The 63,658-nt window shown below is 37.4% G+C and overlaps 5 protein-coding genes and 1 long non-coding RNA gene across 10 annotated transcripts; all 6 read right to left on the reverse strand.

Moving 5' to 3' along the window:
- Positions 1-3,880: 3,880 nt before the first annotated feature.
- On the reverse strand, positions 3,881-10,844 carry LOC139142906 (uncharacterized). 3 transcript variants are annotated; one of them, XM_070713091.1, is made up of 9 exons: positions 10,560-10,844; positions 10,034-10,248; positions 9,026-9,183; positions 7,961-8,010; positions 7,221-7,316; positions 6,818-6,991; positions 6,248-6,387; positions 5,681-5,897; positions 5,067-5,461 (listed from the first exon to the last, which is right to left on the reverse strand). In XM_070713091.1, exons 1-9 carry the CDS (start codon positions 10,675-10,677, stop codon positions 5,433-5,435), a joined length of 1,197 nt encoding a protein of 398 aa, XP_070569192.1. In that variant the 5' UTR covers positions 10,678-10,844; the 3' UTR covers positions 5,067-5,432. The 3 variants fall into 3 exon arrangements, with proteins under 3 accessions (XP_070569194.1, XP_070569192.1, XP_070569193.1); XM_070713092.1 differs by having other exon boundaries at positions 9,026-9,180; positions 10,560-10,668; XM_070713093.1 differs by lacking the exon at positions 7,221-7,316 and having other exon boundaries at positions 3,881-5,461.
- Positions 10,845-12,513: 1,669 nt separating this feature from the next.
- On the reverse strand, positions 12,514-19,447 carry LOC139142907 (uncharacterized). 2 transcript variants are annotated; one of them, XM_070713096.1, is made up of 8 exons: positions 19,204-19,447; positions 16,054-16,259; positions 15,422-15,470; positions 14,971-15,066; positions 14,152-14,325; positions 13,791-13,933; positions 13,337-13,541; positions 12,514-12,909 (listed from the first exon to the last, which is right to left on the reverse strand). In XM_070713096.1, exons 4-8 carry the CDS (start codon positions 15,020-15,022, stop codon positions 12,881-12,883), a joined length of 603 nt encoding a protein of 200 aa, XP_070569197.1. In that variant the 5' UTR covers positions 15,023-15,066; positions 15,422-15,470; positions 16,054-16,259; positions 19,204-19,447; the 3' UTR covers positions 12,514-12,880. The 2 variants fall into 2 exon arrangements, with proteins under 2 accessions (XP_070569197.1, XP_070569195.1); XM_070713094.1 differs by lacking the exon at positions 19,204-19,447 and adding an exon at positions 18,308-18,462.
- Positions 19,448-22,191: 2,744 nt separating this feature from the next.
- Positions 22,192-30,401, reverse strand: LOC139142908 (uncharacterized). The gene is made up of 9 exons (XM_070713097.1): positions 29,998-30,401; positions 29,219-29,448; positions 28,502-28,704; positions 28,073-28,122; positions 26,732-26,824; positions 25,715-25,888; positions 25,088-25,227; positions 23,006-23,210; positions 22,192-22,609 (listed from the first exon to the last, which is right to left on the reverse strand). The coding sequence occupies exons 1-9, from the start codon at positions 30,179-30,181 to the stop codon at positions 22,581-22,583; spliced, it is 1,308 nt and encodes a 435-aa protein (XP_070569198.1). The 5' UTR covers positions 30,182-30,401; the 3' UTR covers positions 22,192-22,580.
- A 107-nt stretch (positions 30,402-30,508) lies between these two features.
- LOC139142909 (putative ABC transporter arginine-binding protein 2) lies at positions 30,509-35,957 on the reverse strand. 2 transcript variants are annotated; one of them, XM_070713098.1, is made up of 9 exons: positions 35,831-35,957; positions 34,591-34,727; positions 33,245-33,426; positions 32,927-32,976; positions 32,637-32,732; positions 31,867-32,040; positions 31,449-31,591; positions 31,030-31,243; positions 30,509-30,692 (listed from the first exon to the last, which is right to left on the reverse strand). In XM_070713098.1, the coding sequence occupies exons 1-9, from the start codon at positions 35,880-35,882 to the stop codon at positions 30,658-30,660; spliced, it is 1,083 nt and encodes a 360-aa protein (XP_070569199.1). In that variant the 5' UTR covers positions 35,883-35,957; the 3' UTR covers positions 30,509-30,657. The 2 variants fall into 2 exon arrangements, with proteins under 2 accessions (XP_070569199.1, XP_070569200.1); XM_070713099.1 differs by lacking the exon at positions 32,637-32,732.
- A 15,808-nt stretch (positions 35,958-51,765) lies between these two features.
- On the reverse strand, positions 51,766-54,600 carry LOC139141506 (uncharacterized). Its single transcript, XR_011554206.1, has 3 exons — positions 54,412-54,600; positions 52,890-53,026; positions 51,766-51,947 (listed from the first exon to the last, which is right to left on the reverse strand). It is a non-coding gene; the product is annotated as an uncharacterized lncRNA (long non-coding RNA).
- Positions 54,601-56,539: 1,939 nt separating this feature from the next.
- LOC139142910 (uncharacterized) lies at positions 56,540-62,299 on the reverse strand. The gene is made up of 8 exons (XM_070713100.1): positions 62,172-62,299; positions 59,591-59,778; positions 59,082-59,131; positions 58,756-58,851; positions 58,157-58,330; positions 57,600-57,742; positions 56,978-57,191; positions 56,540-56,714 (listed from the first exon to the last, which is right to left on the reverse strand). Exons 2-8 carry the CDS (start codon positions 59,701-59,703, stop codon positions 56,680-56,682), a joined length of 825 nt encoding a protein of 274 aa, XP_070569201.1. The 5' UTR covers positions 59,704-59,778; positions 62,172-62,299; the 3' UTR covers positions 56,540-56,679.
- Positions 62,300-63,658: the final 1,359 nt, after the last annotated feature.

The following is a 63,658-nucleotide window of genomic DNA, read 5'->3' on the forward strand; positions in this document are numbered from 1 at the left end:
TTTCCATAATCCTCTTTTATGAGACTGGTATGTATTTGAGGACCTCTGCCCACACAGACGCTTCGCCGTATAGCCAACATGACTTTTACATTCTAAAACTCGATTAAAAAATGACTTTCTTCGCAAATTTAAGTGCATGAGTCATACGGAAACTTTGTGTAGGTAACCTGCTATGAGTCTTGAAAAGCGAGAATAATAATATATTCAGCACCGGTGGAAACTGCATTTAAGAGGGGATTTATGAAAAATAATTACGAAATCAATAAAACGTAACTCGTTATGGAACTCTTTATGCTAGATACTTAATCAAACTGAAAACAATATTTTGTGTACTGAGCCGAGTGTGGAGTGGATGCAGTTTTAACCATCCTTTTTGTAGTGTATATTGAAGTTATGGAAATGAAGAAATCTATGACGTCATGAATCATAGTATACACGGTACACAATATATCAGTATCAGTATAGATTGTAATCAAAAGACAAAGTCTTACAGTTCACTTTACTTTGTGTTCACCCTGAAAGTCACCTGAGTGGCGTTTACGCGTGCGCACGTAATGGGTATAAATTATATATGTGGTTATCCACGCCTATTTAATCATACATAATCTATTATTTCACGCATATCAACAATTTTGTCCCATGAGTCTAATGTAATTGTATCAATGCTAATGGCAGTGTGGAGATTATTGAAAGCATATTGATAAGATTTACGTATGAGCTTTTTGTTTTTCTATTAGCTTTAAGTGAACCTTAATGTGACGTAGCCACTCGATAGTTAATATTATATGATATTTTATGAATTTAGTTTGTATGACTGACAATGAATGACCGACAGTGACCTATAGTAACCCCTCTGCACGTGGTGCATCGTGAGAACGACTCCCTTGTTTATTTTCGTGACCTTTGATGTAACCGTTCATCCGTCTTTAGTGAACGTATTGTTTTAACAACAGCTTAAGTCATTAACAGCGACCGGACACTTGAGCTGGACCTCCTGCGTTATGTTGACAGATGTACTGATGACAGCGACCTTCCTGTCCTTTGCACGTATGCCGACTGTCTTTAGTTAATTCTTTAGATAATGATAGACGCATACCAAAGTCATGACAAAGCCAGATATTCACCCAATATAAACTCTGCATTTTAGTGTGTTAAGGTAGAACCTGTAGAACCTGTAGAGAACCTGTTGCGACGCTCGAGACGACACTGACTGTGACTGATGCCTGTTATTAGACTAGTATGAGACATAGAAGTTTTACCGAGTAACTTTATGTTACTCAGCTGAATAAAGTGCTACGACTTAGAGTATATTACTGCATACTGTTGCCGTCTCTTATACGTCTACTGCCTGACGACTCTCTGCCACAGAGTGCATGTACCGATAATAGCTACATCACAACCACGCTACGTGACATTAATATTCTTAAAGCATTACTTGTCTTACAAGTATTGCCAGGGGCCTGTGCGTGTCAATGAAGTCGACAAAGGTATAAACTTCATCCTTCTTTTTTCCTCTTTATGGTTCCTTCCAAGACCGAGTTTCCCATTTCATTCATCATGTGACGAAACAGTATCAGATCACACATCAAAGACTTGTTGATACGTTGCAGCTATGATGTCTGACAACACGACAGCTTCTGCAACACCATGCTGCCATTACAGGGTACATATTCTAGACAGTATTAGTATCGATTTATCATCATCATCATCATCATCATCATCATCATCATCGTCATCAAATAAGTCGAGTCGAATGATTTGCACAGGGGCACCTCGTACTGTCTTTCTAGAACTGGAGTTCTCGAGCTCTAAGCAAAACGGTTCAAGAGTTCACATTTTACAAGACATAAGAATATTGATCTTGACCACGCGGTGTGATGACAGCGCACGCAAAAGCTAAAAAGAGACCCCCTTATAATCTACTGCTTGCGCAAAGGGGGCCTATACGATTAAGGGTCTGTTTTAGTTAAACAGATTATTCTCCAAACCCAAACTCTTCAAATGGTCAAAATGCATGGGCACCTATAAAATATGTCAAGTCTTGTCACTTTAACATCAGAATATTTTTAATAATATCAAGTCGGGGGTTTTTCACTTATTGTGACCAGGATGGACCGGAAAATCAAGGTAGGTCATCTAAAATTCGAAAAAAGCAAGGGGACTCACGTTTGGTTTTCATACACTAGGGGCAGTAGAGGGCCATTTGATTTTCAAACTAAGCCAAACAGTAAAACACATTGTTTTCCAGCATAGAAATATTCCGGGATACATTTATGGTTCGATGCACATTATCTTTCTCTAATGTCATTTGACGACAATCCGAATTCAAGTAAAACCTGTTGTGTCGTCTAACGTTGATAAGTTACCGTCTGGCTTATTAACATCTGGACTTGGTAGGTCTATAAAAGCTTGTCTTGTCGTAAATCGTGGAAGCAGAGTCACTGTGAAAATGACGGGTTCCAAGTACATTTTGGATAAGGTAACCAAAACCATAGGTGCAAGCTAAATATAAAACGAAGACCTGGCTTCTAAGTTCATTTTGTGCTGGTAAATATAGATTTATTGTGTCCTTGATCAAGTCATTTTCCGTTCTTTTTCCCTTAACCAAGGGGCAGTGGTTACCTGGGCTGGTGTAATCCATCATTTCATGGTATCTACGCCCGCGTACATTCTGGTATTTTTGATGGTGCATCGATATTCAAAATGTAGTTTTATACAAGTAAATGACTTCAAGAGAATTTGCAAAGTTTGCTCAGTACAAAATTCAGTGAATATGGTTAGAATTTACTTGCCACAGGCAACAAGGCAGAAAAACAACATTACATTAAGTTCATTGAGGAATAACAGCAAAGCAGTGCAACAGAGAGGAAGATTTTATATTTATAGCGTGTTATCGTTTTGCTGGTAAAAACAACAGAGGTAAAGAACAACTTACGGATGCGTTTTTATATCAATTGTTAATTTGCATAAATCTTAAGATGTTATATCATTTAGAAAATGAACAAAACAATAACAGGGACACATGAGATATAGACATATGCAATAATGGAGATGATAAAGCTGGTGATATCCTAATCGATGACATTGGCTTCAGTACAAAGAAGGATGAATTCTGTTCACCTTTCGAGACATAGGGAAATGTATACATGCTTGATTTACTAACAGCAGGGTCTTGGCAAAATCTCTTTTTCGCAGATGTTATAATCATAACAAAGTGTAGATATATATAATGATAATCCCTCCGCTATTGTTGTAAAACGAATTATTCCTGACTTCAAATTGGTTTTAAACAAGCATACAGTGTGTGATGCCGAGCCACATACTGCTCGAATGATACACAACAGTATAGTAGCATAAAAAGCAGTATAATGACGTAAGTACAAAACATTGCTCTAGCAATGCCACGCACGGAAGTGAAGTTTTTATTATCTTCTAAAGGGGTCATGAAATAGTTCTTGAGTGGATAGCCTTACTTATTATGAATGAGGAACCATAAGAATCTGCCAACAGCCCATGCCAAAATAACTGAACGCTTAGAGTCATTGCACTACAATGGACGGAATGTTTCCGTGGCAGGAATCTAGTACCCAACAGTAATCATAATGTGTAGACTTGAGTATCATCACGGCGGTGTATTCTCTGAGTGTCTACAATGCAGCTGGCAAATCTCGTCCAAAACAGGTCACGCGACCATATCTGACTCTTTGAACCATGTACCAACACACAAATTTGTACAACACTATAGACGTTAAAATTGAAATAACGATTAACGTGTTTTCTTGCCACAGTGGACAGTTCGTGATTTTGTGAAACCTCTTCAGTTCTTTTTTGAAATGTTTAGGTCAAACACCCGTTAAACGGAAAATAAACCAGAAAAATGTTTTATGATAAACATATCTTTACTTAACGAACAATGCTTACAGCTTGCGCAATAGTGTATCTGCTTGTTTTAGGCTAACCTCTAGAATTACAGATCTCGTACCTTGCAGATCTTTACTCAGCAAAGCAAATTTGGTAATTTCTTGTCTGGATCCGAACTCGCAACATACGTGACCTACTTATCTAGCAAAGAAGTAAGAGATCGATGCCACCCTGTCGCTTCCCAATCGTGTTAAAGTGTCACACATTCTCTGACAAGGCAGTCTACAGATTATCTCGTCTGTTCTACTTTTAGAATAATAGCGGTGCGATAACGGGCAATTTTTATTGGCGTCTAACCACCACAATACAGCGATCTTTGCTCTCTTAAGTGCTATACAAATATGGACTATCGCCTGTTTGGTGTGACATGACACTTAGAAGGACAAGGAGACACAGTCGTTATAGTCTTAACTTGCAATGGCCCTCCTCACTCATTTTCAAATGTGTGACTTCCCTACTTTCATGGTGAAGAAGAAGCCCTTACATCCTCGGTCACAACCAAATCTATTAAACGTAAAATCTCTAGTGTTGTGAAAGAAGCAATGGTGTTCTGTGTCGATTGAACACAATGTATTACAAATCAGCTGATTTTTAAAAAACAGTCTGACTAATTGACCCGAGTGCCCCTGGTTGACACTATTTATTCAAAATACAAAAAGGGAAAATAGTCGACTATTTCTTAAGGAAGTAGAGGATTTGATGCAAGAGATAATGTACACAAATCTGGGAATACCGCGAAAAATGCCTGATAGCCGCTAAAATTGAATACGGTTTAAGCTTTGTGTTTGTAGTTTAATTCTTGATTTCGATTTTTACACTCCTTGCAAAACGACATAGAGCCATATTCGTGCAGTCTAATACTTATTTCAGTTATCTCGATATCAGTTTGTTTTCAGTTTTCCTTTACACAGCCTAGTTTACTAGTAGAAGGACTTAGAGATTAGTAGGTACCTTCCGAAGGGACAATGATCTCATAAAAGCATGAATACTTAAAACCAAGTACTGCAACATCCTCAAAAGCTGATCATATTACCTCTCATTTGAACTGACTATGCATTGTTATTCCTATAATGTTATCGAGGCAGTCAATTTGCTTGGAGATACAGACGATGACTAAGATGCGCCTAAAGATAGAAGAAAGAGAGTTATCTGATACCCACAGCAGCGTTTATTATTGATAATTTGCGTACAATGAAATAAAACAGCACATTAGTATAAAGTTCATTGTGTGATGAAATTCAGTAAAAATGAGTGGCAAATGTTCAAGCTATATATATGATTTTTTATGACGAATGTCCATGCAATACACATCAAATTCAAGAGGAAAGGTTTCCTTTGATTGTCAAAGAGAGTCTAAACTGCAGTTATACCAAATTCAGAAGGACAAATGCAAATCAATCATGTACTTGTATCACTTAAAGAATCGCTTCATTGATTCCCAGCAACATAGAGGCCACATAAAGGAAGTGTTGTATACGATGCAAATCTCTCCCAGGAGCGAGTGAAACGAATTACATGCATTCGATACTTCCCTTGTGACCTACAGTATGACAGAATAGGAGCCATATTATTCGATTGATAATGTGATTTAAATGACAGATGGTATATCAGAGAAGTTGACAGAGTTGTAATTCAACTGAATTTCGTACATGCAAAAAAGTCACAAGTAAAAAAGTATGTTCTGTGAGGAACCATAGTTTCATTTTGTAATATTACACTCGCATCCGACAGTAGTAGTACAGTTTATGTCTTGGCTCACCGTGTTTTTTCTCTGCATCACGACACAAGCCATAGTACCGTCCATCTTCTTTCATCTTGCGCAATGCATCATTGAACCACGGTACGAGGTTGTCCTTCCGGGTTATTCCGTGAAGTTCACCACCCTTGCTGCACTTAAAAGATTTCCCAAGCCGGTCGAATTCATGAGAAAACACTACGTCGCCAAATGATACTGGCAGCACAAACGCGGCATCGAGCTGAAAATAAATAAAGGCATGACGAACACCTTATCAAGAAAAGCTATCAAGAAATTGCGATACGCTTTGACGAGAGAACAATCACACTGCTTAAATGGCTGGAATAGTCAATTACTCTCACATAATCAATTACAATATAATCACTTCCCATAACACACAGCGGTAGATGCACACTACATTTAATTAAAACAACTGAAAATTAAATCATGGATGTACTGAAGATATTGACATTTTTTTCAAATTATTATTATTATTATGCCAGCATTGACTATCAGTTTCTGTGTTTTATTGATACTTCAATTATTATTTCGTTATACCTATGACGTAGGCCTCTGTATTATTATCATTACCTGACCATTTTTCATGAGCGTATACAACTCCTCTACTCCGACATAATGACCTTTGATGCCTAGACGTTCAGCGTCAACAGCCGTGATATTAATTCCTCTTAATAAACATGGAAAATCACTTGCTATGCCATCAACGAAACCTGACATAATAGTTAAAATAGGAAAGAATCTGAGCGGAAGGGAAAAACTTGTTTCTTTACTAGTTTTTTTCTTTATCAAGTAAAGACTCATAACAACCTCCAACATTTTTACACTGCAATACCACAGAAAACACTTACATGGAGCATGATAAATGTTGGGAAACAAAAACGACAAAAAGCATAGATAAAAAGATAGCCAAATAGAAACAAAGATACATACATAGATACATACACAGATACATACATACATACATACATACATACATACATACATACATACATACATACATACATACATACATACATACATACATACATACATACATACATACATACATACATACATACATACATACATACAGACAGACAGACAGACAGACAGACAGACAGACAGACAGACAGACAGACAAACATAGGTGTGGAGCATTACCTATTGCCTTGCCCTCTATTTTTTCAGGATCGAAGTTGCCTGGATTACCTCTTCTTACGTAGAATTGCGCCGAATTATCAAGTATCCAGTAGGGGTCTGTATATGACACAGACAGTTGCCGTTCAGGAGTTTTGAACCAGGATAAACAAACGTCCAAATTCCTCCCGAGAAGTCCTGTCAACAAATTGAGCCATATTTTCTCATTAGTTTCCGTGTTAAAGCTGCAGGAAAACATCGTCGACACATTGGAGGCATTTTAAATGTAGTGTTAATGAGTACACATCAGTATTGAACATGATCGTCCATCATCATCAACATCATCATCATCATCATCATCATCACCGTCATTAGTTATGGGGACAACCCTGTGTCTTTCCCTTTTATTTCAACATGAAAGGCATACCGACTCCTGCCGCTGTACGCTCGCCTCGTTTGTGTGATAAACATTCGCTGTGAGTTGCATATTGGTATGTGCATTTCTTCCCAGCTTCTTCACAGACTGAAATAGAAGTCAATCCCGGGAAAATAAAAGCGGAACAAAAGTGACCTTGTTCTTGGATACAATTTTAACAATCTGTCTTTTCAAAGAAATAATACTACAATATCAACTTAAAGGGCCAACATTTAGCCTACACAGTGGCCAAGCGAGAGAATCCTTAACGGTAGGGATGCCAGAAACGATACAAATACCTTAAATTTTAAGCAAAACTAGGCACGGTCGAAATGCTACTTTGTCAATCACTATCTCAGTATATGTGAAGTATCACATCAAGAAGAAAAATTGCAAAGCATTTTCAAGACACGGTTTCTTTGTTTCTTTTATCTAAATTGACTGAAATTATACAGTTCAGTAGTGGTCATTATTCAGCCTGGTTCAGTCAAAACTCGCTTCACTGAAACGCCAACAGAGGTCCAAAGTATAAAAACACAATGCCTTTCGATGAAGGTTCCTAGGTCCCTAGAGTGAAGGGTCATTTGATAGAAAAGGTAGTTTGGTCACATGGTAACGTAAACTAATCTAGAGATTAACGCCAACTTAGTGAAGAAAGAAGCGACAAACATTTGCCCATTATTCTATGAAAAAAGATGGTGAAACTGTCAAATGAAACTACTGATATTAGTCAAATTAGCATTTTCAATTACCTGCGTGTAGTAAATCTGGCATAAAGCCCAGCATTGCAGCATTCTCCCCTCTGTGAGAAAAATCACATCTTGAACAATTTAACCTTCACAGTTCGACTACTTTCATCACGCTGATACTTAGATGAAAAGATTCTGGCAAATCTGTATTTATAAAATCTATGCGTAAGCTTTTACAGTATTTTCTTTGTCTTGGATACTTCCTGTCGCGCACAATCAAATTGGCATTCTTCCAAAGTCACGAGGATATAATGAATATAACTAGGCTCTCTGAGCTTCAGATTAATGCAGGTTAGGAAAGGCACTATCTTTCGTGTCCCGAGTGAAAATACGATAGCCACATATTATTACCACAGCTCACGGATACACGTTTAATTGTGGACGAAAGTGAGATAATAGCTTTAACGAATAATAGATTTCCACTCGATACTATAAACACCTTAAAATTTACTGTTTATGATTTTTCTTCTTTTTACGTTTCCTTTATTTTTCTACTTGCACAATATTCTATTGACACAGATGGTAAGATTGCCATCTTTGACAAAATTGACATAAATACTGAAATTATCATTTTAGGCGTACTTACCTTCTATGGTATTGAGGAATTTGATAACAAATGTGGCAACTTTGCATACAAACGAATCGCGTACATCGCTGCGGTTTCAGACTATTCAACGATAATTTAAGTGTGGCTCTTTCATGCCTTTGTTAAGGAAACTCGTGCAGTAAATGCTTCAAGGGTGGTTTTATCTGATTTCTGCCTGGTTTACAAATGTAATTAAGTCAAAGAGAAATCACGTTTTAAAATAGCCTCACAATTAACTTTTACCCATGAAAACCAACATGATGACGACAAACCCCCTACAAATGCATAACATTTCGATAATGTTATTTGTATTCTGTTGCCCCATCGTTGCCGAAGATCGTTCTGACATGCATAGGGTATGGCAGCCCATTCTTGTTACTTGGTTGAACCAAAGTGATTGAAATTCTCTGATTCTTGCACCGATGAACAGGGCATGACTCGATAATTTCGGGATGAAACTCTATCAATACTTGTAAACTTACAAGTACTCAAGAGCACAATCACAGTTGAAATATGTCCCGAAATTGTAAACTCTAGAGTCTTCCTTCATGGCGAGGGCTCCCTCTATGATTTTCTTCCCCATCTGTTCTCCAAGTAAACGAAACAGTACCAGATTACCCAACGTGTCATCGTTTTGCTGCTAAAAAGACAGAGTAAGAAGAAAGCGTTTTAAATTCCTCGTATACTGACATATTTTGCTATTTTGTTCGTGCCTATCAAAACCCACCTAGTCAACGACAAGCTGATTTGTGCAAATATTGTCATGCAAAGAAGGTGATACTATGACACCGATGTACATAGATGTCTGATGAACAATGTTCTTTTTATTAATACAGGGTACTTTTACAGAGACAAAGATGGTCACCAGGGATACCAACGGTTAGTGAATTTCTTAACTATTATAAAGTAGGCCTAATGCAGACATTTTAGATACTTTATATGACTCAGAGTGTAACTGACAGAATGCTCCGACAATCTGACATTCTTTTTGAATCGTGATTCTTCATGCATATAATGCTAGAAGGTAAATTAGGACAAAAATAAAGCTCTCTGGCTTGGCAAGGGGAAAGGAGGGAATAAAATCGCTGACAGGGACCATCAAAATAACTTGAATATACCTCTCATATTAAACCCACCAACTTGACATTGCGCTTAACTTGACCAACCACTTAATTTCATTAGCACGCCACATGACAGGACAATTTGTTTGGGATATTTCAAAGGCTGCTGTCTTGGCATTTAATACAATCGATGTCGGAAACAATTACCTTATGTTTCTACCAGAGGAATATATGTAAATATTTTCTGCGTTGTCTTACATCCTATGCGCATGCGTTGGTTCGCCAGGTGCCTTCACTGTACCATTCAACTAGTTCTATTTGAGCGACCAGTGCACTTGAATACTCAATAAGATATAGTCAATAGTGTAAGAAAGGTTTGAATTTTTCAACCTATTAAAAGTCCGAATTTAATCAGTGCCCTTTCTTTACCTGCGCATTGTATCGTGATAACATCGCACGCATCACAGGCAGATGAACTCTGGCTGACCCAAGGGCTCGGATTACTGGACCCGGTACGCCCGTCGAACCTCGAAGGTTATTTGTGAGTTGTCTTAGAATCATAGCTCTGAGGAGTGGCTTATCCTGCAGACCACTGAACGTTGCATCTGGTTGACTGCCAAGACCATCAAAGAACCCAAAGGCGCCTACGTTTCATATCATACGGAGATAAATACGTAGAAAATAAACAGAACACTGTTTACTTTTAAATTTTATTGTTTAAATAGGTTAGAGCTCAATAGTTGTTAGAAATAAAAAGGAGGTAGCGAGATGTGATCGTATCTTCAACAAGACCATTTGGTCTGCGCAAATCCCACTACTGCCAGTTTAATGTCAAACTGTATGTCAAACTCCTCTGTTAAACACTTTGAATTGAACCAAAGCGTAATCGATTCCAAGAGTTGATCTGTATGTATCATCGGGTATTAAGACTCGAATAAACAATCTGCGCACTTACCTTGAAAGGCAGTCACCAACAGCGGTACTACAAGGACAAGAACGGTCACACGTACCATTGTCAGTGTTACAACGACTTTGTTGATTGGACTGAAACCGTCGTCACAGAAAAGTAGCATATATACCGAAAGATGTGTTTGTCATCCTTATCATTGCGGTCAAAAGATAATCTCAGAAGGTTAGAGATAAAGTTTGACGGCGGCCGTCACGACAGGTCAACATTAACTTGTCTACTATGCATCGGGCACAACTTATGTGTATTCTTACAGCGCCATGTTCTCTTAACAAACAAATAAATTCCAAATTCGGCGAAACATGCTCATAAAACCTTTCAGCTTCACAGCATTAGACACTAAGCCCAAATTATCAATCAGATTAGTCTAGCAAGTTATGATAATACTGCCATGTTCAAGCAGAATATCACTTTGTGTCGAATACATCCAAAACATTAGGATATAAATGACATGATTGTCATTGTAAAAAATGAATGGACAAACATACGATGTTGGGTGACCTCGAAGTCTTGGACACAAAATGTGACTGAGACAATGGGATTCATGCATTAATTGCAGTTTATCTATTGTGTTGCCTACTTAATTTGAACTTATCAAGAATGATATACAAAATCACATCAAAACGAAAAACGACCAGATTACGGAGTTTTTTATCGTTTTCATGGAAAAAATGATAACTCAGAGACAGAATGATGAGTAATATGTTTGAAATAGTAACGCCAACAGCTGATGAGTAATGCTTTTGTGATTATAGTCAATATTGCCGGGTAGTCTCCTCTACTGTCGACTGCTGAAGTTCACACACTTAGGCTGCAAGACTGCAATTTGTCCTTATCGACATAGAATGCATGGATGACATTATTTACCTGTTTATCACGATGGAAATAAATATCGATATTTGGGACTAGTGACGTTCACGAGACTTCCAAACCTTGAAATCAGGTATTTATACATTAGAGGTCGTCACATTTAATGTAATTATTATAATAATTTTGAGTATTAAGGTAGTATGCACCTCGAAAGTGAAAGACTTAAAACTTTTGCTCAAACTTTCCTTAATGAAACTTTCCTTAAAGCCAATTTCTTACTAAATCAAGTATAAAAAATTTGGGTCACCGTGCAAATTTTGGTACTAGAGAAACAACAAATAACACAGGATTTACCGATATTTCAAATTCAAAATGGCCGCCATCACTCAGCTGTGTTAACTTTATATACAATTTTCGATTTTCGAAAAACTATGCCGGGTAAACGTTTTCTTACACCAAGAGCTTTAAAATTAACCCCCACAAGTGGTATATCAGAAAAAAATTGTAAAAGTGTGAGAGTCCGAATATCTGTCCCCGAGGCGCGTTCTACCTTAAGTCCCTGAAGAATGTAATATAAATGATCAGTCAGTAAATACAACAAACGACCAGGGTTACTCCGTTGATGTTTCATGAACACCATTTATCTCGCATTTTATCATGTTTGCCAATTTTGAACACGCTTCTCTATTGAGTGGATGAAATTGTTCAACACTTTGAAGTTTACAAACTGTTACAGCCTGTTTCCTACAGGCAGTAGGAAACAGGCTGTAACAGACTATATCATGATAATATCACGCGTATCACAGGAAGATGGACTCTAATGCTCTAGTTATCAAGACAATGGAGCAAGTACATCTCACGAATCCCGGAGATCAGTTGTGAGACGTTTTATAACCAGCTAGCGTTCGGAAAAACAGTTTTACCTCAGAGGTGCCACCGAACGCATCTTCGAGTGGGCTACCATCAAAGTAGCCCCAGGCAAGGGAAAGGAGAGGGTAACACTGAAATAAGACCACAATCATGAGTGCATTTTTGCTAGGGAAAGATCAGACACAAGTTTAAGAACAGGTTTCAAGGCTCGTTGTACGTTAGTAAAGATCGTCGCATAATGAATGCACCAATGACACGCATAGAACAGGCAACAAAATACTTTTTTATTGAATCATGGGGCCATCTTTAGCAATTTAATGACTTACTTTAGTGTTTGATACTTCAAGAATCGTACAAGTTGAAAGCATACACAACATTGAACGACATGTTTTCTAACTACATTATATTTTCCAGTAACTATGTAGAAAAGATTCAACACTAACAGCATCTGAAGTAGTGAATGGATTGTTGATACCTGTAGAATGTTTGCAGAGTAGTAATCGTTACGCGTTTTTGTACAAAGTCGCATTATAGAAATAATTATATAGTATTTTTATGCAAATCTAAGATCCTTAAAATATCTAATAAATTCGCATTCTGTCATAGTTTGGTAGACTAAATACAAGAAGCTAAACGCACGCCGGCTTTCCTCCATGTCCTGCAAAGACAAAGAATCAGAAATTAAATAATTGCCTCAAACATCCATCACTCTGTTGGTACCCAATGATTGACTGAAATCATAGCAACGAATGTGTTTCTTGTCAACTGTTATATATCTTTACGTTCAAACTTACTGTAACAATGTTATTGCCATCCAACCGGCTGTTCTGAAGTCGACGTCACCAATTACAAGATCTGTGTCATGTTTTATACACAGCACTTTAGACAACAATAGTTTGATGTTTCTTACACTAAGTCACAACATTATAATATGCCGAGTTGAAGAACGGAACAAGTTTAGTCAAGGAAAATTGTGAATTACTAATATAAAAACAATAAGTGTATATACTATATATATATATTTATATACAAGCAGCATCCTGTAATGAGTGATATAAAAATACATGGCAATATGTTATACGTACTTTCTTCAGTTTTCCTGCATAAGTCATAATATCGACCGTCCTCCTTCATTTTTGTAAGCGTGTCATCGAACCATGGTAGTTCATTGTCCTTGCGTGTCACACCATGCAATTCCCCTCCTCCGCCGCAGTGAATTGGTTCGCCAACATTCTCGAGTTCGTCTGCGTTGAAGAATCCTTCAATTGTGTAGATGAAAAATGCCTTTACCTGGGAAGAGAGGGACTACGTAGGTTAGGATTTGACCACTGTCAGAAAGTGGGGAGTCGTCCGAATTTATCTTTTGACAGTTTGAGGCGAGTCTTGGCGAGGATGTACAGGGCCAGAGTACATTTTTCCTGTTGGTGTAGAAGATGCAAACGCTCTGAGAAACCTTCCTTGTTAAAACAACAGCGTATTTGAGTCTCACGACCAAGTGTCTCCGTGTGTACTATTAATGGATTTTTGATGGTATCTTACCTTGAGCTTATCATAATGTTTGGATTCAACCCTGGCCTGTGCATCAATAAAAACAGCCTTTTGATCAGGAAAATCCTCCGCACCAATAACATTTCTGGAAGTTCGTAAACAAACGGGACTGCTCGAATGACCGAATAAAAATCCTGAAATAAAAAAACAACAACTTACATTTATGCACAAATGTCGATCTCATGGTCGGCAACACTTCGCGCCAATTACTTTTTCTTCAATTCTCATACCATCAAATGTGCGAATATACTTTTCCCAGTCAGTTAATTATTATCTGAACGTGAGATGTTGCGTATGCTCTTCATCTCGATAAATCAGAATTTTTATCTCTCTAAATATGAAAAAAAATTACCAAGTTGCTCTCCTGTTATGTTCCTTGGGTCGAATTTGTCAGGATTCCCTTTCTTCACAATAAAAAAAGCCAAGTCATTTAAACGCCAATAGGGTTTGGAGAAGGATACTAGTATTGCTCGCTCATCTGTCTTGAACCATGTCATACACATGTCAAACTGTTTGGCGAAAAGACCTGTTGGGAAAGAGTTAACACAATGGCTATACGTCATTGGGTCCATGAGTGTAGCTGTTTTCCACACATGAAGTAAAAGTCGTCTTTCGAGGGAATCGCTTGTCTTTCTTAAGTTATCAATCGGTGCTTGCTAACTGATGACTTTGAATAATGTCTATTTTTTCAAGGGGAGAGAGCCAATGATTTGAAGATAAACCTTGCAAAAGAAAAATATATTGGTCAATTAAAGCCTTCATAACGTATCAATGTTTGAAAAATTGTGCTATGTTATCCTGCTGTAAGAGACAGTAAGATTTGTGAAGACTCGATGACGAGGCTACGGACATTTATTTGGTTGCAAGTCTACGTTCATTCTTTCAGTTGAATACACTATTAAACTACAAAAACTCGAGCGCACAATATTTCGATAATCATACCCCAATTAGATGATCTAGTTAATTTTCTTCAATAACAAGTTAGGCAACAAGACAGACTTCGGCTTAAATTGCAGAACGAAAAGGATATTCATACAATTAATTTCACCATTCATTGTTGAAAGGGAACTAAATGATTGTGCAGCTCGATTGATAATATGCAATACATGATTGCTGAACTTGTTGACACGAAAGAAACACATTTACCAAATTATGATGGAACGTTACTTACCCTTTCCGGCTACCAGGCGTTCTCCTTTTTGGTGTGTAAAGCAATTCGTCATTTCAGTTTGCTGTACAACACAGCGCTTCCCAGCTGCCTCGCACACTGGAGTCCAAGCAAAACATGTTTACAAATAACATTCAAGCAGAGACGATGGTTATTTGTGAGTGAAGGTAAGACGTTTCAGCTTTATCCATAGTTGTGAGTTCTACTCAAGAATCACTGTATTATTCTGTCGTGCATTTTATAACATGCGTTCAGTATGTATTAATATATAAACCATGCAGAGCTACCGAAACAGAAACCATTGGTGATGGATGTAACTCGATTTGATTTGATTGGCAGGTGTGCCATTATTGTTTCTCTACCGTTTTACGAAAGCATAATAAATTCAGAAAGAAAAGATCTTCTGTTAGAAGAAAAATATCCCTGCTCAAGAAATTATTTGTTTGATGTTTACCTGCGTTGATCAGGTCAAAAGAAAGCCTTTCAATGTGCCTCGTTCGCCTCTGAAAATGTAAAAATGATATCATATAACGAAGCGTGGTATTCAGGAAAAGTTTGCTGCATGAGAATAGAAAGGATTTGGACTATTCTCGCAAACATTATTATCTAGTGATTGTGCTTTTCTGTTTCCTGCACTCTGATTGTGGCCGAGGTATGCACAAAGTTCGCAGATTCCTAAAAATGTTGTGCATTATACCTATTGACGCACATGAATTACTGAATGACATTAACTAACTTTTCGCCATCTCAATGTAAATATTCTTGTTAGTAAGGTCGATGCTGTTATGACAGTCTTTTACATAAACACGATTAGAATTGATTTGGGATAATTGGATGGTGAAGTAATGTCATTTTAATCTTCAAATGTAAGCTCATCTGTTTTTCTTTTTAAATAATTTACTTGGTTATATGATAAATTTGTACTATTGCAACATTCAGCTATAGGGCACTTAACACTTTCGAGAAATTTGAAAAATAAGAATATCAAATTCTCCCAAATTAGTTCCAATGGCGTTCATAGTGCATTTTGTTTTTGTATTAAATATACAGTTAACCCAAATATGCCCCGATGATGACGTATCTTACATGTATTCCAAGGGTATGGAAGCGGCCATAGGGGCGGCAAATGTAAACACTCTATCTTCGTCCTTCTTCTTTATGGCTTCTTGCAAGACTGACTTTCCAATCTCCTTTATCATATGTTGAAAAAGCATCAGATCGCGGACTAAAAGGTGTAGTTGATGTCTTGAAGCAATAATGGTTGGCAATATACCAGCCCCAGCCATACCGTGCTGTTCACAGGAAACATAATATAATATGATATGATATAATATAATATAATATAATATAATATAATATAATATAATATAATATAATATAATATAATATAATATAATATAATATAATATAATATAATATAATATAATATAATATCATATCCATATCATATCATATCATATCATATCATATGGTATGATAGAATAGAATATAACATAATATAACATAACATAACATAACATAACATAACATAACATAACATAACATAATATAATATAATATAATATAATATAATATAATATAATATAATATAATATAATATAATATAATATAATATAATATAATATATATAATATATATAATAATATAATGATCTGAAGTGATTGCTGTAGCCAACGTTTTCAGTTACAATAGTTCTGGTTTAATTGCTGTTCAAATAGAGCGGGTTCGAGGCTGTGCTCTGAATGGGCGTAGAACGAGGCTAATTTGGGGTCCACCATTGTTTAATAGCTTTGACCTTCGAGCTTTCCCCACCTTCCCACCTGAAACATAAGCGCTCATATTAATTTATATCTTTATTATCTTTGTTCTACTCATGCTCTCTTGCTTGTGCTTTGTTTGACCCACAGTGGCGGACTTTGGCATATAGCCTGCCATCATTGTATTGAAGTTAGTTGACCTTGACCCTAACACTGCGCGTCTGTCCATATTATTATCTCTACAATTTTACATACTAAATGTTGTCTTTCTGTGAAGATCATGATTGAGAAGTGACTCAGAGGCACATATATTTCACAGGCGCTTGGCACATTGCTGGGATAATAATCGTATTTAATATGTAGAATGTCTATATACGACTTGATTATTCAATAAAAGAATCACCGTACGTGATATTAGTGTAGGCCTATAGGCCTACATGTTGACTTGCATTGTAGTTGTACCATGGCTGCCAGGCTCAGGCCCGGCGAACGCACTGCATAATCATCACTGTGCAGAATGTCTACATGACTTCATTATTTATTAAAGAATAACGGTACGTGATATTACTGTACATGTCAGCTAGCTTAACCGAGCGGCTGTAGAGCTCTGCAGGGCTTGGGCCCGGCTTTGGCCCGTTGTCCACTGCTGCACAGACAGGAAGTCAAGGCGTGAAAGTAATTCACAGCCCGATTTCATAAATCAGCGAAATTCACGAACTCTGAGCGTTTCCGGTGATAAAAAATGGTCAACGGTCAGATGGTTGCATAAACAATCGATCGACTGGCTTCTTTTGCCTAAAATCATACCTTACCCTATGCTACTGGCGAGAAATTGTCCTGAAATTGGCTGGGCACACCAACCCAGCGCCGGCCATTTTGAATGAGCTGCATTCAATGTACGCGTCCAATGAGAGAAGAGCAATGACGTCATCTGCCAAGGGTTGTATGCACAGGCGCATACATTGCATGCAGCTTATTCAAAATGGCCGGCGCTGGGGTTGGTGTGCCCAGCCGATTTCAGAACGATTTCTCGCCAGTAGCATAGGGTAAGGTATGATTTTAGGCAAAAGAAGCCAGTCGATCGATTGTTTATGCAACCATCTGACCGTTGACCAGTTTTTATCACCGGAAACGCTCAGAGTTCGTGAATTTTGCTGATTTATGAAATCGGGCTGTGAATTACTTTCACGCCTTGACTTCCTGTCTGTGCAGCAGTGGACAACGGGCCAAAGCCGGGCCCAAGCCCTGCAGAGCTCTACAGCCGCTCTGTTAAGCTAGCTGACATGTACAGTAATATCACGTACCGTTATTCTTTAATAAATAATGAAGTCATGTAGACATTCTACACATTGATGATTATGCAGTGCGTTCGCCGGGCCCGAGCCAGGCAGCCATAGGTACAATGCCAGTCAACGTGTAGGCCTAGCTAGAGGCCTACACTAATATCGCGTAGGGTGATTTTTTTTTTGAATAATCAGGTTCAATATAGACATTCTACATATTAAATACGATTATTATCCCAGCAATGTGCCAAACGCCTGTGTACATTATAAAAAAAGTAAGCAAGAGAGTAAATCCTTGACCTGGATCACGTCACGTGATATCAGCGCTCGTAGAAGAGGAAGAGGTACTCTCTGGGACTGCAGTGCTAGGGGCACCTGCTCGCCGAAAGAATCGTCAAAGCGTAGGAGACTTTCTTCAAACCCAAGGAAGCTGTCTTCGAATGATTTAAGAGCATTGGTACTTATGAATTATGTCGAATGTTGACAGTTACATGTCTGAATAAGTCGAGCGATACATATTGTCTAAGGTCATTGAAACACAACTGAAGAAAGCTTTCGCAACGACAAATTGCTATAAGTGTTCAGGCTTTAGTATCATAAATAATTGAAATGTTTACAACACCACTTGCATATAGACTCGTCTTATCGAGGTCAAACTATCTGACCCTTTGTACTAGTGGAAGCAGATTTATTTAACAAATGACGTCAAACGAATTGTAAAATGACATGTCGTCCATGCGTAGTAAACAATGTTTTTAAGGTCATGACGTTTTTTTCTAAACTTTGAAATTCAGGGAGTCAAGTGATCATCCAATGATAAAGAAAAGAAATTAAAATGTGTCCTTGGAAATTGCACAACGAAAAATGGTCAGAAGTACGATGTAACGTCCACAGCGATGGACATTGTAATATCTATGTACATTTCTTATTGTCACTCTGTTCACAAAGTTGTGCCATGTTTAACGCAGTTGTGATAGGTACTCTGCACATAGTCCGATCTGCCGAGTTTTGCGTGGCGAATGGGAGCGATAGTGGACAATTTTCTATATAATCTGACAAAAGCAACCCACAAAGTGAACAGAACGTCCTAAGAAAGGATAGGACACGATAGTCTCTCTCTCTCTCTCTCTCTCTCTCTCTTCTCTCTCTCTCTCTCTCTCTCTCTCTCTCTCTTCAATACATGTGTTCACACTTACCTGTTCCACACGCGACGACACTTACTAGAACAAGGAAGCACAATCGTGTCATTTTAAAATTCTTAGTCGTGCCACTTACTGCTGTTACAGTGTTATTCTATAGTCACCATTAATCGTTTTGTGTGGCTTCCCTACATGCAGTGTCATATATAGGCCTGCACTAACACTGCCTGTCGCGAGACTGGCACATACTCTTATCAGAAAGGTGCGCACAACATCATGCGCGTACTTATTCGGAAAAGCGACCGGTCCGCAGAGTTTTTTGCGTCTACTTGATACCCTAAAGAGCTCGTTGGCTGATAGCAATGGCTGGTTTGCCCTAGAACCAAACCGTTATGACAGCTCGTAGAAAGAAAGATATGATGCCACTTGGCCCTTTGAATGTCATCTCAAATACGGCATAATAGTTGTCATACTAATGTAAAGTGCAATTATCAACATTGTTAGGCTATTCAAATCTTGCTTTGTTAACTCATTGCTAACTACGAATAACGCTAACATCGAACCAAGTATTATATATTACTGATTAGTAGCCATTTCATATTGATAGATTCATTTATAAAATTGCAAATTACTCCTTAAGGGCCAGTAGCTGTAACATTGATGACTTTTTGACACTTGTTGAAACACCAACTGTTTAGCTAGCGTTAGACAAGCTTGTTGAAACACCAACAATTTGTCAACACAGTCAGTTAATGTTTGCATTTGAGTGTAGTCGTGACAAGAATTCACGATCTTGATGTACGCCTTGATTATACTACTGAGAAGCAACTTTGAGATGATCACAATTACGTTGCACTACCATACGATTCTCAGGGTTATGGCCAAAATGAAGTGTAAAAAATATTCAAACACAAAGGGTTATTTGTAACACTGTAATGTCATGATTATTAATATTTATTTTGAAAAAAAATTAAATTATTTTGAAAAATATCGAATGTTGTGAAAGAAGCTCTGTAACTCTCGTGTCCCCCATCTTATGCCATAAACACAGCAAGGGCCTATTTATAGATTGCAAGAAACGGATTCATTGTTCTCAGGGAAGGGAAGTAAAATGACTAGCTGGTTTTGAAGGAGTTACAGAAATTGGTGCAATACAAACTATGTCAATATTGATGAATTCTGTATCGGGAAAAAAATGGAAAGCTGTAATGTTGTGAATTTGATAATTAAATCTCATCTGGTGTTTTCATTGAAGGCTATACCGACTCGAAAGCTTGACACAACAAAACTACATGATACTCTCATTCCATTATTGTGTCTATAGGTCAGTTTAGTGTCAATAAAAGAATGCATGGTTCGGGGAAGTTTTCGTCTGTGTTGTCGAGGGCACCTACACGCAAGATGGCCGCCTTCCGTGTTCCGCAATAGAGCAAAATGCACACTTTGATAGCTTGCCAAGACTTTTTGAAATCAAACAAGTGTAATGAATGCTGGGAAAGAAATGATGGGTATGAGATATTCAATCAATAAATGGAATTTGTAATCTTTTTAAATGACCTTAGGTCACTTTGGTCACACCATCCGCAAAATCATTATTTTACCAAGGGAGAAGATCCCACAAGCTCTGAAACTGTTTACTTTTAGAAACACAAACGAACCGTAGGGAAACGTCTGTAAAGGGGCTTCCTATGGTGCATATGAGCTTGTTTACTAGATGGTACACTATATAAAAGTATTATAATTCACCCTCAATCACCTTCAATTGATGGTTCAGTCACTGATGTTTAATTACTTGCAATTATAAAGAGTCGCAGGATAAATAAACATTTCAAAAGTATGTTATTCTGAAATACTTAGGGTTTCAGAATTATATAGCTTTATGATCAAAAGTCTAACTGTGCTCAACCTCTTTGCACAGCTTGGAGTATTGTCCGTTTTCATTCATTCTATCGAGGGTCTCATCAAACTACGCCAGTTTATCACCCTGTTTTGTCATTCTGCCCACTTCCTCTCTCTCGGTACAGGGTACTGCTTTTCCTCCTATTTCGAACTCATCAAGGTCGTAGAGGCCATCTAGAGCGTACGGGAATACTGCTTCTATATAGAATGGAATATAATGTGCTCGTAAAGAAGTGAGGCAAATGACCTTGAATTTATCCGTCTGAGTTAAGACTGGTGCCGAAACAAAAGTTGGATTGCTGTGTAAAAGCTGTGCATGATCTAGGTATGACATTATATTGTATTTTAATTTATCGCACTGCAGTCTATACTTCAATATATCTCTCTTAGTTTTGTAATTTTGTAAACTAACAACTTAGCATTTTATGCCAAGCTTTATGTCTTCCGTGCTTCCGACAGTTGGGGTGCTCCTAACAAAATATTCTTTTCAAATCTTTATATAATGTGTAGCTGAAAATTAAGATTTTCGACCTTTTTTCACGTGCTATTCGAGGTCAATATCAAAGCACTGGAATTTTCTGACGATGAAACTAAGAGATAGATCAACGGGAATCCTTTTTGCCCTTAGCGCTTGGGATAGGGAGATGGTTTGTCCAGGAGCAACTTTGAAGTAACTAACCATGGCTGGTATCATCATTCGCGGCATGATGCTGCCGTCAGTTGCAGCCGCAGGTCCATCACCGTGTTGGAGGAGGCCTTAGACGACATTGGTCAGCACAGTGGCGATTCTTCCAAATGCATCGATACCTTGAACAGATGCTTATAATGGAAAAACCCTTCGCAAATAGTAAGTCACCATAAATAATTCAAACTAAGCGACATTGGTATCAATAGATATTATTAGTTTGCTCTTTAAAAAAAGATATAAAGTCTTTTCTTGAGACTTGTCTTGTTTTCTCGAGGTTTACATGAATTGCAGTAAGGTAAAAGGTCAAATATCATCCAATAAATCTGAATGAGGTATAGGATTCCGCGTCCACAGATACTGAAACTTACTATTCAATAATATTAAATAGGTTACCAAGGCAGCTGTATAAAAGTCAAGGCGAAGCAAATGCATGTATGAGTAATTATGCAAACACTCTCTTTTGAATATCATAGTTCACTGTCATAACTATTTATTATCATAGTTTGTTTAAGCAATCTCTGTAAACAAAAGATTTCTGGTTTTGTAAAACATTTATAGTAGAATATGTTGTTCAATCGAACGCCATGTCAAGGGTGGGATGATTGTCTTGATTTTCCGAACTTTCTCTTGCGTCTCATTTAGTCTTGTTCTAAATGTATCAACATCAAATGGTCATTTAGCTCTTATGAAAGAATTTAGAGATTTTGTTGACTTGTAATGGCGCCCAATTTTATGATTTTTATTTTTGATAGCCGTGTTTTTTTACAACCGAGAACACACATGGATGGGCTTTGCGAGTCCAATATTGTTGAACTTGTCACGTTTGTCACGTTTGGTCTGTAGAAAACTACAGACACAATGCTTGGCTTCCGTGTTCTGCAATAAAATGAAATTTGTGATGTGAATGTTTACATCGTGTTAAAATTGTCTGTCAAGAGAATTTCAAAATTGAGAGTAATCGAAAGTGATGCAGACGCGTGTCGATGAACAATAAAAACCCTTAATGCTATACTCAAATATCTATATGTGTTAGCATGATTTTCAGAGATCTAAGGCTTGTCAATTTTACATAAAGATGGCATTTGTTGTCCTCTTGTTTAAAGTCTTTATGACAAGAACCTTAGGCATGTTGATGGAACGGCGTCACTCCTTGAAGTTCTAATAACATGAGCTTGCAAACCTAATAAAAAAATCTACGAGTTTATTTTAGTGATGTGTTTTTAGTATTTATGCAAAAGTATCATTATGTTCGTTTACATGTCAAATTCTTACTTTGCTCTGTCTCCTTGCACAGCTTGTAGTATTTCCCGCTCTTTTTCATTTCCTCGAACGCTTCATCAAACCACTTAAGTTCATGACCCTTTCGTGTGATTCCGCCCAATTCACCTTTCTCTGTGCAGGGGACCGCTTCTCCTATTATGTCAAACTCATCGGGGTTGTAGATATTTGTCAATGGGTATGCGAATACTGCTTTTATCTAGAATGATGAAAAAAGGCTTTTAAAGACACGCCACAGTAAGATACTATTTGTTTATGAAAGTTTCAGTTTCATCGTATTATGTTTTTGCAGGAAAAAAAGGTTTGTGTATGTGACATGATGCATGAACTGTATTTATTTTAGTTTTACGCCGCTCTATGAATTCATCATCACACCTGTTGTGCATTGGGGATTGTAACAATGCACTGAATTTACGGAAAGCGTTGTGATACATACTTTTTCGATATCAGACACAAGTGGATACCTAAGATATTAAAGTAACATTCTACTCGAATATAACATTTTTAAAATTTTGCTCATACTTTGTTCAAGGAGCGGTCAAACCAATCCAATTTTAATGTGCTGAAAGAATAGACGAGGCATCGTGAAATCATTAAATCAAAGAATCAAATAGCTTGACATTTACACAAGTTTGAACAAATTCACTGCGATTGCTCTTTATCTCCTTTGCGAAGAAGATGAGGGGTCGCAGTCAGAAAATTTGTAACAACTGTAAGCTCGGTTATTGAACCAATCTGTTTTGAAATTGGCGGGTTTGTCTGTGGCTTCTCTGCTAGGTGACGGGGTGCCATGCGTTGTGAGTTCGAACAAAATCGAAAACACCGTATTTTCTACCCTGGGTTGATAGCTCTGCTGGTGGACAGAATTGTCTCCGAGGCTGTCTTTCGCACAGTTTAAGCGATGCATTCATTGCTTCGATAACGTTTGTGTGCGACGTGTGATAGTGAGTGTACGAGCGTGAGTGCTTCAGTCGGAAAAATTGTAACAACCACAAGCTCGATTATTGAACCAATCTTTTTAGAAATTGGGGATTTGGCTGAACGGCCGATTGAAAACACCGAATTTAGTCACGTTTTCACAAACGTTATCTATTGCCGTACCAATATTAGTCAGTCAGTCAGTCAAAACAATCAGTTGTCTGTCTGTCTATCTGCTGTCTGTCTGTCTGTCTGTCTGTCTGTCTGTCAGTCTCCTTCCGTTACGCGATATCTCACGAAGAGTTCCCCGGATTGGAATCTAATCTGGTAGTCAGATTCTGAAGTGGTTAGTTTTTAGTGGGCGTGACTTGCATGATTAACGCTTTGTTACATAGATACCTGTTCCGCAATCAGAAATTTTCAGAATAATCGCATGATATCCGATAAACCTTGCCACAGATATCGATCATACAAGCTTATGACAGTTTTTTTTGTCATTTCAGCAGTTCATGGCATTGCTTATTTGCATATTTAAATGACTTACGGTAGAAAGACATATTTAGCAGGTCTTCACCAAATTGTTGAGAACACGGTATAATGACACGACAGTAGTTAAAGGCATGAAGCTATATTGCGACATTAAATGTTTATTGATATTATAGACTAAAACTATATACCAATGATAACTCCACCAACTTTTCTGAAACTTGGTACATATATTGCTCACATCAGTAACTGATGAGTAACCTGAGAATTATACAGTTTAGTTTGATGTTGATTATTTGATTGTTGATTATTTGAACATTCAACATAGTTTTGAATATTGCGCTTATCTCATGAACGACTGTATCAAATATGATTAATCTTCTTCTTTTACCAACTTTCACTGTTAGTATCTAAATTGCAGTCTTGTATATAATGTCCGAGAAAGCCAAAGGTTCAATTTGTAGACCGCTGCCTACGCTACATCTGGTACAATGCAGTAGCATTCAGTTTTCACCTAATGCTGTAAAGTTTCAATATAAGGTTTTGAAAGTCAATAGTGTAGCAAACGCTCGTAATGGGCGTTCTACGTAGAGATCAAATTACTTCATTCTCTGTTTGAATTGCTAGGGGGAAGGTGCGCTTTTTAAGTGTACAACAAATCTATTTTTATACCTTGTTTGTCTCAAAATCTTTCGGTATCAAGTTCAGTACTTCAAGAACGACGGAATTTTCGTCTGAAAAGCTGTGTGCACCAATGATCCTTTTGGCTGTCCGCAAACATGTTGGGTTACTTGAAAGATGATGGATGAATCCTACGAAAGAGCGAAATACGAGTCACGTTTGAGTGAAAATGAAATAAATAGGTCATCATATTTTTTCAATCCATCATCCGACAGGCGAACGCCCAATTATAGGAAGCAGCATCCAAATCCCATTGCCCATTGAAGCAAATTAGGAGTAAAGTACATTGCACAGGGGCACAACACCGTGCTGGAGTCTCGAACTCACCATCCTCTGCCAGTGTGTCCGTCACATTGGACTTACCGGGTTTCGAACTCACCATCCTCCAAAAGTGAGTCCGGAACCATAACCGTTGCTGCAGTGCCGCCACCTTACATCTAATGTAAAATGAAAAACCGCCCGCGTTTCATTTTCCATGTTTCATTATATGCAACAGTCAACGTTACGAATAGGAGAAATGAAATTAAATTGAAATTTGTTAGATCACGAACATACAGTCTTTCGAATAACTATTAACAATATCTATAACGTTTTGACAGGAAGGAAATTAAAATTTACCTATTTTCTCTTCTTCTATATTATTTGGATTGAACTTGTCCGGATTCCCCTTCTTCACCAGAAAATATGCCGAATTTTGGAATGACCAGAAAGGTTGAGTAAATGACACTGACAAACGGCGTTCAGGTGTGTTTAACCAAGATAGGCACATGTCATACTTTCCCGACAACAAACCTTCAGACAACGAATGATAAGACAGAAAGCAAATAGTTATTACATCGGCTACATGGACATCAACAGTTGTGCATTTACAATTGCGTTAACTTTGTTTTTGTCTCGTGTCATTGGACGTCAACACAGCCTTCCTACAACCGAAGACATAAAATGCCAGAGATAAAGTTGTGCACAAGCAGCTAGAGATGAAATCTAACGCTTGCCAATAATAATTATGCAACTTCATGGCCATTTTTGTACATGTGAACTTCAAGCGAAAAAGGTACAAAAACTGAAAAAGGGAAAGGATATTTCAATCGCATCGACATTTCAGTGATCATCTATGAAAAACTACATATATTCAACTGGCACGTAATTTTTTAATTAAAGACTCTTGCACATTTTTTGTTGATTTTTGCGACTTTATACAATGACTGAAGAGATGCATTTCCTATTCTCCAAACCTCTGAAAAATATGAAATGCACCGTCCAAAGTTTAAATGAGTTTACTATTACGAAGCATTCAAACATGACTTCACCAATTAAGGGATTTCAACGGTTTGGTTCGGTACTGAACTACAATTAACGAAATTGCAGAACATACTACTTAGTAAATATTTACTGGATACATTTATACTGGTATCTCTCTTAATTTACATCGACAAATTTTTGAGCACATTTTTTGAGGTTCTAGAAACATGAAATAAAACGTATGACGACATTAAGTGCTGCAGTTTTGTTACTCTTGTATAAGTGGATTTGTAAGCGTACAAGATTGAGCATAACAATAAAACTAAACCAAAGAAAAATTTTCTCTTCAGATTGGTACGAAGAAATTAGAAACTTCCTGAAAAGATCACTTACCCTTCCCTGCTGTTAACCGTTCTCCTTGGACGAAGTCGCAATCATATAAAGGTGAATACTGCAAGATGCAGTCTTTCTTAGCAACTTTGCATACTGTAAACAAGTAAACCAATGGTGAATAGTTTTAAGATTTTGTCAAATGGCGTTATAACTACCTAAAGCGAGATTCATTTGAAAGAGGATGCCACCACGGCTAGCACATCAGACTAGTAACTATCATGAAAGTCTTGAGTTACTAGATGTGAGCGCGATTAAAAATCACGGTTTCAAAAATTCTGTCATGGAAGTACACGCCTCGAAATTGAAAGACGAACTCTTTTGTTCAATCTTTCCGAAAGGAAACTTTAAACCATTTGCTTTTTAAATCAAGAATAAAAACCAGATGTGAACTGAATATGCTCACGTGTTTTACAACACGCGTCACAGAGCAATCAGATATCTGTTACATCACTATATGTAGCAGGTTTTATCAATTTCGCACAGTACTCTCAGAGTTTAATCACTATTACAAAACTTTATTTAATATGCGAATGAGCTGTTAATTAACTTGACACTGCTCAATGCTTCATGGGACAATTAGATATCCATTAGATCAACATTTATAGCACGTTTAATTGTATTTAATGCTGTAATTTTAGAGCAATATCACTAATTACAAAGTTAATTAAATATGCAAATGAGCCCTTAATTAACTTGACACTGTTAAATGTTTCATAGCACAATTAAATATTAATCAGACGAATATCTCTAGCAGGTTTCACCAAATTTGGTGCCGTAATTTCAGAGTTATATACATAATTACAAAGTTTATAAAATATGCAATGAACCCTTAATTAACTTAATTAACGGATCAGTATATGCAGCAGTTTTCATCACATTTGATGCAGTTATTTTGGAGTTATATGACTAATTATAAAACTTCATAAAATATGCAAATAAGCTAATTATTAACTTGACACTGCTCAATGCTTGTCAGTACAATAAGTTATCTATCAGATCAACAGCATAGCAAGTTTCATCAAACTTAGTGCTGCAATTTTGGAGTAATATCACTTATTACAAAGTTCATTAAATATTCATATGAACCCTTACCTAACTCCACACTACTAAATGGTTTACTCCACAGTAAGATATCAGTCGGATCAGTATCTGCAGCAGATTTCATCACATTTGTTGCAGCTATTTCGGAGTTATATGACTAATTACAAAACTTCATAAAATATGCAAATGAGCTATTTGTTGACTTGACACTGGAAAATGCTTCTCAGTACAATTAGATCATCACTAAGTTAACTCCGAGCCCAAATATCTGTGCAGTTAAGACTGCTATTATAAGCTTACCTTCATCAATGAAGTCAAACAGAAAGCCTTTAGGTCTTCCATATTCATCTCTACAGATAAAGGCAACAGATTTTACTAAGTCATGTTGAGTCAGATCAATTTTACCTTTCTGCTTGAAATCCATGCTTTTGATCGGGACATAGATATTTCTCTTTTTTTAGCATAAAACGTTTCCACCTCATTTCAACAGGATAAATCAGCCATGATTTCGAGCCTATTCGGCATTTTGTCCTTTTTCCTCCTGCCTCTTTTCCTGTGATTTTTTATGGTGACTTGTTAACAGTAAGGTAAAATACTCTCCCAATTATTTTACGAAACGATATAGTCAGAGTTCATGAGGGGAAACTTCATTGTTAATGCGATTTCAATGATTTAGATTTGTCCCTTAAACTAACTGAACAATCTAAAGGTAATCGATAAAGTACATACATATACTCATAAGGCTTGTCAATCAAAAGGTATGTGCCAAATGTGTACGTCCGATCTTCTTTCTGTTCAACAGCTCCCTCTAGGAATGTATTTCCAATTTCGCTAAAGGCCATTTTAAATAGCACCAAATCGCGCAGCATCGTATCTGGGGTGTGCCGAGAAGCTATTATGCTGCGAAACAAGCCTGCTTCTTGTCTCTGTATCTATGAAAGTTAAAAATCGTTACGAACGCTATTCACTAGAAATTTCTTTACAATACTTGGTCTGTATTTGTGCCATTGATGTTTTTTTTACAGATGATTTGTTTGGTCGAGTTTAGTTTTTTTTGTATATCACTTGATGCAGTCATTTTTGTATAAAGATGGTAGCTGTTAATTACATATAATAATCACGGTAGGTTTTAAATGACAGCAATTTGAAAGTAACAGTAGGATGCCTGCTCTTATGAGAAGTCGTTGCAGTTTGTGTACAAATGAAATCACTCATGGTTTGCCTATGTTGAGAAGTGCCTTTGCTTGCCTTCGTTTTCTATGAATAAAATAGTGAAGACCTAACTAAATAAACGGTAACTGACTTACAGTAAATTGTGTAGAAACTTGTAATTAACTGCTCAATAACGTTTGTATAAGTCTTCACGTCATCTAAAATAACAATCCTCCTCCGTACAAATAGACTTGTTAGAGTTGTTTTTCGTGAGTAAAATGAGAAATGTTTTACCTCAGTCAAGTGGCGTGATATCACGGCGCGCAGAAGAGGAACGGGGACCCTTCTTGATGACAGCGCCGAGGTTAGGGAGTTCGGTAGATGACCTTCGAAGTCACCGGCCATTGCCCTTATCAGCAATGTGGGCTGGATACTTCCCCGGCTTGCAGATCCACCTCCTGCATGAAACAGGCCATCGTCGATACCAGTGTATACTGGTTTGTATGTACCAAACGTATTGACACCTTTGACAGATATAAAAAAATATCAAAATGTTTTTTGCAGGTCTCAAGAATGAAGTCAGGCAACGTTGTCATGATTAACCGGTGGTACTCTATTTTTATCTTATTTTCAGCTAGTATGAAATATTCATCTTTGTTATCGATGGCATTTTCAACAAGTTCTGTCGACGTTCTCCTATATCAACGTAGTGTCATGACCTATGAGGGTAAAACAGGGCAAGGTACCAACAACAAAATATTTTGATTGATTACACTCTTTTGAAAGCACGAAACAATGGAATCACAAACTTTATAGTTTGAACAGCCTGCAATTCACAAATTAATGACGTAATGTCAACCTTAAGCTTGCTAGTCTCATATAAACAACATGGACATGGCCAGCCAAAAGAAAATAAGTGAACAAAGAAGAACAAAATGGTATGTTAGTGGTCATGATAGTCATGCTGATACTTCTGATGTGATGATATTACTAGGGCAGACAAAACCAAGTTTAAGAACTTTAATCCCACCTTCAACTGTAGCCAAAATTGACATGAAGTGCGTATTACTAACCTCTAAGGGCCGCAGCGCAAAGTAGAACAATGGTCGCAGGCGGAATACTCATACTGGACACCTTCATGACTAAAACGCCTTTCCTATCTGTGGTTCCTTTTAGCGATGAGTTTATCTCTAAGACTCTTTCTATGTCCAGTATCCCGTTGTTTCTCGCGAGATAGGTCGTCAATGGTATTTTCATGAATACTACGGCAAACAGGACAGAACGAGTCTTTCCTCTGTAGTGTTTAGGAAAAACCGCATGAGATGGCCGTCTTTCTTTCTCATTCTTTTGGAAAATTTTGCATGATGTAGCCGAAATCTAATACCTTGTCACCGACAGGCTTAGGTACATTTTCTTCTATTCTTCTTTGCCATGTTGGTTTCAATTACACCTGAGAGTGGATTTGCATTGCTTCCCAATCTCTAAAACCCCACATTTCTGATGTTTTCAATTTTTTAAATACATAATCTTTGCTATTAATTCAGTTGTTCATTCACTCACTCACTTTCTAGCCTTTCTATGTAATTATTCTCAAAAAACGTAGCTTTATTGGCCTTCACAATACATTAACGTTTATAGTTACGAACATTACTATTATTTAAAAGGAGAACATTTGAAGATATAGAGTACAAGAGAGAAAATAAGTCAGCTATGAAATGAAAGAGGGTCTCCTTTTATTCTTCCATACAGAGTATTTTCCCCATGTGGCCTGAGAAAAAAATATGAAATAATAATACTTTTAAAACACCACATCGCTATTGACTAGTCACATATACACGATTTAATAATAAAATAAAATGTAAGCTCGTATTTCGTTGTAACCATGGTCTAGTATAGGATGATGTAAACAGAATTCAGTTTTTAGACTCTAGCAATTACAACACGAAATAAAGATAAAACATGAAACTGCGAAGCTATTGCTGCTATTATTCACATCCACATCGATGTAGATATATGCGTTCACATGTATGACTATGTTCGACGACAAAATGCAAACTCTTTTCTATATACACTGCAAATTATCAGTGAGCAGAGTTTCTACATACCATGGTCAATATTGCCTTTGTGACACAAGGCGTGATATTTGCCATTTTCTTTCATTGCTTTCAAAGTGTCATCAAACCACGTTAGTGGGTTGTCCTTCCTCTTTATTCCATGCAGTGATATATCAGCAACGCAGCCAATGTCGTCCCCGATGAATTCAAACTCGTCTTTAAGATGTTGGGTGATATGGTTCTTAAATGTCAAGAATGCATCAATCTGAAAAGATAAATGTTAAAACATAAGGCTAATTTTCCCGTTTAAAATATCTATAATCTTTATTTTTTCACCAAGGCCGTGTCCCATTGCCCTTGTTCTTCCTCTTATGTATCTATGAAACTATACTTCGTTTTTTTATCACTATGTCAGTAGTGCTTGGCTTCAATTTTTGCTCCCATCTTTGACTACTTCACTTCTCATTTACCTTATCGTGTCTGAGGTCATCAAGTAGCAGCTCATAGTTGTCCTTGTAAACCTCTTGTTCTGATTGCATGGAATCGATTCCTTCGATCCTATCCCTGGCATGCACCAGACAGGCCTTGTCTGTGAAAAATCCGTCTTCAAATCCTAATTGGATAGAAAACACAAACCTCGGTACCAGCTTGACGATATCTCAATTATTTATGCCCAATGTTTTCTGTCATTTTAAAAACTTTGACATGATAGTTCTTCTATAGATTACGCTTTTTCAATTCATTTCATTTTAGCACAGTTTTACAATACTTATGCACAAGGGTAGACATTTGTACCGTTTACGGCGAAAGAATGCGCTGCAACGCTGTAAAAGTAACAAATTTTCCCTCAATAGAAGGTTCTACACTTCATTCATGGTTACTACCTACCGATTGTCTTACCCCTGACGTTGTTTGGATCGAAATCGCCCGGATTTCCAAATTTTATCACAAATAAGACTTCAGTTTCGTACCTCGCATAAGGTGCTGTGTAGGCCACAGAGAGCTGTCTGGTAGGGGTCTTAGCCCATCCGAGGCACATGTCAATCTGCTTTCCTAGCAATGCTTCGAATCGTATAACACAAGAAAATTAGAATTTTCAAAACACGTGACTTATTTCAAAGTAAGATGAAAGGACATTTATTTAAGGGCGCATGTGAAGACTGACATGGTGATCACAAAGGAGCTCGTTTTCATTCACTCAAGACAGCATGGCAGCTTCATGTTTTCAATACATTCCGCGATTCAAGTGATCAAATGTGCCAAAAGAAAATGTACAGTTGGATTGAAATCGCCCGGATTTCCAAAGTTTATCACAAGTATTGAGAAATGTATATATTTGTATATTTTTAACCAGATTCTTTAACTCTTATATGGACAATGAGTCCGAAATAATAAAGTATATAATAAATAGTATGGAGCAACTTCAAGAGGTTCAGACCTGGGATTCCATCATATCTTTGGTAGCATATGGCATTTGGACCTGTACATAATTTGGCAAAACAAAAATCTTTACTTTCCAACTACAGACAGTTTAGTCTATATATAATGAGGTTACATGCAGCTTCATGGTCAAGTTATTAAAACACAGGCACTTAGACTGGTGATTTTTGCACATAGCAATAAATGGCAAATTATAATTCCACTCAATTTCTATTCACCTGTGCCGGCGTGGGGAATTTTGCCACCGACGTGAGTAAGACATGCATTGTGAGGTACATCTTGATGCACACACTTCCTTCCAGCCTCAGTACAGACTTTAACAAAGAAAAGAACTAGTTTAGGTCTGTAGAGCGAGATTGTTACATAAGGTATGTGTCTTTAATGCCATCTAATGAGTTTAAAAATAACACCATTAATAACTTCAAAGACTTCAAAGTATTGAGAACAATTATTTGGTGATTATGCTTCGTAAATTAATAATTACAATTGCAAGGCGATCGCATCCTACCAGCATTTATCAAGTCGACGTCAAACCCTCTAGAAATCCTGGCTTCGTCTCTGAAAAGGAAAGCAGATCATAAATTAGCTAGATAGTCAAACACGATAACAATCTGGTTTTCAATGTGATTACATATATTTTCAAAATATGTAACATTTTCTCCTAACTGTCAATGTTATTTAAATTCATGCCATCATCGTAACATAAATTAAAATGCTCAAATATTTGATCATTCCAAATAAAATGTAATTGTCATTGCCTGAGCAATGCTAAAAAGACCATGATCTAACTTGTTATTTAGAGGCCTCTTTCTAATAAAGTATTTACATGTATTCCAACGGACAATCACAACCTAGATACGTTGCAATTGTATAAACCCTTTCCTTTTCTTTCTCAACTTCATACAGAATCGTCTTTTCCATGTGTTGTTCCATCACTCGAAAAAACGCCAATTTACGGAGCAGGTCTTCATCTTGGTTTCGGTGACTTTTAGGATCAAACAATCCTCGCTGAAAAGGTTGCAAATGTATCAATCGTGTTAATTTGAAGGGACTTATGAAGGGACATATATGAACTTGCTCATCATAAGTAACAGTCTGTTTGTATGTTAGTATATATGTATGTATGTATGTACGTCTGTCTGTCTGTCTGTCTGTCTGTCTGTCTGTCTGTCTGTACGTACGTACGTACGTACGTACGTACGTATGTATGTATGTATGTATGTATGTATGTATGTATGTATGTATGTATGTATGTATGTATGTATGTATGTATGTATGTATGTATGTACGTACGTATGTATGTATGTTTGTATGTATGTATGTATGTATGTATGTATGTAATATGTATGTATGTATGTATGTATGTATGTACGTATGTACGTACGTACGTTTGTATGTATGTAATATGTATGTAGTATGTATGTATGTATGTATGTATGTATGTATGTATGTATGTATGTATGTATGTATGTATGTATGTATGTATGTATGTATGTATGTATGTATGTATGTATGTAGGTATGTATGTATGTATGCATGTATGCATGCATGCATGCATGCATGCATGTATGTATGTTTGTATGTATGTATGTATGTATCTATGTATGTATCTATGTATCGATGTATCTATGTCTCGATGTATCTATGTATCGATGTATATACTATGTCTGTATATATGTAATTATGTATCTAAGTATGTATGCATGCATGCATGCATGCTTGCATATATGAAGTGGATGGATTGATGAATTCACTAATTTATCTCTCCATCTTTATACTCGTATCTATTTGTCTATCAATCTATCCATCTTTCTCCATTAAGAGCTAAATAGCCATCTACGTTCCTTTCTATTTATGAAGTGCATAAAAATCTCTCGACTATTCTCAGTAGAGCATGACTGTCGCCCGTTTGGAACAAGGAACTAACAAAAACAGGAAGAAATTGTTGTGTTCTGTATGATAAAGGTACACACGGATGACTTGATGCATATGATTTTGAATAGACAGATATAAAACCTGCAATGTGTAATTATGACTTAGTGATAGCACCTGTACCTGTAAATGCATATTACTGATAGAGTAATCGTCGATCGAATATCCAAGAATATTTCAAAATAATTCAAAATTCTGGCCGAAAAATATAAAATCAAATTTCCCACTATGAAGGCTCACCTTACTGAACTGAAGTGATTTCATAATCATACGTATCCAGGAGGTAAAAGCACTGTCCGGGTCCAAAACTCGATTCATCTCAATGGCATTGTCAATGAGCTTATCATTGAATTCGAGGATGTCGAAACATTTGCCACCTATGAGTGTTAAAGAGAAAAGGTCACACGATCGTTGAGCTATTAATAATCATATTCCCCCGTAAATGAAACACCTATTGTAGTAAAAGGTTATCGGTTTAATTTCTGTTGACCTACACATATGTAAATGACCTACATGACCAAGTGAGCAATATTTGCAACCTGTTCACCATATAGAGTCGACATCTCGCATTTTTATCTTGACCTTTCGTCACTATTCTGCTCACGGTTTGCATGTTTGCTTTCTGATATGATATAGTAGGGGGCTGGTCAGTTTCTTTGGCCAGGGGATTGGGCGGTGTATAAATTTTTGCGGATGTCAAAAAGTGGCTGATACCCCTTGGAAGCAACAAAAACAGGGTGACCTCCCTATTCCAGCTTTGGAAAACAGGGTGACCCCCACTCGAGCCAAGGATAAAACAGTATCAGTTATATTTTGAACATTCTATCATTCTGTTTTGGTGAAATTGTTGAGACGTCTATTGTAGCATAGGGAAGCTGTAACTGAATGATACAATTCGTGGTCTTAAAACGCTTTGTGAAACAGACTTTCAATTTGCAAACATCCACTGCCAGATATTTCTGATGTATATCTCTGATATATAAAAAGTTAAAGCTTCGAAAATAGAACTGAATGATGCAATTCGCGGCTGGTATGATGCATTTTATGCAATTATGAGCCGGAATCTTACCACTTACATTACCCCTCCCCGAATTATTGAGCATTTCGAAACGTAGTGCCCCTTTATTACCCAAGCCAATAATAGGGCGACACGACCACGGATACATCGGCCCCAAGGCTGAAAAAACTGACCAGCCCCCAGGTCACGAGTTCGATTGTGGCAGACACGTTATTGTTCAATTAGTGGCCATCCAAGTGATTTTACTTAGCCGATTCATACTCGACGAAGACGCCCTTTTAAATGACAAGACTTATCGACTTATGTTATGGTTAAAATAAATGATAAGCAAATCTACCAGACGGTGTTCCATGACCGTCCGTTGAGGTACCTGTCAAGCATTGCGAAGGTAGAGTACCACGAAATACCAGGTAAATGAAGCCTGTGACAGAGACTTCTTCTTTGCAGCGAAGTTCAACTTACCGAATGCAAAAAAGACGAAAGTCACATACACAATATATGCTAGACGAACCATGCTGAGAGAGATCCTTGAACTGTGTATATCGCGATAAATTTAACTCGTTGGTAACCGCTGTGAGCCTAGGTGTAATCGATCGCGTAATTGATATGTGTATCTTGTGACCAACTGATGACAGCCTCACGTGGGTTTAAGTCATGCCATGTGGAAATGTGAGAATTTAGAAATTTTTTCAAACTGGTTGCAACAAATCACGAAAATAGGGAAAGAAGTCGATTTCCAAGTTACACTTGCTGTTTCGAACTCTATGCTACTTTGCAGACTTCACTATTTCCCAAAACTTGCTATATTTTAGAATTTTATGGCAGTTTAGCCTCAGATTCATCAATTATTAGACTGTAAAACATTTATTCTCTTGGCCTGTGCAGTATAGTAAGAGCTTGTAAACGGCACGCGAGGATGTTTGGCGAGTTGAGGGACATATGACTTCTGTCGTTTTGTTACCATATACGCTGAAATAATAACAGAGCTGCGCGAGGCGGGCGATATCATTTCTCATGTTGTCAGTCCCATGGTAGGGCTATCTATTAATGTTTAAGATCCAAAGTCCTGGTCTCCTGGTTGAGAACATACACTGTGACTTTAGCCACTCGGCTGGCAGGATTTAAACATCGCAAATTCCATTGCATGTTCATAATTATCATCATTTCAGTGATAGAGCAACATATGTTCAGTACAAACGCATTAATGGTCACTAAAAATCTTGACGGTGTAGAGATGTGTATGTGACAGTCAGCCTTTCATTGGGCATTGGTTGAAAAACCAACTGTCGACAATAAAATCAGATATCCGTCATATCTGGGTAGGACTTCTAAATAACAGTTTGGGAGTTCATTTAAATGCTACAGCAAAGCAAGAATTGCCGAGGCTGCAACAAAATTCAACTGCTTCTGCAGGTACATTTTGATCGCATAATTGCATCGGACGTTTTTATTTTTCATTCAGACGCTAGAAAACTGTCAGATACGAAAAATTTCATATTCAAGTGTGGGTGCACCTGCCAATAGTATATCATACGTCCTCTTCAAGTTGTGAAATGCTCAAATTATCGGTAATAAGATCAGGGATACTGGTATTCCAAGTATTTTGGACCGTTTTGTTTGGTTTTATGAGAAGAGACATTTGAAGGAGCTGAAACTGTTTATCTGTAAATATTCAATAACCATACGCAAGAATGAAACATGCTTATGAACAGTCACAGGGACGGGTGCATTAGTAAGTTAGCAGATTGACCGACAGGTAGGAAGATGTGTATGTGTGAGTAGGTAAGTATTAAAAGAGACATACAGACCAACCTATGCAGAAAGCAAGAAAGGTACAGATTGATACGCTTTTGAATGGTTTAATAATGCAATACCATTTCGGTTTTACTTTCCTGAAGAAATCTTTCATGAAATGTTACACTCACTTTTTTAAACGAGAACATTACAAAATGAAATTAAGGGTCATTAAGTGAAGTAGGGGCCTTCTTTATTCAACCAAACAGTCAATTTTCCCCTTGTGACCTGAGAGAAAAATGCAGAATAGTAATTAAAACAAGTCATAATTAAACATTCTCCAGTTTGAATTACATGTGTGAAAAATTCATGAAAAGTGTGTTTAAGTTCTTTTGATGATTGAAACGTAATTAAGGAATTAAGGTAGAATGTGCCTCGGGGACTAATATTTAGACTCTCGCATTTTTAAAATTCTTTTCTGATCTATCACCTGAGAGGACTCATTGTACGAAAATGTTTTCAGATTTTTTAAAAGCGAAAATTTTATTTTTCCCAATATAGTCAACATGGTGATGGTGGCCATTTTTAATTTCAAATATCGATAAATTTCAGGTAATTTGTTTCTTTAGTACCAAATTTTACACTGTGACTCCCAATTTTAATTCTTTATTTTGTGGAAAGTTTCATCGAGGAAAGTTTGAGCAAGGAGTGAAGACGTTCACTTTTTAGGTGTGTACTATCTAAGGTTTCTTTTTTGACTCGAGGGAATAAGGTAAATGAAAGATACAGTATGTTAATATCGTTTGTGTATGATTTTGCACAGATACATGGTCACCTCTTCCAAACTTAAAAGGCTTGAGTCAACATTCAATCTTTTTTGGCAGCTGTGACAGGCTTATTGACAAGTATAATATGTCCCTCAGATAGATGATTGATGAGGCAACAGTGTGTAGATTGTGACTATGTACTTCCTATTTTGATTTAATATACTTTGATATGTCGCTGTTTCCACAAGTTGGCCTGGATGTGTTTGCCCTTTCGAAACACATGATATCACTTCTTGGTTGTTTGCTAGAGGTAAACACGTCTTTCTTTCACAACTTTCATTGGTATGATTGTCGATGCTTTGTTGATGGTCATGTTGTGCTGTGCTGTGTTTGTCCTACGCAATTACTGTGTAATTTGACTTTTGATGTATGATATTTGAATTACGGATGGGTATGATTGCTAGTAATTTACAATGAAAATGATTGAAGGTGAAGACTTGCTCTTTTCCCCACATGCGAAAATCAAGAAAGCAGTGGTGAGGGCCATATCATACCATGGTCGATGTTGGCCTGGTGACATAAGGCATGGTATTTGCCATTTTCTTTCATTGCTTTCACGGTTTCATCGAACCATGTGTGGGTTGTCCTTCCGTTTTATCCCGTGAAAGGATTTTTCGGTAAAACAGCCGACGTCGTCTCCTATGAATTCAAATTCATCTTTAAGATGTGGCGTGATTCTTCCGCTGATCACAAAGAAGGCATCAATCTGAAAACACATCAAAGTGTGTCATGCAATTCATGTGTCCGTATCATAATTTGAGTGTATGTTCCTGCGATTTTAACAGACTATTACTCTTGCGACGGGTAATTTTGTAAAGAGATTGATGCGAATAGCAAAATAAATATACTTATTGAACAAAATAAAATGAATTGCCATATTCTAATTATTATCCAAGGAATAATGAAAACAACTCGTCATCTAAATATTACGACTTGAAGTCAGTGATTAAATATATGTCGCCTCAGTCTCTTCATGCACTTGACTGTTTATTAATCATCCTTTCACTCGTCAGTCTGTCATCTTCATACATTATTCATGTCTTTGATTAATTTTTTGTATTTACCCTGTCGTGTCTGACGTCGTCCAACAGTATTTCAAAGTTTTCCTTGTACACCTCTAGGTGCGGTTGCATGGTATCGACTCCAACGATTCGATCTCTGGCATGTAGCAGGCAGATTTTGTCCGTGAAATAGCCGTCTTCAAAACCTACATGTGTAAACAATCCCATGACAGGGTATTATAATAGAAAGCTAAAAAGTTGAAATTGGTTACGCATATTTGTAGAAATGACAAATCTTTATATTAGACAGGGATAAGTATATGCGTGATAGCGTACACTTTTAGGGAACCTTTGTTGTAAAAAATCCTCGTAAGTTGCAATCATCAGTGACCTTTCTTCTCTGCAACCTCATTTATCGTTATAAGTGAGGTTAAAAGGACAATGAGATTTACAAAAATATACTATGACAGATGAGCTAATTCCCAGCTCTACAGATTTTGATGCATCGAACTGTTAATTATGTGACGATATTACAATTTTAACAATTAATTTAGACAGATACTGACGGCAAGGAAATAAAGAGCTTGACCGGTCGGAGCCATTTTTGCCACTTCACAGCTTTCCAAAGTCAAACGATGCTCTTAAAAATAAGAAATGAATATTTTGTAACTTACCGATTTTCTTCCCTCTGATGTCATTTTGATCAAAATTGTTTGGATTTCCGGATTTCACTACGAATAAGACTTCAGTTTCGAACCTTACAAAAGGTTCTGTGAAGTCTACTGAGAGGGTTCTAGCGGAGGTCTTACTCCATCCGAGGCATATATCAATCTGCTTCCCCAGTATGGCTTCAAAATATGTCGGCATTGCCGAAGGTGAAATGTTACAGATGGATTGCGATATTGGAAAAAAAGGTTGAATTGAGAGCAAGGACAATTTAAAGGTAAAATAAATCGCTGAAGAAGCATTATTCAAATTAAAGCTGTGTTAAGGAAGGTCACGGCAGTTAGACGCCATAATGTGTTTAAAGGTATACTGTCAACTGTTCCAATTTTACCACAGTTAAGATGGAAAGAGAAAATCTAACCAATCACAGATTTTAAGCGGGTGGCTGCTTTTAAAATAGCGCCCTCACATGGGCATTTTGAATACGAAGGAACGCCCCCTTGACCGTATATGGGCATATTTAGATTACTGGTGACTGTATACCTTGAAATGAACTAAACCAGTCTCACTATTTGTGTGATTCAAAGTATCACAATGACTTTGAACAAGGTGTGCATAATCATTCTTTCATGCGTTGTAAAAAACTAAAAACTGTAACTATACAAGGTTAGCAACTGTGTTTCTTGATATAATCATTTTGCGTAACCGGATCAGAGATTGACGGACGACTATTGTGAAACAACGATCTGTAGACACGATGCAGTATTGAACGTGCCACTAGAGCTGTTCCTCGCTCCACCTTACCTTGGCCGGCGTGGGGAATTTCACCACTTCTATGGGTAAGACATGCACTTTGAGGCACAACCTGATTCACACACTTCTTGCCAGCTTCTCTACAGACTTAAACAAAAAGATGTAATTATGTACGACTTTGTGAAGCAAGCGCATTTTTATCAAACATTCACAGAATAACGCCGGTAAGCGTCTACTAGTGGTAAAACGCATTTTTTATGTCCTCTTTGAAACGAGAAATGCATTTTTGACACTTGTTTTCTTTATTTCTTCAATGTGACAGTTACGCATCACAATGTTTCGATCATATCGGAGATAGCTTCATTGTCTGACGTACCAGCGTTAAGCAAATCAACATGGAAGCCCCGTTATATGCCGTCTTCGTCTCTGCAAAGAACGGATAAGAATGATATGATTGGAAGGAAGGAATTTGGATGATTCTATACACTGAAAAAACATTACTTCAAGTTTTAAATGTGTGGCTTAGGTGAAAGTTGGAACTATTGCCTAGACAAAAATTACTTGCTGTAATGAAGCATAAGTTGTTTTCAACCACCATTTGCGTAATATTATCCAATATATAGTTGCCCTGTGCCCTCCATTATGGGTTTTGAATAAAGCTGTCTAGACATAACTGCTTTGATATAATATGCTCTGTTTATATTCTATACACCAGCATTGCATGACTACATGTGTGTACAATTTGTATAAATAGTCAAGAGATCACATCAGATCCATTACATCGAAACAAATTAAATCGAAATGCCTTCATTATGACAATGGTGCCCTAATAATAGGCGACTGATAATAATAAATGTACAGTTCAATGATAACATGAGTTGCACACTTCTTCCTGTGCAAAATACGTACATGTACTCATACATACAATCGCAGCCAAGAAACGTTGCTATGGTATATACCCTCTCCTCTTCCTTCTTCTTTTCTAGGTCATTTAGGATCCTCTCTCCAAACTGGTGTCCCTTTACGCTAAATGGTATCAATCTATGGAGAAGGTCATCACCTTGGTAACGAATACTTTGATGATCAAACAACTCTCTCTGTAACAATTGTAACAGCATTCATTTTGTCATTGGAAATAGTCATATGAAAAGGAATGTATGTATGTAGTTATGTATGTATGTATGTATGTATGTAGTTATGTATGTATGTATGTATGTATGTATGCATATATGTATGTATGTATGTGTACGCATACACGCACGCACGCACGCAAACATGCATGCATGCTTTGTCTCTTTTTAGTCCCCACGGACACCGTCCGGGGGAACTTATAGGTTCATGGTTATGAGGTAGGTTCATAGGTTTATAGGTTATTAGGTTGAATGCGAGAGAAATAAATATTTCTGTTTAACATCAATGAATCATTCTATACTTTATTTGACGTTTTTTTTCGGATTCTCCATATTCATGTAATTAGAATCATAGAAAACTGACGTGATCGTCAAGTACTTGAACGTACGTAAAGAGGCAATAGCCCCTAACTCTCACCTCACTGAAATGACGAGCGATAAATGCACGCATCATGTGAATTGGGACTCTGTCTGGGGCGAATGCTCCAAATCTGCTGCTGTCGATGCCACTGTCCGAGAGTACATAATCACTGATTAAGTTTAAACATTGACCACCTGCAAAGCGAGTCAGTGACGAGAGAGAGAGAGAGAGAGAGAGAGAGAGAGAGAGAGAGAGAGAGAGAGAGAGAGAGAGAGATCAGATGAATGGGTAGATAGGTAGAGATATGAAAGTGACTTTCCCCTATATTTCTAATTGATTGTTATTGCATAATTATCATAACTTCAGTACTTTCTAACCCATTTTAGTGTGTTCAGGGCCTTATGCCAAAGTTTCTAGATATGATATCGCACAATAATGGTTTTTACATATGGGCAGGTCATGTGATCATTTAGCCATTTATAATCGCATTTTCTTGCAAATTAAGCACACGTCGTAGTCAAGGTCATCAGTTTTCTCTCTGTTCACGGTATACGGTCAACTTATCTCACCTTGACCTGTAGGCACTATTCTGCCCATGGTTGGCGTGTCTGCTTTCTTGTTGGGACTACAGGTTACGAGTTCGAATCTGGCAGAGATGTTATGCTAAATCAGTGGCCATCCCAGTGACTGTATTTACTCGTATCATACTCGACGAACACTTTCTTTGAAATGACAAGACTTATAGACAATCAGAGACTATGTAATGGTTGAAATAAATAATGAGTAAAATTCTACAAGACGGTGCTCCATAGCCGTTGAGTTACCTGTCTAATTGTTTCGACGGTAGAGTAAATGAAGCCTTTGACAGAGACTTCAAATTTGTAGCGAATTTCAACTTACTGAATGCAGAAAAGACGATATTAACATACACAGTGTATGCCAGACGGAACATGCTGAGGAGAATCCTTCAACAGTCTATGCAATGTTTAAGTCCTGCCAGCTGAGTGGCCAAAGCCACGTTAAGAGTGTGTGTTATTAGCATTGGTTAGCGCTTTGACCCTATGCGCCATCGATTGATTTATTGGTACGGTAAAGATCATTTGTCTCATGACCAACAGATGACTGCCTCACTGTGTCTAAGGTCACTGCCATATGAAGAAAATCCCACTTGCAAATACATGGTCGAAACTACATACTCGGTGAAAAATTGAAATTCAAAATATGGGGCTTTAGTTTAACAATAGTACATTGAGCTTATCATAAAATACCGACATTAGCGCAGCATATCCAATGTCCGAGTGTATTCTTTTACGATATTTTCGTGATAACTTTATTACTATACATCTGACATTCGTGACTAGGCATCAAATGGGCAAAGTGTTGACCGTTTTCATGCAATGTCGACAGTTGTGTGTTTTGATTTATAGCGCAAGTGTTGAACGCTATCTTGAACGCGCTTCTGATGCACTAGACGTATAGAGCGCGAGACATTCTCGCACTCGTCCGACGGATCCCTTGAAACAGTTAAATAGTGAACGCGCAGATGAAGCCGTACAGGGTGCGGGCGTCTTGAAACGGTAAATATTACGGAACGAGCGTTCCGTACAGCATTTTTATCGCACGCAAAATTAATGTTGAAGGTCAACGAATAAATAGAGTTATCAATGGTATATTGTTGTGAAAATAGAGAACTAAATTTTTCCCAGTTGAGTTAACACATGTTTTGTGATAATTTTGAATTTCAATGGTTCTACTCCGGAATAAAAAGGACGCGATGCGTTCTACACACTCAGTACGCCCAAATAATCACGTGATGCCGGTACAGACAAGTGCACATGTGTACTAACGCGTATGGAAATTCACGTACGTCTATGCGCGTTTGCGCACATGGCTTCGTTTGTACCGTGGTCGATTCGAATTCCGGGTTTGGCCTATTGTTGAGAAATACTTCAAATTTTGCACCGTGACCCCTGATTTTAATTACTGATTTTGAAAGGGAATGGTTCAAAGGTTTCTTAATAGAAGTTTTAGCAAAAGTTTAAGTCTTTCAATTTCGAGGCGAATACTTCATTATATCATCATGTCAACTAGTCGGCTGCATTAATTTAAAAAAGGGATCGCAGTCTCACACTAGTCTCTCCGCTCCAGTGCGGAGTAACATCAAGACACGTAGATTACGGGTACGTCTCACCATGGCTAAGCAAGATTTTACATAAAAACAGCCAAACATGATATACACTTATATTATACAGAATTTCATACACAAAACGCAAACAAGCCTAAAATGAACGATGTGCGGAGTTGCTTTCCCTTTACTACCTAACCTCGAAAATTGTAAAAATCCACATTAGCAACATGTTCCGGACGAAGAATGTGACACTAATTATTTTTAATACATGTATAAATATGCATATTATGGGACTTATGATCACTTGCCTATAATCTAGATATGGTACGTGGATCCCAAGACTACTTAAACATGGTAGTAGACACAGACATCACTAGTCTAGGTTTACTATTTAAGTAGTTATGGCCATTTTAAGTATATGGCGGCCATCTCGGACGCCATCTTGAAAATGACACGTTTTCGGTGGTCAGATTTTGGTAGATTTTTACTATGTTATTAAGCACATTTGATTCTATAAAAAATTGTTGAGAAACCTTTTGTAACATTGTTTGGGGGTCAAACCATATTTTCAGCCGACTAAACTCCCTGTGCCACAAATAGTTTTCACAAACTCATTTTTGCCCTTTTTCATCTGATCATCCAGAACTATTTCAAATTTCATTGAAGTATTATGCGTAATGATTTTTATGTCGCTACTTTGGTGTTTCATCGTGTTTAACAGCTAAATGTTTCTATTGATGCAAACTTGCACGCTGTTCCTCCTTCGGTTCCCATCCATATTTTTCCGCACTTTTGTCGATTTGTCGATAGCCTATACTGATTGATTTAAGTAAAATGCTCAAATTATCAGTAATGCTACTCCAAGTATTTTGGACCGGTCTGTTAGGTTTCACTCACGAGCATAGGCATTTTAAGGAGGGGAAACCTTATCTGTAAATATGTTCAATAACCATTTCATAACCATACATAAGAAGGAAATATATCTATTAACAGCCGCACACGGATAGACTAGTAAGTTAAGATATTGACTGACTAATCGGAAGGTGTGTGTGTGTGTGTGAGTAGGTAGGTATTAAAGTAGATATTCAGACAAACCTAGGCAAATTACAATAAAGGTACATATTGAAACGCATTTTGAATGGTTTAATAATGCCATACCAATTTGGTTTTACTTTCCTGTAGAATTATTTTCGAAAACAGTTACATTCACTTAGTTCAATTAAAACATTACGAAATAAAATCACAGGGTCTTCGCGCGAAGTAGGGTCCATGTTTATTCAACAAAACAGTCAATTTTCCCCTTGTGACCTGAGAAAGGGATGCAGAATAATAATTTAAAGCAAGTTATAATTAAATACGCTGTCAGGTTTAAATCACATGCGTGAAAATACGAGAAAAGAGTGTTTGAGGTCTTTGGATGGTTGAAAAGTATAAATTGAATCATCATGACTTTCTCGATCGGCGTGAACAGGCAAACGAGAATTAAAAGATACAGCATGTTTATATATGCACATGGATGTGATTAAATCAGAAATCAAAATGAGTGAAGTCTTGCTTTTTAAAATATGAAAATCAAGAGTGATATCATACCGTGGTCGATGTTGGCCTGGTGACATAAGGCGTGGTATTTGCCATTTTCTTTCATTGCTTTCAGTGTTTCATCGAACCACGTGTGTGGGTTGTCCTTCCGTTTTATCCCGTACACTGAATGATCGATAAGACAACTGATTACGTCTCCTATGAATTCAAATTCATCTTTCAGATGAGTTGGGATCCTGTTGGTGTACGTAAGGAAGGCATCGATCTGAGAAAATGAAAGTGCTACCTTGTCATAAATTTTGGTTTTTCCTGGTAGTTTTATCAGCCGTTTTTTGGTAATGGGAAATTATGAAAAAATGGGAATAAATAGATTGATAGGAATAGCAAAATAAATACTCGGATTATATGAAATGGCTATGCCCTATTGAGGATTTCCATACCATCTTATTATCCCTGCAACAATGATAAGATTTCTTGAGATTTGAAGTCAGTGATCAAATTTACGTTGTTTCTCTAATGTATTTGACTATCGACATGTCAGTAAGTCTCATTCCTCCTTTGTGTCTCGTTTTGTGCTCGTGCATTTCCTTTCACTACTGTGCCGTCTACCATCTGCAAACTTTCTTTATGTCTTTGATTTACTTTGTGTTTTCTTATTTACCCTGTCGTGTCTGACGTCGTCCATCAGGAATTTAAAGTTTTCCTTGTACACCTGTTGGTGCCGTTGCATGGTATCAACTCCAACGATTCGATCTCTGGCATGTAGTAGACAGATCTTATCCGTGACAATTCCATCTTCAAAACCTACAAGTGTAAATTATCACACAATGGAATATTATAATACAGAGCTTAAAAGTGGAAAATGGTTACCCAAATTTGTATGAATGGTAAATCATCACCATGGCAGGGCACCGTTTTAGGAATGCTTGGTAGAAAGATGTCCTCGTTACAATCATTAATTTTCTTTGTTCCTTGGACCTTGCAACCTCACTTCTTTTTATTTGCAAGGTTTCAAGAAAATGAGATATTACTATTATAGTTCACCTATTCGACCAAGAGCTTTTTCACGGTTGTTTTTGCAAACCAAGTCTATACTGATATGCTGAGTTTCCGGGTTTTAACGATCGATTCAGGCAGTCAATTTTCAATTTAAACTTCTTAGCTGACCAAAGGCAAACTATGTGCTCACTGGAAAGATAAATAACTCTTTTAACTTACCGATTGTCTTTCCCCTGATGTCATTTGGATCAAAATTGGTTGGATTTCCCGATTTGACCAGGAATCGGACTTCAGAGTCGGACCTCACAATAGGTTCTGTGAAGTCTACTAAGGGGTTCTAGCGGAGGTCGTACTCCATCCGAGGCATATATCAATCTTCTTCCCTAGTAATGCTACAAAGTACTAAGGCCCTTGACAGCGACGTTGATGTAAGTGCTGTAGCAGTAGATCTCCGTTTGTCAACGCTGAAACCCCTTCAAGCGAGCTGGTTTTTGTCAGCGTTCGATAAGCTCCGAAATGATCGTGGTGCAATCACTGAAGGTTTTGAGAAGTCATCGATAGTTTCAGTCATTGACAGTATTGAAATTTAAAGATTTGAGAACTTTGAAAGTGAACTTTATTTTTCAATAGTGAGCGGCCATTTGTACTGTTCGAGTATACACATCCGTAATTCTATCCGTCCACGTTGTGCAATGAACGTTGCGTAGAGCATACTTTTATTATGATCATTTTCTTTTTAACTTGTTTTTTATTCCTTTGCATATTGTTTAAAAACTTTTCAAATCAAGAAATAAATGTGCGTACGTTTAAGTATAAATGATTGTCTAGTCGTTGGTTTGGTATACGTGTATGTGTGTGTGTGTGTGTGTGTGTGTGTGTGTGTGTGTGTGTGTACTGTATACAAAAGGCTTTGTGTGCATTGAGGGAGTGTGGTACATTGGAGCAGTGAGCATGTTATGTCTGCGACGTCAAAAGTTCGCGATTTTTTGCAATCGCGAATATCGCAAAAATAAATCGTTCGCAAAAATAAAACGGTATACAGTATGTCGGCATATCCAAAAATGAAAGTTTACAGAATAATGGATAAACTTATTATGAAAAGGGTTGAGATAAGAGCAAGAGCACTTTGAAAAATGAAATAAAGTGGCATATCATTATCCCAATAAAGCGTGTGTTTACGAAGGACGCCGCCGTGAGACAACACAAATGTGAACGTCGAATTTAAGGCGGACATTGATTTTGTTATTCAGTGTATCTAAACTACGTTTGAAAGGATATGCACTGTCATTCTTTTAAACGTTATAAAACACCCAACATTTTAAATACGGGCCACTATAGTTCTACTTCGCTCCTGCTTACCTGGTCCGGCGTGGGAAATTCCACCACTTCTATGGATAAGACATGCACTTTGAGGCACAATTTGATTCACACACTTCTTTCCAGCCTCTCTACAGACTTAAACGAGAACGATATGATTATGTAAAACGTTATGGAGCAAAGGCCTTTTCAATTAAACTATCACAGAATAATGATGGCTACTAAAGATCTGTTACTTGCAAAACACATTCTTATTTCTTCTGTGTATCAAGAAAAATTCGTTCTTCATAATTATTTGTCTTTAATATGACACTGAGGCTTCATTTGCTTCTATCATATCGGAGATATTTTAATTGTCTGATGTACCAGCTGTTATCAAATCTGCATTGAAACCCCGGTATATGCCATCTTCGTCTCTGCAGAGAAGGTAAAAAATAGAAATTCCATGATAGGGAGAAATAATTTTGGACTACTCCACACACTAAAAAATACCATGTTAAGTTTTAAATGTTTGCTTGCGGGTTGAGTCTGGACTGTTTCCCAGCCAATAGCTCCTCTTGTATTGATGAAACCATTATACATATTTCTTTTCAACCATTACTTCCATCAAATTATTTAAAAGTGGTTTGCACATTTCAGATTTTAAATTCACAACTTAATATGGCGTACACTGTTTATGTTTAATACATTATAATTTCATGGTAGAGATCTAAGTTTTGTAAACTTGTCTTGACCAATTGAAAATGTCCGCTCACTGATCAGACAAATACCTTCATTAAGACAATGACGCCGTTTCCAGTGGGAGATTGATAAAATTAGTTTGCCCATATACTAGTCCTTTACAGCATCTTTTCCATATTAATTTTGTTCCTAAGCGAATTACATACATGTATTCAAACTGACAGTCGCAACCAAAATATGTTGCAATCGTATACACCCTCTCCTCTTCTTTCTTCTTTTCAACCTCTGTTAGAATCCTCTCTCCCAACTGGTGACCCATTACGCGAAACAGCATCAATCTACGGAGAAGGTCATCACCGTGGTAACGGGTAATTTGATGATCGGAAAACTCTCTCTGTAATATGACATTAAACTGGTCCAATAATCATTTTTTCTAGGTAATACATTACCAGGTCCATGAAACGTGTGTGATTTACAAAGTTAAGTAGAATCCAGAATCACTTATAATGGTGGTACCAGGTATTTGGGTTTGGTAACAATTACAAACGCACGTATTGTGTCTCTAGAAGTACTTATCTAATAGCAAATATTAAGGTGCCTACATGGCTGTTCTCGTATGGGGATACATCAAAGTGTCTTTCATCACTGACTTTTTCGATAGGTAGCTTGGTAGCCAGATAGGTAGGTAGGTAGGTAGGTAGATAGATAGATAGATAGTTAGGTAGGTAGGTAGGTAGGTAAGTAAGTAGGTAAGTAGGTAGCGAGGTAGCTAGGTAGGCAGCTTGGTAGCTACTACATAGGTTAGTAGTTGGGAAGTACGAAGGTAAGTGGGTTAGCACCGTTGGTTGGGAGAGTGTCGTAGATTTCGAGATCAGATCAATTGAAACAATACTGAATTTTCTGGGGTACCCCCGTGGTGGACAATATTGCTGTCTGATGGACAGAATTGTATTGAGGCTAACAGACACCAATGTATTCATCGATTTAAATTGAATTTTGTCAACATTGTGTGCCAGCGTGTATCTAGGTGCCTTTACTTTATTTATCTCAGGCTGTTTTTAGGGATCACTGTCAAAATTACAGTAGTCAAGCTCGAAATTGAACGACTACTATTTTAGAGGTCCGGATGTAGCTAAGTCGTTTATCAGAGGGTCATTGACCATTTTTTGTAGGCGAGTGTTGGTTCAGTAGAGGTTGAATACGAGAAAAATATTTAATATCCGTTGAACAGCAACCCATCTTTCTATACTTTATTAGGCGTTTGTTCTTGTCAATGCCAATGTTTCAAATTTTCCATATTCATATAATTAGAATCATAGAAAAGTGACTCCATCTTCACTAAATTGTTTCAATGTGAGTCGAGAGATAAAGCCCCTGGCTCTTACCTCACTGAAATGACGAGTGATAATTGAACGCATCATGGGAATTGGGACTCTGACCGGGGTTAATGCTCGAAAACTGCTGCTGTCGATGCCATCGTCGGAGAGCACATGATCACCGATGGAGGTGAAGCGTTGGCCGCTTGCTTAGGAAGTCGGAGACAACGAACACGCGAGAGAGAGAGAGAGAGAGAGAGAGAGAGAGAGAGAGAGAGAGAGAGAGAGAGCGCTCATAAACGGCGTAGTTGTCGAGAAATATTTTGCCGATAATATGTGATAATAAAACATTGTAAAGAGCTCCCAATTTTGCATTTGAGTCTGACAAGTAGGCAGAGTTAGTTGCGTTACGTGCAAAGAAAACGAACAAAAGGGTGAACTCAGCAGTTAACGTTTAAACAAAATTTATTACGAAAATAAAACTAATTGCTAAGTTGTAACAGTCAGTCGGAAGAATGAACAGTCCTTTGGCTTGCAGGCTTGAAGCTACACAAAGTCCACAGTATAAATCCAGCGTTGGCAGTGAAGGTCTTGAAAAGTCTTGAGAATGACTACTGCTGGAGTTTAGTAACACACAAGAGACACGATCCCAAAAGTCTGACTGGAAGCTGTGCACGTCCCTTTTATACCCATGTGCTTACATAAAGGCATATAAGAACAATCTAGAACTTTTATTGACATGCTAATTACTGTTCTAAAATTTTCTCTCTTACACAACTAATTAAATTTCCAGAACATTCTGAACATGACTAATTAAATTCAAGGTTGTGAGGTCATTAAGGGCAGTGACCTTGAGAATGTTCTAGACTAATTGAACTCAGGTCATGATGAGTGTGGGGAAATGACCTACATAACACACCCCCTCTTCAAAAAAAGAAAATTTTTCAAAGAAAAATCTTTCTTTTACAAATGTAATCTTAAAAGTGTGAACGACAATAAACTCTAAATATGAGAGAGACAGTCTGCAATTAAATTGTCTCTGCCTTTGATATGTCTAATGTCAAGATTAAACTCCTGTAACATTAAACTCCATCTTAGCAATCTCTGATTTTTGCCTTTAAATTTCTGCGACGAGAGAATAGCTGGGGGAGGTGAAAATATTTACATGTATGTTCATATTGTTCTGATACATAGGGAATGTTTTGTTTAAAACAGACAAATTTAATAAATTTCAACTGAACAGTTTCAAGTCTTTCAACGAGATATTTTTGGTTCGGAGACCAAACAGTGGAAGCATATTCAGGGTTTGATCTAACTAATTACAGGTGCGCTTAAGAAAACCTAGCATTTTGTAAGATTTACTGATAATGGAGTTAATATGAGTTTTAAAGTTTAATCGGATGTCAGGGTTATACCTAAATATTTAACTGAAGACAGCCGTTTTAGCATAGAGCCGTTCAGTGAATATTCAGCCAGTATTTTGTTTCTTTTGTTGGTGAATGATATAATACAGCATTTAGAAACATTAAGATTCAGTTTCCATTTTGCACACCAATTCGATATCTTGTTCAAATCTTGCTGAAGAAATATACAGTCATCAGCTGAGTCAAGACATTTGAACAATTTTGTATCGTCTGCATAAATAGACAAGGTTAAATGGGAAATAACAGTAGACACTTCGTTCACATAAAGAATAAAAAGAAGTGGGCTTGCACTGAGTATTTTTAATATATTATAATTTCGTAGTAGGGATAAAAGTTTTGAAAACTTGTTGCAAACCATATTCTTAACCTACTGAAAATGTCAGATTTATGATCAGCGAAATGCCTTCATTAAGACGATGATGCCCTTTCTAGTGAGAGATTGATAAAATTAGTTTTCACATACACTATTCCTTTATAGCATCTTTACTACATTTGTTCCTATGCAAAGTACATACATGTAATTAAAATGACAGTCGCAGCCAAGATATGTTGCAATCGTATACACCCTCTCCTCTTCTTTCTTTTTTTCTACCTCAGTTAGAATCCTCTCTCCCAACTGGTGACCCATCACGCGAAACAGCATCAATCTACGGAGAAGGTAATCACCTTGGTGACGGGTAATTTGATGATCGGACAACCCTCTCTGTAATATGACATGTTCAACAAAATAATCTTTTTCTATTTCATACATGACCAGGTCAATGGAACGTTTGTGATTTACAAAGTAAAGTAGGACAATCCAGAACTACTAATAGTGGTGGTACCAGGTGTTCGGAATTGGTAACAATTACAGACGCACGTATTGTGTCTGTGGAAGTACTCATCTAATAGCAAATGTACGTACATGGCTGTTTTTGTATGCGATACATCAACGTGTCTTTCATCAGATCGCCAGATAGATATAGGTAGGTAGGTAGGTAGGTAGGTAGGTAGGTAGGTAGGTAGGTAGGTAGGTAAGTAGGTTGGTGGGTAGCTTTGTAGCTACTACATAGGTAAGTGTGCGGAGGTAGGAAGGTAAGTGGGTTAGCACCGTTGGTTGGAAGGGTGTCATAGATTTCGAGATCAGATCGATTGACACAATACTGATTTTTCTGCGCTATCCCCGTGGTTGGCAGAATTGCTGTCTGGTGGACAGAATTGTATCGAGGCTAACAGACACCAAGTTGAGCGATTTATTCATCGATTTAAATTGAATTTTGTCAGCATTGTGTGTCAGCGTGTATCTATGTGCCTTCGCTTTATTGAACTCAGTCTGTTTGTAGGGATCACTGTCAAAATTACAGTAGTTTATCTCGAAATTGAACCACTATTTTTGAGGTCGGGATGTAGCTAAGTCTTTTATCACGGTGTCAATGACCATTTTGTAGGCGAGTGTTGGTTCCGTTTGTATGAGGTTGAATACGAGAAAAAAATTCAGTTTCTGTTAAACAGCAACCCATCTTTCTATACTTTATTAGGCGTTTGTTATTTACAATGCCAATGTTTCAAATTGTCCATATTCATATAATTAAAATCATAGAAAACTGACTCCATCGTCGGTCAATTGCTTCAATGTAAGTCGAGAGAAAAAGCCTCTAGCTCTCACCTCACTGAAATGACGAGCGATAAATGCACGCATCATGGGAATTGGGACTCTGTCTTTAGTGAATGCTCGAAAACTGCTGCTGTCGATGCCACGGTCGGAGAGCACATAATCACTGATTGAGGTGAAGCATTGGCCACCTGCAAAGGAAGTCGGTGACGACAAATACACGAGAGAGAGAGAGAGAGAGAGAGAGAGAGAGAGAGAGAGAGAGAGAGAGAGAGAGAGAGAGAGAGAGAGAGAGAGAGAGAGAGAGCTCATGAACGGCGTCATTATCGAGAACTTTTTTGCATGTAATATGTGATAATAAACCCTTCTACATAGCTACCAATTTAGCATTTGCACCTTTATTCTGATAAATTGGCAGAGTTTGTCGATATTTAGAATTATAATGTATATTGATGTCGAAGGAATGTGGATCTGCTACCTCCATTTTGAATATCATCCGAGCTATAACCGCCGATCTGAATCAAAGGGGCTGAGTCACCATTTTCCATATATCCCGTTATTTATCCAATTATGTTCTTAAACGTTTAATAAATGTTTAAGAGGGCACATACCACGTCCGTATGAATTGATATGGTTCGTATGGTAGTTTTTTGTCCATGTTCTTTAAAATTGGCAACAGATTAATCAAACGACCAAACCCGGCAGGGTTCATCGATCTAATAGGGTTAATACAGATCCAGATTACATTAACACATGATTTCAACCGTTAGAGATTTATGACCGTGTGTATGTATCCTTGAGCATTTACTCTCCTGTCGCCTGATATGTACATGTAGATGAATGGCAAACTGCAATTCTTACGACCCTTGAACACTTATATGGTCACCTAATCGCACCTTGCCCCTGTCTGCATTGTTCTGTTTGTGTATTATCTGTTAAGGCACGGGATACATTACTGCTTGAGCCGTGCAAGTGTCACGATAGGAGAACGACATCGTTGAAATGACGAGATCAAGTCTCACGTGATTAATGTTGTCGCGATTTTCAGGTTATTATTGAAAAACTGTATATACGAAATGACATGTTTACGAGATATACTATAGTTCAAACAAAGGACTATTTGCCTGACGTAGGAGGGCAAATGGTCACCTTCCTCGTAGATACGCAGTCCCTTGTTTGGGCTATAATGTTTTCATTAAATGCCTGTCTTACATAACTTTCACTCTGAAATTTTGGGTTCAGATGCAAATGATAATCATGACCTTTATTTCCATAATAAATGAAAATCAGTAAAGAAATAGCATGATTTCCAACACTCAAATAAGTGTTATGCAGTCATCGAATTCTTTATGCATAATTAAAAAACGGCTCACTATGAAAAACTTGTGATTTAATCATTTCCGGGTCCGAAGTTGTTAAGTTGAAAATAGTTCTTTGTGACTTTAAGAGATGACAACTATGCGGCCTGCTACATCATAGACAAGTTAACATAATCCTACGGAGCGCGTGACCTTCGATATATGGGGCATGTTATAAAGTCTTTGACGACATGTAAAATTTGTTAGGTTGCAATTACCGAGTACAAAACAGGCGATGCACACATACAAGCAGTATAACGACATACGAATCATGTTGCCTCGATCTTTTCACAGTGTATGGCTAGGTGCAGTGGAACTTGTTGGGAAGCACTGGATGTCTAAGTCTAACCACTCATTGAATTGGTAAATATCACGGGTCACTTGATTTACTGATAACTGCCTCGCTTTCGGTTAGAGATGAATCGTCAAGATGGGAAACGATAGAGAACATATAAAGAGTGCAACGTAATAAGACTACGTTGCCTCTAGCATACGTCTTCGAAGTCATGATTGAGTTCGACCTCAATAGCGTCAACTTTTTAAAAGGAATGGATGTAATCGAGCGTTTTTGATCGACAACTCCTATGCTAGGTTAATATCCTATGTTGCCAGTGTTCGAATTTGATTGTTAAATAAACCTAAATAAATATGTGAAGGTCCATGCGAACGATTGCATCATTCAAATGATAAAATAATGTTTAAATTACTGCAGGTATTATAGTGTTTTGAAAGCAGTCCGAACAACCGGTAAACGCAGATATAGTACATTCATCGACATCTTTAAGTAAAATAGCGATCTATTGAATACATTTTTTGACAAACACGAAAGAAAATGTAGATGATATGATCGATAATTGAACTGATTCTGATTGAAGAAAAATGTTGACGATTGGGTGCACGGAAAGATTGATTTATGAATACCTGAATAGAAAGACAAACGTTAGTACCTTAGTACAAAAGGACAGTGCAAAAGTATACACGTCAGATTCCTGTCATATTGATAGCAGTAATTTCTCTTCATATTCATTATTTGTCATAATTGCATTTCTCAGTTGAAAACTAGACATGAGCAAAAACATTACAAAAAGTGAAGCTTATACATGAAAGTTATACAGTGCCGAAATAGAAAGTCGTGCAGCTTGTCATCCTACCACACAATTGTTACCTTGTGACCTGACAAAATACAGATCGCAGAACTTTGTTATTTTATCTAGTTCACTGTGCACCTTAAAAATTTGGCCGAACTGTATGAAAATACTTTCTGATAGCCAAGACCTCGAATTTAGGAAGCGTTTATATAGAAGTGTCGCTTGTGTGACTTTCTGTATTATACTCAATGCTCATTCATGAAGAAAATAGCATCTCTTTTGAAAAACAGAAAGAAGGATAGACATGAAGCCCATGGAATATAAAACCATAATCACTCCATATTGAATTTTCTCTATCTTAAATAGCGTTTTCTTGTGCTGGGGCAGTCTACATGATTTTGAAATGCATTGTGGGTAAAAGAGTCTTCTTCTCGCCACAGCAAAAGATTTGTTGACCGCGTGGGACTTTTATAACTCACTTAGGTGGAAAAATCATATATAAGGTACCGATAATTGTCTTTGATGTGGTTAGATCTCAGATTTAAACTTAAAAGCCTTGACCGACAAATGCTCGACGTCGATAAGTGGCGAGCCGTTTACTCCAAGTCATACTATTTTCTTCATGTAAGATGATCAATAAATTATTTATCGTGCATTATGAAATATCTGTACAGCTTTTCATCTGCAATGCAATGAGCTCCTTTATCGGTCATCACTAGATAATATAAGGGATGAAACATTAACTGAGACTTTTGATTCGAATACAATGCAGAATACACGATTGCATAACCTTTATATGTCAAAAGTAAATTTCTGGGCAATAAGAAAATTGTGTTCTACTTGACTTTCATAATTAAAAAACATATCTTACTATGTTCATGCCGGGCATGTGGACACAAGGCGTGATATTTGCCGCTCTTTTCCATTGCCCTCAGAGATTCGTCGAACCACGTGAGTGTGCCGTCCTTTCGTTTTATTGCAGACAATGCTTCGTGTACTCCAAGTATTTTAGACCTGTCTTTTAGGTATCATGCACAAATATAGGCATTTTATGGAGGTGAAACTTTATCTTTTGATATGTTCAATAACCATACACAAGAATGACAAATACTTATTAACAGCCACAGACGGATGTACTTGTAAGCTTAAATATTGACTGACAGGTCGGAATGTGTGCATGTGTGTGAGTAGGTAGGTATTACAGAAGACATACAGACAAACCCAGACAAATATCAATAAATGTACAGAATGAAACACATTTGAGTAGTTTAATAATGCTATACCGATTCGGTTTTACTTTGCTGTTGAATTTTGTTCGAAAACTGTTACATTCACTTTTTTCAACGAGAACATTACAAAGTGAAATCACAGGCTCTTCGAGCGAAGTAGGGTCATCGTTTATTCAACCAAACAGTTAATTTTCCCTTTGTGACCTGAGAAAGAAATGTAGAATAATAATTTAAAGCAAGTTATAATTAAATACTCTTCAGTGTAAATTACATGCGTAGAAATGCAAGAAAAAAATCCTTGAACGGTTGAAAAGTATAAATTGAATGGCTTTTTATTGATCCGCATGGACAGGCAAACGGATTTAAAGATACAGTATGTTTATATGCCTATGGGTGCGATTAGATTTAAAATAAAAATAAGTGAAGTCTTGCTTTTTAAAATATGAAAATCAAGAGTGATATCATACTGTGGTCGATGTTGCCCTGGTGACATAAGGCGTGATATTTGCCATTTTCTTTCATTGCTTTCAGGGTTTCGTCGAACCACGTGTGTGGGTTGTCCTTCCGTTTTATCCCATGAAGTGATCTTTCGGTAACACAGCCGACGTCGTCTCCGATAAATTCAAATTCATCTTTAAGATGTGGTTGGATTCTTTCGGTGAAAGTGAGAAAGGCATCGATCTGAGAAAATGAAAATGTGTCCTTGTCATAATTTTTGGGCATTTCCTAGTAGTTTTATCAGACTTTGTTGGCAATGTGAAATTTGGAAAAAAATAGAAGTACACAAGATTAATAGGAAATAGCAAATAGACAATCGGATTATGTGAAATGGCTATGCCCGTATGTTGATTTCCACACCATCGTATTATCCATGCAACAATGACAAGATTCTTGATCTAAATATTAAGATTTGAAGTCAGTGATGAAATATGAGTGTTTTGCTCTATACGCTGGACAATCTAGAAATCAGTAACTCTCATTCCTCCCGTTGGCTATCTTTTCAATCCTCGTACATTTTGTTGACCGTTGTTCCGCCTGCCATCTGCATACTTTCTCAATATCTTTGATTCACTTTGTTTTCGTATTTACCTTGTCATTTCTGATGTCGTCCAAAAGGGCTTCAAAGTTTTCCCTGTACACCTCTTGGTGCGGTTGCATGGTATCAACTCCAACGATTCGATCTCTGGCATGTAGTAGACATATCTTATCCGTGAAAAGTGCATTTTCAAAACCTTTAAGTGTGAATAGTTGCACAATGGAACATTATGATAAGAGGCTTAAAAGTGGAAAATGGTTGCCCAAATTTGTAGGAACGGTAGATCTCTATTACTTTACATGATTAATCATCGCCATGACAGGGCACCGTTTTAGGAATCTTTGGTAGAAAGATGTTGTTCCTTGGACCTTGCAACCTCACGACTTTTTATTAGCGACGTTTCAAGAAATTGAGATATTACTATGTAGTATACCTATTCGACAGAGCTTTTTCATGGCTGTACTCATTTTTTCACAGCAAGCTGATACTGATATGGCGAGTTTCCGGTTATTGACGATCGATTCAGGCAGTCAATATTCAATTTAAACTTCTTAGCTGACCAAAGTCAAACTATTTCTTCCTGGAAAGATAAATAACTCTTGTAACTTACCGATTGTCTTTCCCCTGATGTCATTTGGATCAAAATTGTTTGGATTTCCAGATTTGACCACGAATAGGACTTCAGAATCGAACCTCACAAAAGGTTCTGTGTAGTCCACAGAGAGGGTTCTAGCGGAGGTCTTACTCCATCCGAGGCATATATCAATCTGCTTCCCTAGTAAAGCTACAAAATATGTCGGCATATCCAAAAATGAAACTTTACAGAATGATTGATACAATTATTAAGAAAGGGCTTGAGAGGAGAGCAAGGGCGCCTTGAACAATAAAATGAAGAAGCAAAGCATCGTCCCAATAAAGCGTGTGTTTACGAGGGTCAGAAAAACTGTGAACGTCGAATTTAAAACGGACATCAATTTTGTTATTCAATGTATCTAAACTACATTTTGAACGATATGTATTTTCATTCTTTTAAACGTTATAAAAACAACCAATATTGTAACTAGTTTTTTACGAGTCTCTTTTTAGTAGAATAAATGTCAAATAATTTGGATAATGGGTCATTGATGATTGACAAACCGTTTATTTAAAAGGTCGGTAGACATTATGCAATCTTACGGGCCACAACAGTTCTAATTCCCTCCTACTTACCTGGTCCTGCATGGGGAATTTCACCACTCCTATGGGTAAGACATGCACTTTTTGGCACAACTTGATTCACACACTTCTTTCCAGCCTCTCTACAGACTTAAATAACAACGATATAATTATGTAAAACGTTCTGGAGAAAAGGCATTTTTAAAATTCAACTATCACGGAATAATGATGGTTACTAAATATCTGCTACTTGCAAAACACATTCTTATTTCTTCTGTGTATCAAGAAAATTCGTTTTGCAGAACTTTTTGTCTTTAATATGACAGTCACGCATCATGATGCTTCTATCATATCGGAGATATTTTAATTGTCTGATATACCAGCTTTTATCAAATCTGCATGGAAGCCCCGGTATATGCCATCTTCGTCTCTGCAGAGAATGTGAAAAACAGAAAATCCATGATAGGAAGGAAAAATGTTGGATTACGTGACAAACTGAAAAATTCCTATGTAAATTTTTAAAGTGTGCTTGCGGGGTAAGTCTGCACTGTTACCCAGCCAATAGTTTCTCTTCTATTGATGAAACCATCATCGATATTTCTTTTCAGCCATTATTTCATGGCATTATTTAATAATGTTAAGCACATTTTGGATTTTGAATATATATGTTTATGTTTAATACATTATAATTTCATGGTAGGGATAAATTTTGCTAAACTTGTTGCAAGCCATATTCGTCACAACTTCAAAATGTCAGATCTATCATCAGAGAAATACCCTCATTATGATGATGATGCCCTTTCTAGTGGGAGATTGATAAAATTAGTTTGCGCATATACTAGTTCTTTATAGCATCTTTTCCACATTTGTTCCTATGCAAAGTACATACATGTATTCAAACTGACAGTCGCAGCCAAGATATGTTGCAATCGTATACACCCTCTCCTCTTCTTTCTTCTTTTCTACCTCAGTTAGAATCCTCTCTCCCAACTGGTGACCCATTACGCGAAACAGTATCAATCTACGGAGAAGGTCATCACCTTGGTAACGGGCAATTTGATGATCGGAAAACTCTCTCTGTAATTTGACATGAAACTGGTCTAAAAATCATTTTTCTAGGTATTACATTACCAGGCCCATGGGACGTCTGTAATTTACAAAGTTAAGTAGGACCATCTGAAACCGCTCGTAGTTAGTGGTGGTACCAGGTGTCCCGAGTGGGTAACAATTAGAAACGCACGCATTGTGTGACTTATCTAATAGAAAAATGTATACGGTACGCACATGGCTGTTTTTGTATGGGGATATTTCAAAGTCTCTTTCATCATTGACGGCTTCAATAGGTAATAGGTAGTAGGTAGGTAGCTATGTAGGTTGGTCGATTGGTCGGTCAGTCGGTCGGTTGGTGGGAAGGCAGGTAGGTATGTAGGTAGGTGGGTGGGTAGGTTGGTTGGTAGGTCGGTAGGTAGGTAGGATGGAGGCAGACAGGCATGCGGGTAGGTAGGTAGGTAGGTAGGTAGGTAGGTAGGTACGTTAGGTAAGTAAACCCATTGGTAATTAGTTGGGTAGGTAGGATGGGTTGGAGGGTGAGGTAGATTTGGAGAGCAGATCGATTGAAACAATACTGAATTTTGTGCGCTACCACCGTGGTGGAGAGGAACTGCTGTATGATGAACAGAATTGTATTGAGGCTAACAGATACCAAGTTTAGCAATTTGTTCGTTAAAATTGAATTGTGTAGGTGTTGCGTGCCAGCATGTTTCAGGCTGTTTCGAGAGATCACTGTCAAAATTACAGTAGCGTATCTCGAAATCGAACCACTACTTTAGAGGTCTGGATGTAGCTTAGTCTTTTTTCACGCTGTCATTGACCATTAGGGGGGAATTGTTGGTTCCGTAGGGCATGAGGTTGAATCCGAGAAAAATATTCATAATACATTTGTTTAACAGCTACTTATAATTCTATATACTTTATTAGGCGTTTGTTCAATCCAATGCCAATGTTTCAAATTCTACACTTTCATATGATAAGAATCATAGAAAACTGACTCGATCGTTGGTGATGAGAGAGAGAGAGAGAGAGAGAGAGGGAGAGAGGAGAGAGAGGAGAGAGAGAGAGAGAGAGAGAGAGAGAGAGAGAGAGAGAGAGAGAGAGAGAGAGAGAGAGAGAGAGAGAGGAGGGAGGGTAGGAGGAAGGGAGAGAGAGCTCATGAAATGCATGGTTATAGAGCATTTTTGCCCATAATATGTGATAACAAAAGCTTCAACAAAGTTCCAAATTATGCACCCTCTATTCTGATAAATTGGTAGACTTAGATGATATTTTGAAGAAGTATACTAATGACGAAGGGGTGTGGATCTGCTACCTCCATATTGAATAGCATACATGCTATGACCGCCGATCTGAATCAGAGGGACTGAGTTACCATTTTCCAGCATCCCTGTATATATCAAGTTAGCTACTTAAAAGTTTAATAAGTGTTTAATTGGGCACATGTCACGACCGTATGACTTGATGTGGTTCGCATGGGAAGTTTTTTGCATCAATGTTCTTTACTTGTATCAAATATGGGCAACATATTCATCAAACTACCAAACCTTGGCAGTTTTTCTTGATCTGATAGTGTACAGATTCCCGTTCGGGATTTATGACCTTTGTACGTATCCTTGAGCATTTAATCTCCTGTCGCCTGATATGTATATGTAGATGATTGGCAAACTGCAATTCTTACGACCCTTAAACAGTTATATGGTCACCTAATCACACCTTGACCCTGTCTGCATTGTTCTGTATGTGCATTATATACTAAGGCAAGAGATACATTACTGCTTGCACCGTGCAAGTGTCACTATAGCAGAACGACATCGTTGAAAGGACGAGATTAAGTCTCATGTGATTAATATTGTAGCCAATGTCTGGTAATTATTAAAAGACTGAAGTATACGAAATGACATGTTTACGAGATGTACTATAGTCCAAACAGGGGACAATTAGGCTGACGTCAGGAGGCCAAATGGTCTCCTGCCTCAAAGATACGTAGTTGCTTGTTTCGGCTATGTTTTTAATGCCCGTCTTACATAATCTTCACTCAGAACTTTTGGGTTTAGATGGAAATGATTATCACAACCTTTATTTTTACTTTATACGAAAATCAGTAAAGAAATAGAATGATTTTCTTCATCGACTGGCATATGAGTATATTGAAATTATTGTTAAGCGGTTATCGAATTATTGTTATTCATAATTTTGAGAACAAACCTGGCTTATCTAACTTGTACATTAATCATCGTTTAATCCGGGCCTGAAGTTGTTGAGTTGAAAATAGCGCTTGGTGACTTTAAGAGATGATGACTGTGCGGCTGCTACATCATAAACATGTTACCATCGCATCCCATGGGGCGCCCGACCTACGGTGTTTGGAGCATGGAAGAAAGTCTTTGACGATTAGTAAAATTTGTCGTTGCACTTACCTATTACAAAACAGACGATACACACATACAAGCAGTGTAACGACATACGAATCATGTTGCCTCGAACTTTAGACCGTCTATGGCTTGGTACAGTGTAACCTGTTTGTAAGCATAGGGTGTCTAAATCTAACCACTCATTAAATTGGTAAATATCAAGGGTCACGTGATCTACTGATAACTGCCTCACGTTGGGTTGGAGATTAGTGGACAATGTTGGTAACGAGAAAGAGCTAAAAGAGTGCAATGGTAGAAGATTTACGTTGATTGTCGTGTTTTCCGCCAGCTTAAAGGTATACTGTCACCTGTTCCAATTTTGCCACAGTTACCATGGAAAGAGAAAATCTAACCAATCACAGATTTTAAGCGGGTGGCCGCTTTGTAAAAACAGCTCCCTCGCGTGGGCATATGAATACCAACGAACGCCCCTTTGACCATATATGGGCATATTTAGATTACAGGTGACTGTAAACCTTTAAGAGCATGCGTCCTTGAAGTCATAATAGAGTTCAATCTCAGTAGGGTCAACCTTTTAATAGTCAAGCAGTTTTGATTGACAACTCAAATGCTTAGTGAGTACTCCATGTTTCCAGTGTTCGATTTTGATAGAAAAATAATTGTATAAATATGTGTCGGTCATCGTCTACGATTTCACCATTTAAATACTAAAATAACGTTTAAATTACTTCAAATACATTAGTGTTTTGTGAGTGGTCCGTCCGACCATTCTAGGAAACGCACATAAAGTACATTCTTAACTGTTGATTGAATACATATCTTGACAAACACGCAAGAAACAGTTGATAGTTTGATCAATAACTGAAGTGATTGAAGAAAGAGTTGATGATTGGGTGCAAAGAATGGTTGCTTTATAATACCTGAATAGAAAGACATACCTCAGTACTTAGTACAAAAGTACATTACAAACGCATAGATGTTAGAGTCCTTTCGTAGTGACATTAGTATTTTATTCATGCTTATTATTTTCCATAAATGCATATCTCAATAGAAAAGTACACACGAGCAAAACATTGGAAAACGTGGAGGTTATATATCGAAGTTATGCAGTACAGAAAAGACCTTCAGCTTGTCATCCTAGCACACAATTGTTCCCTTGTGATTCAAAAAAAACCCAAAAAAACAAACAGATCGCAGAACTGTATTGTTTTATCGGGTACACCATGCACATTACAAATGTGGACGAACTGTATGAAAATATTTAATGTTAGCCGAGACCTCGAATTATAAGTATAAGTTGAAGTATCACTGAAGGAACTTTCTGTATTATACTCCAATGCTCATTCATGTAGAAAATAACACCTCTTTAAACCACAGGAAGAAGAATAGATTATGAAGCAAATGGAAGATAAAATCATGATCACACTATACTGAATAATCGCTATCTTATATAGCTTTTGTCATGTTTTAGGTGGCAAACCACATGATATAGAAATGCGCTGTGGGTAAAAAGTAGACTTGTTGCCACAGCT

This window comes from Ptychodera flava, chromosome 10 (genome assembly GCF_041260155.1).
Source record: "Ptychodera flava strain L36383 chromosome 10, AS_Pfla_20210202, whole genome shotgun sequence".
Lineage (NCBI taxonomy): Eukaryota > Metazoa > Hemichordata > Enteropneusta > Ptychoderidae > Ptychodera > Ptychodera flava.

Bases quoted from the DNA above. Each gene is read 5' to 3' on its own strand.
- LOC139142906 (XM_070713091.1), bottom strand. From the start codon at position 10,677: ATGCTACTTTTCTGTGACGACGGTTTCAGTCCAATCAACAAAGTCGTT. The intron at 6,388-6,817 runs GTAATGCTCCAC...CTATTATGTCAG, and splicing joins AATAGAGGGCAAGGCAATAG to GTTTCGTTGATGGCATAGCA. The intron at 5,898-6,247 runs GTAATGATAATA...ATTTATTTTCAG, and splicing joins CGCTCATGAAAAATGGTCAG to CTCGATGCCGCGTTTGTGCT.
- LOC139142907 (XM_070713096.1), bottom strand. From the start codon at position 15,022: ATGACGAATTGCTTTACACACCAAAAAGGAGAACGCCTGGTAGCCGGA. The intron at 14,326-14,970 runs GTAAGTAACGTT...CTTTCCCAACAG, and splicing joins ACGCCTGGTAGCCGGAAAGG to GTCTTTTCGCCAAACAGTTT. The intron at 13,934-14,151 runs GTAATTTTTTTT...TTTTTATTTCAG, and splicing joins CATAACAGGAGAGCAACTTG to GATTTTTATTCGGTCATTCG.
- LOC139142908 (XM_070713097.1), bottom strand. From the start codon at position 30,181: ATGAAAATACCATTGACGACCTATCTCGCGAGAAACAACGGGATACTG. The intron at 26,825-28,072 runs GTAAGCTTATAA...ACTTGTTTACAG, and splicing joins GTTTGACTTCATTGATGAAG to TATGCAAAGTTGCTAAGAAA. The intron at 25,228-25,714 runs GTAAATTTTAAT...GCTCTTTCGTAG, and splicing joins TATAGAAGAAGAGAAAATAG to GATTCATCCATCATCTTTCA.
- LOC139142909 (XM_070713098.1), bottom strand. From the start codon at position 35,882: ATGGTTCGTCTAGCATATATTGTGTATGTGACTTTCGTCTTTTTTGCA. The intron at 33,427-34,590 runs GTGAGCCTTCAT...CAACCTTTTCAG, and splicing joins AATCACTTCAGTTCAGTAAG to CGAGGATTGTTTGATCCTAA. The intron at 32,041-32,636 runs GTGAATAGAAAT...TACGATTCGAAG, and splicing joins AATTCCCCACGCCGGCACAG to CATTGCTAGGAAAGCAGATT.
- LOC139142910 (XM_070713100.1), bottom strand. From the start codon at position 59,703: ATGGGTCACCAGTTGGGAGAGAGGATTCTAACTGAGGTAGAAAAGAAG. The intron at 59,132-59,590 runs GTATGTACTTTG...CATTCTCTGCAG, and splicing joins GACTGTCAGTTTGAATACAT to AGACGAAGATGGCATATACC. The intron at 57,192-57,599 runs GTAAATACGAAA...TCATTTTCTCAG, and splicing joins ACGACATCAGAAATGACAAG to ATCGATGCCTTTCTCACTTT.